The sequence below is a fragment of the Pleurodeles waltl genome, chromosome 5, assembly GCF_031143425.1.
Source record: "Pleurodeles waltl isolate 20211129_DDA chromosome 5, aPleWal1.hap1.20221129, whole genome shotgun sequence".
Classification (NCBI taxonomy): domain Eukaryota; kingdom Metazoa; phylum Chordata; class Amphibia; order Caudata; family Salamandridae; genus Pleurodeles; species Pleurodeles waltl.
This window is the reverse complement of record NC_090444.1, coordinates 1,340,065,145-1,340,137,233: the sequence shown is the minus strand read 5'-3', so window position 1 is coordinate 1,340,137,233 and position 72,089 is coordinate 1,340,065,145. Positions and strand designations below refer to the sequence as shown.

Sequence of the window (72,089 nt, the reverse complement as noted above, 5' to 3'; positions counted from 1 at the left end):
GTTAGTGAAGTTGTTTTTTAGATTGTTAGTTTGAAAATGCCACTTTTAGAAAGTAGGCATTTTCTTACTTTAACCATTCTGTAACTCTGCCTCTTTGTGGATTCCCTGTCTAGGTCAGACTGACAGTTCGGCTGTTTGTGATTCTCCTCTAGACAGTGACATAAAGGGAGCTGGGGTGTAGCCTGCATATCTTGAGAAGCCACCTGAGCTAGAGTGGAGGGAGGAGTGGTCACTTACACCTGAATGGGCTGTGCCTGCCCTCACACAATGCAGTCTCCAACCTCCTGGCATGTGTCTGGGACAAGGCCTGGAAAAGGCAGGATTTTGTAAACAACAGAGACTTTCCTTTGAAGTTTACCTACATCAATGGCAGTTGCTGCTTCTGCCTTTGAAAAGGGGACAAAGACTGGACTTGTTGTGCATTCCTGCTTGAGAAAAATCTCCAAGGGCTTGGTCTGAGCTTGCCTCCTATTTTGAAGTCTCAGGGCCATCAAAGACTTTCTCACCCAGCACCTGAACTCTCTGCTGAGACTCCTGCCTTGATAAGTGGTGCCCCATCCACTCCCTGGGCCCTTGAAAGGTGAAGTTGGCAGAAACAAGGACGGAAATCCACGCACAGAACACCGTGTGGGGAAATTTTCGACTCACCACCTGAAACACGGCTGAAAAATGACTTGCCACATGTTTCGCGGCTGAAATCGACACTCCACCTGTATCGCTGCTGGGAGATGTCCGCATCGTGGCTGGAGAGACGATGTAACACCCACTTGCGGCTGCTGATAACAATGCAACCCCCACGCAGCACGGTTTTCCAATACTGTGCAACCGGATTTCTCATGCATCGTCGCTGGGCGTCTGTAGGAAGCTGGCTCTGTATATAATATATAAAAATGAGATATAGTGTGCACAGAGTCCAGGGGTTCCCCAGAGGCTTGACAGAGTCAAAAATAGATAATACTATGCTCTGTTTGGGGTAGTGTGGTCGAGCAGTTAGGCTTATCATAGGGTAGTGTTAAACATTTGTTGTACACACACAAGCAATAGAAGAAACTCACACTCAATGCTTAACTCCAGACCAATAGGTTTTTATATAGAAAAATATATTTTGTTAATTTATTTCTAGAACCACAACATTCAGTTTGCAGGTAAGTACATAAAATGAAAGGTACTTTGCATAGATATAGTCAGGACCTTGAATGGAATCAACAAGGAATACAGTTTTCTTTAAAATGACAAAAGGCTATTTTAAAGGTGGACACTGCAATTTTCAACATTTCCTGGGAGAAGAAAAGATTGTACAGTTTTACAGGTAGGTGGTTGACTTACAGTTCCTATCTCTGGGTTTTAGGTAGTCTGTCGTTGGGAGTTCAAGTTAACTCCACACACCCACCACCAGCAACACGGGGACGGTCCGGTGAAGAGTTAAAAAAAGCACCAAATTAACGTGGGCTCCTATGGAGACGGGTGGTGTTTGGAATCCGGTCAGCCATTAGGTAAGTACCGCTGACTCAGAGGGCAGACCATTTTAAAAATGACAAAAGGCTATTTTAAAAGTGGACACTGCAATTTTCAACAGTTCCTGGGAGAAGAAAAGATTGTACAGTTTTACAGGTAAGTAGTCCACTTACAGTTCCTATCTCTGGGTTTTAGGTAGTCTGTCGTTGGTGGTTCAAGTTAACCCCACACACCCACCACCAGCAACACGAGGGGGTCGGGTGCAGAGGTCAAAAAGGCACCAAATTAACGTGGGATCATATGGAGACGAGTGGTATTTGGAATCCAGTCAGCCATCAGGTAAGTACCGGTGACTCAGAGGGCAGACCAGGGGTGTTCAAGAGAGGACTGGAGGGGCCCCAAGTAGGCACCAATCACACACCCTCAGCGGCACTAGGTCGTCCAGATGCAGGGTGCAAACATGGCATCGGGTTTTCAATGCAACTCTATGAGGGTACCCCAGGGGTCACTCTGAGGCTGCAGACGAGGTCCAGGGGGTTTCTCGGCAAACCACCGGCTGAGCAGGGAAGACGGCCGCCTGCTGGTTGATGCTGCACTGGGGGTAAGGTTCTCAAAGGCCTGGGGGCTGCGGGTGCAGTGTGTCCTCTAGGTGTCGGATATCTTCGTCCAGAGCTCGTGGTCAGGGGCGTTCTCTGGATTCCCTCTTCAGGCGTCATCCTGGAGGTTTGGAGGGGTCATCCCAGAGTGGGCTCTTGCTCCCAATTGCCTGGGGACCCTGTCTTGCAGGGTGGACCACCTGGACAAGGGCCGTGGGCGTCAGGTGCACAGGGGTGCACCCGACGCCCGTATCTGGAGTGAGGTGGGAGTCCTTAGAAGGGGTTTCTTCTTCTTTTTTTCTTTGGACAAGGCCGCTGTACACAGGAGTTCTTGATCCTCTGTGATGCAGGCAGTCCTCTGGAGGTTTTTCAGAGGTCGCTGGACCTGCAGTACGCGTCACCTTTCTTCTGCAGGTTCTTTGAACCAGGAGACAGGCTGGTAGGGCTGGGAACAAGTCAGTTGTTTTCTCCTTTCATTCTCTGCTGGGGTTTCAGCTAAGCAGTCCTTCCTCTTCTTGTGAGGTTGTCAGAAATCTGGTGAGCTGGGTTCAGGGAGGCCCTTAAATACAAGATTTAGGGGCATTACAGGGGTGAGAGGGCAGTAGCCAATGGCTACTGTCCCTGAAGGTGGCTTCACCTTCCTTGTGCCCACTCCCTTTGGGGAGGGTGGCTCATTCCTATCCCTATTGGTCCCTGTCCTCCAAACCAAGATGGAGGATTCTGCAGGGAGGGGGTCACTTCAGCTCTGGACCCCTTGGGAGTGGTCCCAGCTGAAGTGGTCACTCCTCCTTGTTTTTCTTAAGTTTCCCACCGAACTGGCCACCCAAAGTGGGGGCTTTGTCTGGGGGGCAGGCAGCTCCACCAGCTGGAGCACCCTGGGCACTGTAACACGAGGTCTGAGCCTTTGAGGGTCACTGCAAGGTGTTCCAGTTCCAGCAGGGGGGAGGTGTGAAGCACCTCCACCCAAAGCAGGCTTTGTTTCTGGCCTCAGAGAGCACAAAGGCCCTCACCCTAGGGGTCAGAAACTCGTCTGCTAGTGGCAGGCTAGCACAGACCAGTCAGTCCTACACTAGAGGATTGTGTAAAATACAGGGGGCATCTCTAAGATGCCATCTGTGTGTATTTTTTAATTAATCCCACACTGGCATCAGTGGGGTATTATTGTGCTAAGAAGTTTGATACTAAGGGGCATATTTATACTCTGTTTGCACCGGAATTGCGTCATTTTTGTTTACGCAAATCCGACGCAAAGCTAACTCCATATTTATACTTTGGCGTTAGACCCGTCTAGTGCCAAAGATCTTGGAGTTTGCGTCATTTTTTAGCGTGGACACCTACCTTGCGTTAATGATATGCAAGGTAGGCGTTCCCGTCTAAAAAATGACTCCAAGGCATGTGCCCCTTATTTAAACTCCCGTGCAAAAATGACGCACAGGAGTGGGCGGGTCAAAAAAAATGACATCCAGACGCTTTTGCGTCATTTTTTAAGCCTGGTCAGGGCAGGCGTTAAGGGACCTGTGGGCTCGGAAGGAGCCCAGAGGTGCCCTCCCATGCCCCCAGGGACACCCCCTGCCACCCTTGCCTACCCCAGGAGGACGCCCAAGGATGGGGGGACCCATCCCAGGGAACTTAAGGTAAAAAAAAATTGTGGCATAGGGGGGCCTGATTTGTGCCCCCCTACATGCCACTATGCCCAATGACCATGCCAGGGGACATAGGTCCCCTGGGCATGGTCATTGGGCAAGGGGGCATGACTCCTGTCTGTGCTAAGACAGGAGTCATTTCAATGGGGGTTGGGAGTAAAAAAAAATGGCGCAAATCGGGTTGAGGCCAATATTTTGCCTCAGACCTGACTTGCCCCATTTTTTGACGCCCAAGCTCCATTTTCCCCTACGCCGGCGCTGCCTGGTGTGGGTCATTTCTTTTGACGCACACCAGTCAGCTGCGCCGGCTAACGTCATTCCATAAATAAGGCGCCCGCATGGCGCTTTGGAATGGCGTTAGCCGGCATTAAATTTTTTGACGCACAACTGCGTTGGCGCAGTTGTGCGTCAAAAAGTATAAATATGGCCCTTAATGTCTCCACCCATTCTCTCTATTTTGGGGTTAGAGGTATCCACCTCAGCTAATCTTATTTTAGCCAGGGTCACCCCTAGCTTACCCAAAGAGGTTACCCAGAGCTGGAGTAACCCCACCATGACCAACAGGGTCAGGGGGCCTAACTTGCTATTTGGCATGGGGTCAGACCACCATGCCAAGGATAGTGCAGCCATAAAGGCTAACACCCAGCAGAGGCCACTGACAGCTGTCAGTGCCCAGAACCACACCTTTAGCTCTTCACCTACAAGGGAAGGGGCTAAGTTACAGGCTTCTTTGGGTTCAGGGTGCCTGTCTGCTGTATTAGAGTGGGGGGTTACCACATCTTGTAGTAAACACCCTTCTTCCACTCTTTCTTCTGTTAGCTGAGGAGCCATCCACTCAGGCTTAATAGTTGCCTGACTAGCCAGGATTTCTTGTGGGTCAGGTTGGACGTTACAGTGCCACTTTGGGAGTTCTCCCCTACTGGAGCAGAATCTCCTTGGCTTGCTGGAACCTTGGCTAAAGGTTGTCCACCCTTCCTACACTGTTTTCTTTTCTTTTTATTCTGGGGCCTACGTGCAGTTACTGCATAGGCAGCACCTCCAGAATCCTTGGGAGAGGACTGGCACTGGACCAGTTCCTCTCTTGGGCTCTGACTAACCTCTGGGTAGTCATTTCCAAGGAGACAATCAAGGGGGAGGTCTGTACTGACTACCACCCTTCTCCAGCTAAAAGTCCCACCCACTTCTATGGGCACAAAAGCCACATGCCTTTCAGTGACCCTGTCTAGGCTAACTCTTACTCTGGCAGTCTCACCTGGGATGTACTGGTTTGAGAACACCAACCTGTCATGCACCATAGTGTGACTGGCACAAGTGTCTCTCAGGGCAGTGGCTGGGATTCCATTCACCAGTAGGTGGTGGAAGTGTCTACTTCCCTCTGGAATCTCCAACTCACCTGTTGGGCCCTTTTTCCAGTTGAAGGCTACGAAGACCTCCTCATCTGAGGAGTCATCCCCAATGGCTACACTGGTTACCCCAGGGATTTTGCTAGGGGGTTTATTTTTGGGACAAGAAGTGTCCTTGGTGTGGTGCCCTGTCTGTCTATAGTTTTGGCACCATACCTTAGTGGCATCCCAGTTCTTACCCTGGTACCCACCTTTGTTTTGGGTTGTGTCTTGGGGCACACCCACCTGGTCTCGTTTTTGGGGGCCTACAGAGGACTCTTTTTCTTTGTTTCTAGTGCCACCCACTTTCTCCTGGGCAGGCTTTGTAACCCCTTTCTTTTGGTCACCCCCAGTGGAAGTTTTGGTTACCCTAGTCTTGACCCAGTGGTCTGCCTTCTTTCCCAATTCTTGGGGAGAAATTGGACCTAGGTCTACCAGATACTGATGCAACGTTTCATTGAAGCAGTTACTTAAAATGTGTTCTTTCATAAACAAATTATAAAGCCCAACATAGTCATGCACTTCATTTCCAGTTACCCAACCATCCAGTGTTTTCACTGAGTAGTCTACAAAATCAACCCAGGTCTGGCTCGAGGATTTTTGAGCCCCCCTGAACCTAATTCTATACTCCTCAGTGGAGAATCCAAAGCCCTCAATCAGGGTAGCCTTCATGAGGTCATAGGATTCTGCATCTTTTCCAGAGAGTGTGAGGAGTCTATCCCTACACTTTCCAGTGAACATTTCCCAAAGGAGAGCACCCCAGTGAGATCTGTTTACTTTTCTGGTTGCACAAGCCCTCTCAAAAGCTGTGAACCATTTGGTGATGTCATCACCATCTTCATATTTAGTTACAATCCCTTTTGGGATTTTCAACATGTCAGGAGAATCTCTGACCCTATTTATGTTGCTGCCACCATTGATGGGACCAAAACCCATCTCTTGTCTTTCCCTTTCTGTGGCTAGGAGCTGTCTCTCTAACGCCAATCTTTTGACCATCCTGGCTAACAGTAGGTCATCTTCACTGAGGCTGTCCTCAGTGATTCCAGAGGTGCTGGACTCTCCTGTGAGAGAAGCAGCATCTCTGACTGTCACATTTGGAGTCAGGGTTTGAGGGACCCTGTTCTCCCTAACTAGGACTGGAGGGGGGAAATTCTCCTCCACATCACTAGCTTCCCCCTCTGTGAGGGCATCATCAGAGGGGTTGTTTTTAGCAAACTCTGCCAAGAGCTCCTGGAGCTGTTCTTTGGTAGGGTTTGATCCAGTTTTTATTTTTTTGATTCTGCAGAGAGTCCTTAACTCTGACATCCTAAGACGCCGGTAAGGTGTGAGGTTGAGCTCCACCACTGTCTCTTCTGCAGTAGACATTATGGTGGTCATTCCAACCTCGGCGGTAAAAGGCGCTTACCGCCGTGCAGAAGACCGCCATAACACCACCGCGGCCGACCCACAACAGGCAAACCGCCAAAATACAGACATCCACAAAAATCCGCCACACCAAAGGGCAGCGAGAAACTGGCGATGACCAAACCTCCACCGTCACGCCAACAGAACTACGCCCACACTATCACGACACACGAATCCACGCGGCAGTCTTTCAACTGCGGTAGTCCATTGGCGGTACACACCGCCGCGCTCAAAATACACACACTGTTACAAAACACAGCCACATTGGATAATTCGAAATACACACACCTGATACACATACAAACAATACTCCCACACACCCAACACAATATAAAACACACACCCACATCACCCACAAACCCCTACTCCTAGAGATTCGTGAACACGCACAGAGATAAGAGACCTGTGTACCCAGACGCGCAATTCACTGTCACCCAGCAATATTATCACGCACTTCAAACTACACACCAATACACATCACCACACTTAGCACCACACAATCCACCCCACACATCACCCAAACCACCCCATGGCACCGCAAAGACACCCCAGGTTTTCTGACGCTGAACTCAGGGTCATGGTGGAGGAAATTGTACGGGTAGAGCCACAGCTCTTCGGGACACAGGTGCAGCACACCACCATTGCCAGGAAGATGAAGCTATGGAGCAGAATAGTGGACAGGGTCAACGCTGTGGGACAGCACCCAAGAAATCGGGACGACATCAGGAAGCGGTGGAACGACCTACGGGGGAAGGTGCGTTCCATGGTATCCAGGCACAACATCGCGGTGCAGCGGACTGGCGGCGGACCCCCACCTCCTCCCCCAGAATTTACAACATGGGAGGAGCAGGTCTTGGCGATCCTGCATCCTGAGGGCCTCGCAGGAGTAGGCGGAGGAATGGACTCTGGTAAGTCAAATCTTAACTACTTCATCCCCCCACCCCACCAGCATGCCAACTCATACCCCCACCCTCACCCCCACCCCATCACACCTACTCCTTGCAAATGTCTCACCCTCACAACCCACCCATCCCAACACCAAGCCCTGCATGCGACCACAAAGCATGGACACCCATCACCTAAGCATGCCCACTGCACATACCCATCCCCCCCCAAACCACTGTCACAAAAGCCCCCACACAGGAATGCAAGCACAGGGGTACACGGGCACCCACCCATTGCACGCCATGGCACACACAGAAGCAATAATCATACTTTTATACCCCTGCAGGACCCGAACGCCACGTCACCGCGCAGGAGGGACCACAAATGTCCACTCCACCCCCAGAAGAGGCCCACAGTGATGACAGCAGCTCTGTCTCCCTGGATCTAGATGACCAGCCCGGCCCATCGGGGACCTCTGGACAGTCGGTTCCCCTCAGACAGCCACAGACCACAGTAGACCTTCCCCCCTCTGGGAACACCAGCACAGCACCCACCCAGTGGGCCCATATCTCTGTCCCCAGGACACGTCAATCAGCGGTGTGTCCACCACTACAGGGCACCCAGGTTAACCCACCACCCCAACAACAACAGGGACCTGGGGGCAGTGGTAGTGGGCACACGGTCCAGAGGACAGAGGCAAAGGGAAACAGGGGAACTGGGAGGGCTGCTGTGCGACAGGGGGGGGACAGGCCCAGGGAACCCACCCTCCACGAGGCCCTCTCCTCCATCATGGGAGCATACCACCACTCCCAGGAGACGATGGCGACAGTCCTGGCCAGATTTCAGGAGATCCAGCTTCTGCAGGAGCAACAGTATATGGGGTTCAGGGAAGAACTAAGAAAGATCAGTACCGCCATGGGCACCATCGTAGTGGCTCTGAATCAGGTAGTCACCACATTGCGGGACACTGTTGCACCACAAAGGGCCCCTGACACTAGCATGGACCAAGAACTGCCTACCACCTCCGCCGGCGCTAGTGGACAGGAGGCCCTGACACAAGACCAACAGGCCACCAGAACCCCACCCCCTGCAGAAGGAGAACCACCCAGCAAGCGGGCCCTGAGATCCAGGAAGAAGACAGAGTAAGATGCCAAGACCGCCGCCAGCAAAGGATACATCCCTGATTGTCATCCCACTGTCCCATATTGACACCCTGTCCAACCTTACACTGCCCCTGCTCCACTTTCCACAGGCATCTGGACAATGCACCTGTGATACTGATAGTCTGGACTCTGCCATGGACAATCCTCCACCATCACACCTCAACGATTTGCAACCACCCACCAATTTAGAGCACTGTAATAAACACACTTATTGCATAAAACAATCTGGAGTCTGGCTGTGATTTTGTACAAATGTATTAGACATTACCGTGCCAAATGTCATATTCACATTGTGATGCCAACATACCAATGTCACACAGCTGTAGTCCATGGGGAAATAAAGCAGATGTCACGCAGTGGGGCCCACATCTCTGAAATCGGAAGGGAAAGTCACAACTCAGTTAGCATACACTGGGGGAAAAGGACAGACAGTAGAGAGGTAGTAGGGGTTAAGTATATGTAATATGCCGGTGTGTATTCTTACCTGTGTGTCATTGAAAATACTGCTGTATTACAGTGTTCCTGTTCTCTATGTCGTCCTCCTCGCCTTCCTCCTCTTCACTCTCCACAGGCTCCACAGCTGCTACAACACCACCATCTGGACCATCCTCCTGCAGAAAAGGCACCTGGCGTCGCAAAGCCAGGTTGTGAAGCATACAGCAGGCCACGATGATCTGGCACATCTTCTTTGGTGAGTACATTAGGGATCCACCAGTCATATGGAGGCACCTAAACCTGGCCTTCAGGAGGCCGAAGGTCCGCTCGATCACCCTCATAGTTCTCCCATGGGCCTCATTGTACCGTTCCTCTGCCCTTGTCCTGGGATTCCTCACTGGGGTCAGTAGCCATGACAGGTTGGGGTAACCAGAGTCTCCTAATAGCCACACACGGTGCCTCTGGAATTGACCCATCACGTAAGGGATGCTGCTATTCCGCATGATGTATGCGTCATGCACTGACCCAGGGAACTTGGCATTAACATGGGAGATGTACTGGTCAGCCAAACACACCATCTGGACATTCATGGAATGATAACTCTTCCTGTTCCTGTACACCTGTTCACTCCTGCTGGGGGGGACCAAAGCAACATGTGTCCCATCAATGGCACCAATGATGTTGGGGATATGTCCAAGGGCATAGAAATCAGCCTTCACTGTAGCCAAATCCCCCACCTCAGGGAAGACGATGTAGCTCCGCATGTGTTTGAGCAGGGCAGACAACACTCTGGACAACACCTTGGAAAACATGGGCTGGGACATCCCTGATGATATGGCCACTGTTGTTTGAAATGACCCACTTGCTAGGAAATGGAGTACTGACAGCACCTGCACTAGAGGGGGGATCCCTGTGGGTTGGCGGATTGGTGACATCAGGTCTGGCTCCAACTGGGTACATAGTTCCTGTATAGTGGCTCGGTCAAGCCTGTATGTCAGTATGACATGTCTTTCCTCCATTGTCGACAGGTTCACCAGCGGTCTGTACACGGGAAGATTTCTCCATCTCCTCGCATGTCCCAGCGGACGGTGCCTATGAAGGACAACAGCGAGCACAGAGTCAATCAACCCACAGGTACGTAACCACACCTTGCACATAACACGATTCCCAATGCATTGAATGGCTTGTATTAGTGTCGATGCAAGGCCTAGGTATGTGTGACGCAGTAGAAAATAAGGCATGTGGGCCCTTGAAATGGCGGCTGCCTGACCTGTGAAGTGCTACAATGGGATGTGAGGTCAATGCGCTGGCGTGGCACACCGTGGCGGTAGGCGGTCGAAGACCGCGGCGCAAAGCAGCATTGGTTAACATTGAACCCTATGGGTCTCAGGAGCCAATGACGATGGGCGCCGGCGGTCGCGGTACGCACCGCCACGGTACGCACCGCCGCGGGCGTGAACCCCATTTTCTATCTGCTTAATCACTCCATACCTGATCTTCCACAGGAGAGGACCTACACTGCAAGTGCTGCTGTGACCACGGTCTGGAAGAGACAATGGCTCATGCGACTGGGGAAAGGGCCCCTGCCTTCACTGCTCAGGAGTTGGAGAAACTCGTGGATGGGGTCCCCCAGTATGCGCTACTCCACGGTCCTCCAGACCAACAGGTAAGTACACTGGGACCATGCTTTGTGGCCAATGCCTGTGTTGAGTCGGGTGGATGAAAGATGGTGGTGAGGGAAGCGATTGAAGCATGCATCAAACGACAGATGAGAGCATGTGCCACATGGCAAGGGTGGGGATGGGGGGGCCACTCACATCGAGCATGCAGAAGGTGATGATTATTCTTCTCTCCCTGTACATGTCACATAGGTCAGCGCCCACCAGAAAATCGGTATTTGGCGTGCCATCGCCAAGGACGTCCGGACCCTGGGGGTCCACCAGAGACGGGGCACCCACTGCAGGAAGAGATGGGAGGACATCCGACGCTGGAGCAGGAAGACGGCGGAGGCTCAGGTGGGGATGGCCTCCCAACGTGGGAGGGGTGCCAGTCATACTTTGACCCCCTGATGTCCCGGATCCTGGCGGTGGCCTACCCCGAGTTGGATGGGCGCGTGAGGACATCACAACAGACACAAGGGGGTGAGTACACTCAAATCCTGGTGACTTTGCGCGCAGTGGAGGTGTCTGGGTGGGGGAGGAGGGCTGTGGGTATCCCTAGGCCAGGGTGACATCTGTAGGCTAGGCCCCTCCGCAAGGCATGGCCCTGTGCCCCCGCCCCCCACCTCTGTAGGGTGTCAAGTACAGCTATTCATTGCCATGTGTCATGTATGTGAGCAGAGGTTGCCCATAGGCTTGTAGGCCATGTCCCACGGATTGCGAAGTCGACCCCAAGTGCGCGGCGTAGTGCAGGGGGCTTCTGTGTCTGTCCTGTCCGCCAACGGTGTCGCCAATGCATGCACTCAACATTTCTTTATTTTTCCCCATCCCCCTTTTTTGTTGTATTCCTGTTCATTTGTGCATTAGCATCATCAGGCGGAGGAAAAGTGGCATCGGAGCACGAGGGAGCTGCATCTCACATGGCCATGGCGGGCCATGCAACTGACTCGGATTTCACCAATGAGACGGAGGGCGAGGGGAGCGCCACAGCGGGGACTCGTGCGGATGTCAGTGACAGCGACTCGTCCTCTGAAGGGAGCTCCCTTGTGGTGGCGGCAACATCCGTGCCCCCCGCTACAACAGGTACAGCCGCCACCCAGCGCACCAGCACCGCCCTCCCAGCAGCCCCTCAGCGTTTGCCCCGTGCCCGCTCACCCAGGAAGGTGGGCATCTCCTTCGCCCCAGGCACCTCAGGCCCTGCCCCTGTCACCCTTGCTGCCCTCAGTGAGGAGGTCATTGACCTCCTAAGGACGCTCATTGTTGGGCAGTCTACCCTTTTGAATGCCATCCAGGGTGTAGAAAGAGAGGTGCACCAGAGTAATGCATACCTGGAGGGCATTCATTCGGGTCAGGCTGCCCATCAGCGATCGTTCAACACTCTGGCCTCAGCACTGATGGCAGCAATTGTCCCTGTCTCTAGCCTCCCCCCTCCAACTTTCCTCCACCCATACCCAATCCCCTGTACCTCTGCCTATCCCAGACACACCATCAGACCAGCCTGCACACACCTAAACACCCAAGGGAAGCTCAGACAGACATAAGCACCACACATCACACAGGCATTCACACAAGCAACATCCACATGCAGACATACCAACACCCACTGCCTCCACTGTGTCCCCCTCCTCCTCGTCTCCCTCCTCCCTCCCTGTCACGTCTCCACTCACACCTGCATGCACAACATCTTCAGCCACTACGTCCATCACCAGCACACCCACCAGAACCCCCCGCACACGTGCAGTCACCACCCCCACTACCATTCACACATCCCCTGTGTCCTCTCCCAGTGTGTCTGTCACCCCCTCTTCCAAGCTACACAAACGCAGGCAGCCACCCACCCAACAGCCATCCACCTCACGACAGCCTCCAGCCCAAGCACCTGCACCCAAAGACACCAGACTTCAAACTCCTAAAACCACAACCTCTTCCTCCACTCCCATACCTACTACACCTACCCGTCCCTCTCTTCCTAAACTTATTTTCCTCTTCCCAACAACTCCCCCACCCCGTCCATCTAAAAAGACTCCAGTCAGCACCTCAGCCACCACAACAGCGGGCCCTGTGAAGACAGTCTGCCATGGACTGTGGAGTCCCCCACCCTCAAGGGCAGCCAGCTCAGTAGGGAGCCAAGAAACGGGCAGCCCACCGCCGCAAAAACATGCCAAGATAATCAGTGCCCGGCGCGAGAGGCCTAAAACACCTGTGACCAAAATCCCTACCATGGCTCCGGCAGGGAGTGTGGTGCCACCTGGCACACCGCCAAAGGTGGGGAAGGGCCACAGGCGACCAGGGAAGGGTGGGAAGGGCAGCACGCCCGACAAGACCGCCAGCAGCCCAGCTGTGCAGGATGGCCCCGCATGCCCCAACCCAGGTGGGCAGGAGGACACCAACAGGCCCGGTGCTGCAGCCCAGGAGGGCCCCACCAGGCCCATCCCAGGTGGGCAGGAAGGCGCAGCCAGCCACAGGTCAGGTGGCGAATGACCTCCACGCCATGGGCTGATCCGCTGAACTGAGCACTCATCTCAAGCACTGCTCCGCTGGGCCCTTCATCTCAAGCACCGCTCCGCTGGGCACCGCCGTCTCAAGCACCGCTGCGCTGGGCACCGCCGTCTCAAGCACCACTAAACTGGGCCCTTCATCTCAAGCACCGCTCCGCTGGGCACCGCCGTCTAAAGCACCGATGAACTGGGCCCTTCATCTCAAGCACCGCTCCGCTGGGCACTGCCGTCTCAAGCACCTCTGCGCTGGGCCCTTCATCTCAAGCACCGCTCCGCTGGGCACTGCCGTCTCAAGCACCGCTGCGCTGGGCCCTTCATCTCAAGCACTGCTCCGCTGGGCCCTTCATCTCAAGCACCGCTCCACTGGGCCCTTCATCTCAAGCACCGCTCCGCTGGGCCCTTCATCTCAAGCACCGCTCCGCTGGGCACCGCCGTCTCAAGCACAGCTGCGCTGGGCACCGCCGTCTCAAGCACCGCTGAACTGGGCCCTTCATCTCAAGCACCGCTCCACTGGGCACCGCCGTCTCAAGCACCGCTGAACTGGGCCCTTCATCTCAAGCACCGCTCCGCTGGGCACCGCCGTCTCAAGCACCGCTGCGCTGGGCCCTTCATCTCAAGCACCGCTCCGCTGGGTACCGCTGTCTCAAGCACCGCTGCGCTGGGCACCGCCGTCTCAAGCACTGCTCCGCTGGGCCCTTCATCTCAAGCACTGCTCCGCTGGGCCCTTCATCTCAAGCACCGCTCTGCTGGGCACCGCCGTCTCAAGCACCGCTGCGCTGGGCACCGCCGTCTCAAGCACTGCTCCGCTGGGCCCTTCATCTCAAGCACTGCTCCGCTGGGCCCTTCATCTCAAGCACCGCTCCGCTGGGCACCGCCGTCTCAAGCACCGCTGCGCTGTGCACCGCCGTCTCAAGCACTGCTCCGCTGGGCCCTTCATCTCAAGCACTGCTCCGCTGGGCCCTTCATCTCAAGCACTGCTCCGCTGGGCCCTTCATCGCAAGCACTGCTCCGCTGGGCCCTTCATCTCAAGCACCGCTCCGCTGGGCACCGCCGTCTCAAGCACCGCTGCGCTGGGCACCTCCGTCTCAAGCACTGCTCCGCTGGGCCCTTCATCTCAAGCACTGCTCCGCTGGGCCCTTCATCTCAAGCACTGCTCTGCTCGGCCCTTCATCTCAAGCACCGCTCCGCTGGGCACCGCCGTCTCAAGCACTGCTCCGCTGGGCACCGCCGTCTCAAGCACTGCTCCGCTGGGCCCTTCATCTCAAGCACCGCTCCGCTGGGCACCGCCGTCTCAAGCACCGCTGCGCTGGGCCCCGCCGTCTCAAGCACTGCTCCGCTGGGCCCTTCATCTCAAGCACTGCTCCGATGGGCCCTTCATCTCAAGCACTGCTCCGCTGGGCCCTTCATCTCAAGCACCGCTGGCCCATTGGCGGAAGGGGCAGGCCTGCATCTGTGTCGGGCAGCGATGCACGAAGCACTCTGGGCACTAGTCCCCCTCCAGTACCAGTGGAGACTGATATTGACTTGAGAGACTGTGGCTTTGCACTCCCCAGGATGGCACAGTGGGCAAGCCACCCACTGTAGAGACTTGAGAGACTGTGGCTTTGCACTCCCCAGGATGGCACAGTGGGTAAGCCACCCACTGTAGAGACTTGAGAGACTGTGACTTTGCACTCCCCAGGATGGTACAGTGGGCAAGCCACCCACTGTAGAGACTTGAGAGACTGTGGCTTTGCACTCCCCAGGATGGCACAGTGGGCAACCCACCCACTGTAGAGACTTGAGAGACTGTGGCTTTGCACTCCCCAGGATGGAATAGTGGCCATGGAGGCCCCTCGTGGATCTGGCGTCGTGGACTCATCTGGCTGAGGTGCCCCCCCTTCCCTTCCCCCTGAGGTGCCTGTAGTTTTCCTATCTGATGCCCCTGCAGTGTTCTCTCCGTTGGAGTCAGGTATCCTGTGTGGGCTTTGCCCATGTGATTTGGGCCCAGTGGCCCACGAACAATGCCTGATACACATATCGGACTGGACAATTTATGTATATAAAGTTTTAGATGTGTGATATATTTTATACTCAGTCATACAATATATTCCAAAGTTTATAATCATTTGCTTTTGTCTTTGCATTCTTCCGGGGGGTTTGGGGGTGTAACTGTGATGAGTTGCTATGCATTGATGTGTGTGTTGTAGTGGGTGAGGGTGGGTGTGTCGCATATGTGTGTCCCCGTAATTTTTTGCCTCCCCCCTCCCCTGTGTCGTAGGTGCAGTACTCACCGTTGTCTTCTGTGCCGGCGTTCGTGCTCCTGGTAGAGGAGCAGGAAGACAATCGCTGGGAGGATGTGGAGTTCGGGTTCCATGCTGTCCAGATTCCTCGTGGGGTGTATGGAGGTGAGCGTTTTCCGTTTGTAATGGCTGTTTCCGCCGTGTTTTTATCGGCCGGGCTACCGCTCCGGAAAAGGTGGCGGATTGGTGGGTTGTGATAGGGTGGGCGGTACATTGTCTCCCGCCTGTCTGTTGGCGGTGACCGCCGCACTGTTTGTTTGTCCCGCCGTGGCGGGCGGTGTGTTAAAGTGGCGGTCTCTGTTGGCGGTTTCCGCCAGGGTCGGAATTGCATTTTTTTAACCGCCAGCCTGTTAGCGGTTTTGCCGCCGCTTTAACACCGACCGCCAGGGTTGGAATGACCCCCAATGTTTCTAAAAGTTGGAATACTTTTTAAGAATCTAAAACTATCTCTAGAACTTAATTCAAACTTTTACAAAGCTTTTAAACTCTAAAAGAAATGCTAACAGGGACTAACACAAGGCCCTAGCAGGACTTTTAAAAATTTCGAAAAATAGCACAAATTACAAAAATCCGTTTCTAATGACAATTTTGGGAATTTAGTCGTGTGATCAGGTATTGGCTGAGTAGTCCAGCAAATGCAAAGTCTTGTACCCCACCGCTGATCCACCAATGTAGGAAGTTGGCTCTGTATGTACTATTTCAAAGTAAGAAATAGCATGAACAGAGTCCAAGGGTTACCCTTAGAGGTAAGATAGTGGCAAAAAGAGATAATTCTAATGCTCTATTTTGTGGTAGTGTGGTCGAGCAGTAGGCTTATCAGAGGAGTAGTGTTAAGCATTTGTTGTACACACACAGGCAATAAATGAGGAACACACACTCAGAGACAATTCTGGCCAATAGGTTTTTGTATAGAAAAATATATTTTCCTAGTTTATTTTAAGAACCACGGGTTCAAGATTTACAAGTAATACTTCAAATGAAAGGTATTTCATGTAGCAACTTTAGGACCTTTGAATTAGCAAAATACCATATACAGTTTTCACATAAATGACATATAGCTATTTTAAAACTAGACAGTGCAATTTTCAACAGTTCCTGGGGGAGGTAAGTGTTTGTTAGTTTTTGCAGGTAAGTAAACCACCTACGGGGTTCAAATTTGGGTCCAAGGTAGCCCACCGTTGGGGGTTCAGAGCAACCCCAAAGTTACCACACCAGCAGCTCAGGGCCGGTCAGGTGCAGAGGTCAAAGTGGTGCCCAAAACGCATAGGCTTCAATGGAGAAGGGGGTGCCCCGGTTCCAGTCTGCCAGCAGGTAAGTACCCGCGTCTTCGGAGGGCGGACGAGGGGGGTTTTGTAGGGCACCGGGGGTGACACAAGTCCACACAAAAAGTACAACCTCAGCAGCACGGAGGCGGCCGGGTGCAGTGTGTAAACAGGCGTCGGGTTCGCAATAGAAATCAATGGGAGACCAAGGGGTCTCTTCAGCGATGCAGGCAGGCAAGGGGGGGGCTCCTCTGGGTAGCCACCACCTGGGCAAGGGAGAGGGCCACCTGGGGGTCGCTCCTGCACTGGAGGTCGGATCCTTCAGGCCCTGGGGGCTGCGGGTGCAGTGTCTTTACCAGGCGTCGGGTCTTTGAAGCAGGCAGTCGCGGTCAGGGGGAGCCTCTGGATTCCCTCTGCAGGTGTCGCTGTGGGGACTCAGGGGGGGTCAACTCTGGCTACTCACGGTCTCGTAGTCGCCGGGGAGTACTCCCTGTGGTGTTTGTTCTCCACAAGTCGAGCCGGGGGCGCCGGGTGCAGAGTGCAAAGTCTCACGCTTCCGGCGGGAAACGTGTGTTGTTTCAAAGTTGCTTCTTTGTTGCAAAGTTGCAGTCTTTGGGGAACAGAGCCGCTGTCCTCAGGAGTTCTTGGTCCTTCTAGATGCAGGGTAGTCCTCTGAGGCTTCAGAGGTTGCTGGACCCTGGGGAACGCGTCGCTGGAGCAGTGTCTTTAGAAGTGGGGAGACAGGCCGGTAGAGCTGGGGCCAAAGCAGTTGGTGTCTCCGTCTTCTCTGTAGGTTTTTCAGTTCAGCAGTCCTCTTCTTCTTAGGTTGCAGGAATCTGATTTCCTAGGTTCTGGGGAGCCCCTAAATACAGAATTTAGGGGTGTGTTTAGGTCTGGGAGGGCTGTAGCCAATGGCTACTGTCCTTGAGGGTGGCTACACCCTCTTTGTGCCTCCTCCCTGAGGGGAGGGGGGCACATCCGTATTCCTATTGGGGGAATCCTCCAAAATCAAGATGGAGGATTTCTAAAGGCAGGGGTCACCTCAGCTCAGGACACCTTAGGGGCTGTCCTGACTGGTGGGTGACTCGTCCTTGTTTTTCTCATTATCTCTCCTGGACTTGCCGCCAAAAGTGGGGGCTGTGTCCAGGGGGCGGGCATCTCCACTAGCTGGAGTGCCCTGGGGCATTGTAACGCGAAGTCTGAGCCTTTGAGGCTCACTGCTAGGTGTTACAGTTCCTGCAGGGGGGAGGTGTGAAGCACCTCCACCCAGAGCAGGCTTTTGTTTCTGTCCCCAGAGAGCACAAAGGCCCTCACCACATGGGGTCAGAAACTCGTCTCTCAGCAGCAGGCTGGCACAGACCAGTCAGTCCTGCACTGAACAATCGGGTAAAATACAGGGGGCATCTCTAAGATGCCCTCTGTGTGCATTTTTTAATAAATCCAACACTGGCATCAGTGTGGGTTTATTATTCTGAGAAGTTTGATACCAAACTTCCCAGTATTCAGTGTAGCCATTATGGAGCTGTGGAGTTCGTTTTTGACAGACTCCCAGACCATATACTCTTATGGCTACCCTGCACTTACAATGTCTAATGTTTTGCTTAGACACTGTAGGGGCATAGTGCTCATGCACCTATGCCCTCACCTGTGGTATAGTGCACCCTGCCTTAGGGCTGTAAGGCCTGTTAGAGGGGTGACTTACCGATGCCATAGGCATTGTGAGGTTGGCATGGCACCCTGAGGGGAGTGCCATGTCGACTTAGTCATTTTCTCCCCACCAGCACACAGAAGCTGGCAAGCAGTGTGTCTGTGCTGAGTGAGGGGTCCCTAGGGTGGCATAAGACATGCTGCAGCCCTTAGAGACCTTCCCTGGGATCAGGGCCCTTGGTACCAGGGGTACCAGTTTCAAGGGACTTACCTGGGTGCCAGGGTTGTGCCAATTGTGGAGACAATGGTACATTTTAGGTGAAAGAACACTGGTGCTGGGGCCTGGTTAGCAGGGTCCCAGCACACTTCTCAGTCAATTCAGCATCAGTATCAGGCAAAAAGTGGGGGGTAACTGCAACAGGGAGCCATTTCCTTACAGACAAGAACTGTCCTTGGAGTTGTGCCCTGTCTGTCTACAGTTGTGGCACCATGCCTTAGTGGCAGCCCAGTTTTTACCCTGGTACCCACTTTTGTTTTGGGATGTGTCTTAGGGCCCACCCACCTGGACAGGTCTTTCTCTTTGTTTCTAGGAGTGTCACCCACTTTCTCCTGGGGAAGATTTGTAACCCCTTTCTTTTGCCCCCCACCCCAGTGGAAGTCTTGGTTACCCTAGTCTTGACCCAGTGGTCTGCCTTCTTTGCCTTATCTTGGGGATAAATTGGACCTAAGTCTACCAGATACTGATGCAACTTTTCATTGAAGCAGTTACTTAAAATGTGTTCTTTCATAAACAAAATATAAAGCCCATCATAGTTATGCACTTCATTTCCAGTTACCCAACCATCCAGTGTTTTCACTGAGTCGTCAACAAAATCAACCCAGTTTTGTGAGCCCCCTGAACCTAATTCTGTTCTCCTCAGTGGTGAATCCAAAGCCCTCAATCAGGGTAGCCTTCATGAGGTCATAGGATTCAGCATCTGCACCAGTAAGTGTGAGGAGCTTATCCCTACACTTACCAGTAAACAGTTCCCAAAGGAGAGCTCCCCAATGAGACTCTTTTAATCTTCTGGTTCCACTGGCCCTCTCAAAGGCTATGAACCACTTGGTAATGTCATCACCATCCTCATATTTGGGGACAATTCCTTTGGGGATTTTAAGTGTGTCAGAATACTCTCTGTCCCTAGTTCTTATGTTGCTGCCACCATTAATGGGTGCTAAACCCATTTCTGTGCTCTCTCTTTCTATAGCCAGGAGCTATTTCTCCAAAGCTAATCTTTTGGACATCCTTGCTAAAAGGATGTCCTCTTCATTGAGGCTGCCCTCAATGCTCTCCTAGGAGCTGGACTCCCCTTTGGAAGATCCAGATCCTGTGAGTACTATCTTTGGAGACAGGGATCTTGGAACTCTGGTCTCTCCAGTTAGGTTAGGAGGGGGAGTTCACCCTCCTGATCCCTATCTTCTTCTCCATCTGTTGGGAGGTCTTCCTCCTCAGTAGGGTGGCCCCTGGTCTACTCTGCCAAGAGCTCCTGGAGGTTGACCTTGGTAGGGTTGGAACCAGTTCTAATCTTTTTCAGCTTACAGAGGGACCTTAGGTAAGGAGTGAGGTTGAGTTCCATCACTATTTCCTCTGAGCTGCTCATTATGCTACTAAAGTTGGGATTACTTTTTAGAAACTAAAAACTACTTCTAGTAATTAAATCCTAACTTTTACAAAACTTTTAAACTTAAAAAGAGATACTAAAAGGGACAAATAGTCAAATTCAAAAATCAGTTTTCTAAAGGCAATTTTGGAATTTAGTTGTGTGATCAGGTTTTGGCTGAGTAATCCAGTAAATGCAAAGTTGTAGACCCCACCGCTGATCCACCAATGTAGGAAGCTGGCTCTACAAATACTACATCAAAATGAGATAGTGTGCACAGAGTCCAGGGGTTCCCCAGAGGCTTGACAGAGGCAAAAATAGATAATACTAATCCTCTATTTGTGGTAGTGTGGTCGAGCAGTTAGTCTTATCAGAGGGTAGTGTTAAGCATTTGTTGCACACAAGCAAGCATTAGAAGAAACACACACTCAATGACTTAACTCCAGACCAATAGGTTTTTATATAGAAAAATATATTTTGTTATTTTATTTCTAGAGCTACAAGATTTAGTTTGCAGGTAAGTACATACAATGAAAGGTATTTTGCATAGATATAGTCAGGACTTTGAATGGAATCAACAATGTATACAGGTTTCTTTAAAATGGCTAAAAGCTTTTTTTAAATTGTTCATTGCAATTTTCAACAGTTCCTGGGGGAAGAAAAGATTGAACAGTTTTACAGGTAAGTATTCGACTTACAGTTCCTATCTCTGGGTTTTAGGTACTCCGTCGTTGGGGGTTCAATTTAACCCCAAACACCCATTACCAGCAACACGGGGCCAGTCGGGTGCAGAGGTCAAAGAGGAACCAAATTAACGTTGACTCCTATGGAGACAGGGGGATACTCGGATCTTGGTCAGCTAGCTGGTAAGTACCCGTGACTCGAAGGGCAGACCAGGAGGGTTTAGAATAGCACTGAAGGTGCCACAAGTTGGCACCAAACACACACCCTCAGTGGCACAGGGGCGGCCGGGTGCAGGGTGCCAACAGGACGTCGGGTTTCCAATGCAGATCAATGGAGAGACCCCGGAGGGTCACTCAGAGGCTGCAGGCGAGGTTCAGTGGATTGTCTCGGGCACACCACTGGTTGGACGGGGCAGAGGGCTGCCTGCTGGTCGATGCTGCACTGGGGGTCAGGTTCTCCAAAGACTGGGGGCTGCTGGAGCAGTGTGTCCTTTAGAAATCGGATATCTTCGTCTGGAGCTCGCGGTCAGGGGGAGTCCTCTGGATTCTCTGTGCAGGCATCGTCGTGGCAGCTTGGAGGGGTCAACCGAGAGTGGGCTCTTTCTCCGAATTGCCTGGGGATCCTTTCTTGCTGGGTGAATCACCTGGACACTGCCCGTGGGCGTTGGGTGCACAGGGGTCAGGACTCACGCTTCCGGAGTGAGGAGGGAGTCCTTGGTAGAAAGTTTCTTTGGGACAGGGCCACTATACTTGGGAGTTCTTGGTCCTTTTGGGTACAGGGCAGTCCTCTGAAGTTGGCAGAGGTCATTGGGCCCGCTGGATGAGTTGCTGTTCTTTTTGCAGGTTCTTTGAAGCAGGAGACAGGCCGGTAGGGCTGGGGCCAAAGCAGTTGTCATCTTCCTTCTTCTCTGTTGTGGTTCCAGCCCAGCAGTCCCTCTTCTTCTTCGTAGGTCACCAGGAATCTGATGAGCTGGGTTCAGGGAGGCCCTTAAATCCTAGTTATAGGGGTGTATTAGGGTCAGGGGGCAGTAGCCAATGGCTACTGTCCCTGAGGGTGGCTACACTCTTCTTGTGCCCACTCTCTTTGCGGAGGGGGGCACCTCCAAACCAAGATGGAAGATTCTGCAAGGAGGGGTTTACCTGAGCTTTGGACACCTTAGGGGTGGTCCTGGCTGTGGTGGTCACTCCTCCCTGTTTTCCCAAATTTTCCCCCTGGACTTGCTGCCAAAAGTGGGGCTTTGTCCGGGGGTGGGCACCTCCACTAGTTGGAGTGCCCTGGGCCACAGTAAACCAAGGCTGGAGTTTTTGAGGCTCACCACCAGGCGTTACAGTTTCTGAAGGGGAGGTATGAAGCACCTCCACCCAGGACAGGCTTTGTTTCTGACCACAGATTGCACAAAGGCACTCACCCCATGTGGTCAGAAACTTGTGTCTGAAAGTGGCAGGCTGGCATAGATCGGTCAGTCCTACACTTCAGTTGGGCTAACATAGAGGGGACATCTCTAGTATGCCCTCTGTGGCCATTTTTCAATAAATCCCACGCTGGCATCAGTGTGGGTTTATTGTGCTGAGAAGTTTGATACCAAACTTCCCAGTATTCAGTGAAGCCATTATGGTGCTGTGGAGTTCATAATGACAAACTCCCAAACCATATACTCAATATGACTACACTGAACTTACAATGTCTAAGAATGGACTTAAACACTGTAGGGGCATATTGCTCATGCAGCTGTGTCCTCACCTGTGGTGTGGTGTACCCTGGCTTAGGGCTGTAAGGCCTGCTAGAGGGGTTACATTCCTATGCCACAGGCAGTGGTTTGTGGGCATGGCACCCTGATAAGGGTGCATGTCGACTTAGTCTTCTTCTCCCCACCAGCACACACAAGCTGCGAGGCAGTGTGCATGTGCTGAGTGAGGGGTCTCCAGGGTGGCATAATACATGCTGCAGTCCTTAGAGACCTTTCCTGGCCACAGGGCCCTTGGTACTATGGGTACCTTTTATAAGGGACTTAACTGTGTGCCAGGGCTGTGCTAATTGTGGGAACAAAGGTACATTTTTAGGGAAAGAACACTGGTGCTTGGGCCTGGTTAGCAGGGTCGCCCTCATAACTTTTTCTTCACATAAATTATACATGCCAAATTTGCGTCCAGGATTCTAGAGGTACAAAGAGCTTGTGGGTCCTCCTGGAGGAGACCATGAAATTAGCCAAAAAACAGCAAAAATGTAGTTTTTTTTTTAAAACAAATGGGAAAAAAGAGCTGCAGAAGATGGCTTGTTTTTGTTTTCCTAAAAATGGCATCGACAAAGGGTTTGCGGTGCTAAAATCACCATCGTTCCAGCTTTCAGGAACAGGAAGACTTGAATCAGAAAATCACATTTTACAACACAATGTTGGCATTTTACTGAGACATACCCCATTTTTACTTTTTTGTGTGCTTTTAGACTCCTTCAAGCTAGTGACAGAAATGGGTGTGAAACCAATGCTAGATCCTGGAAAGCTAAACATTTCTGAAAAGAAGAGACAACTCTGAACTTAGCAAGGAGTCTTTTCTGTAGATCCTACAATGTTTTCCTACAGAAAATAACATCTGAATTAAAACAAAATATTGAAATTGAGGTGAAAAAAAGCAATTTTTCTCCACGTTTTACTCTGGAACTTTTTCCTGCAATGTCAGATTTTGAAAAGTAATATACTGTTACGTCTGCTGGACTCTTCTGGTTGCGGGGATATATAGGGCTTATAGGTTCATCAAGAACCCTAAGTTCTCAGAGCCAATAAAGGAGCTACACCTTTCAATGGGTTTTCATTGTATTCTGGGTATACAGCAATTCATTTGGTGAAATATGAAGAGTGAAAAATAGGTATCAATGAAACCTTTGTATTTCCAAAATGTGCACAGAAATAAGGTGTTCAGAATCAGTGGTTAGTTGCACATCTCTGAATTCCGGGGTGGCCATACTAGCATGTGAATTACAGGGCATTTCTCAAATAGACGTCTGTTTTACACACTGTCTTACATTTGGAAAGAAAAAATGTAGAGAAAGACAAGGGGAAATAACACTTGTTCTGCTATTCTGTATTCCCGAATGTCGGCCCATACAAATGGTACCTCACTTGTGTGGGTAGGCCTAATGCCTACGAGAGGAAATGCAAAATGGACTCATCACATTTTTACATTGAAATCTGAAGTGTTTTTTGGAAAGTGCTTAGCTGTGGATTTTGGCCTCTAGCTCAGCCGGCATCTAGGGAAACCTACCAAACCTGTGCATTATTGAAAACTAGACACCTAGGGGAATCCAATATGGGGTGACTTGTGGGGCTCGCACCAGGTTCTGTTACCCAGAATCCTTTGCAAAACTCAAAATTTGGCAAAAAATAACACATTTTCCCCAAATTTCGGTGACAGAACGGTTTAGAATCTGAGAAGAACCACACATTTCATTCCACTCAACATTCCCCCAAGTCTCCAGATAGAAATGGTACCTCACTTGAGTGGGTAGGCCTAGTGCTCCCGACAGGAAATGCCCCAAAACACAACGTGGACACATCACATTTTCCCAAAGAAAACTGACCTGTTTTTTTGCAAAGTACTTAGCTGTGGATTTTGGCCTCTAGCCCAGCCGGCTCCTAGGAAAACCTACCAAACCTGTGCATTTTTTTAAACTAGACACCTATGGGAATACAAGATGGGGTGACTTGTAGGGCTCTCACCTCACCGGGTTCTGTTACCTAGAATCCTTTGCAAACCTCAAAATTTGGCCCAAAAATCTTTTTCCTTACATTTTGGTGATAGAAAGCTCTGGAATCTGAGAGGAGCCACAAATTTCCTAACACCCAGCATTCCCCCAAGTCTCCTGATAAAAATGGTACCTCACTTGTGTGGGTAGGACTAGTACCTGCGACAGTAAATACCCCAAAACACAACGTGGACACATCACATTTTCCCAAAGAAAACTGACCTGTTTTTAGCAAAGTGCCTAGCTGTGGATTTTGCCCTTGAGCTCAGCTGCCACTTAGGAAAACCTACCAAACCTGTACATTTTTGAAAACTAAACACCTAGGGGAATCAAAGATGGGGTGACTTGTGGGGCTCTCACCAGGTTGTGTTACTCAGAATCCTTTGCAAACCTCAACATTCGGCAAAACAAACACTTTTCCCTTACATTTCGGTGATAGAAAGTTCTGGAATCTGAGAGGAGCCACAACTTTTCTTCCACCCAGCATTACCCCAAGTCTCCCGATAAAAATGGTACCTCACTTGTGTGGGCAGGCCTAGTGCCCACGATACGAAATGGCCCAAAATATTTCGTGGACACATCACATTTTCCCAAAGAAAACTGACCTGTTTTTGGCAAAGTGTCCAGCTGTGGATTTTGGCCTCTAGCCCAGCCTGCACCTAGGAAAACCTACCAAACTAGTGCATTTTTTAAAACTAAACACCTAGGGGAATCCAAGATGCAGTGACTTGTAGGGCTCTCGCCGGGTTCTGATGCCTAGAATCCTTTGCAAACCTCAAAATTTGACCAAAAAAAACACTTTTTCCGTACATGTCGGTGATAGAAAGTTCTGGAATCTCAGAGGAGCCACAAATTTCCTTCCACCCAGCATTTCCCTATGTCTTCTGATAAAAATGGTACCTCACTTGTGTGGGTAGACCTAGTACCTGCGAAAGGAAATGCCCCAAAACACAACGTGTACACATCACATTTTCCCCCAAAAAACTGACTTGTTTTTAGGAAAGTGCCTAGCTGTGGATTTTGACCTTTAGCTCAGCCGGCACCTAGGGAAACCTACAAAACCTGTGCATTTTTTAAAACTAAACACCTAGGGGAATCCAAGATGGGGTGACTTGTGGGGCTTTTACCAGGTTGTGTTACCCAGAATCCTTTGCAAACCTCAAAATTTGGCAAAAACGACACCTTTCCTTACATTTTGGTGATAGAAAGTTCTGGAATCTGAGAGGAGCCACACATTTCCTTCCACCCAGCATTTCCCCTAGTCTCCCTATAAAAATGGTACCTCACTTATATGGGTAGGCCTAGTAGCTGTGACAGGAAATGCCCTAAAACCGAACATAGACACATCACATTTTCCCCCAAAAAACTGACCTGTTTTTAGCAAAGTGCCTAGCTGTGGATTTTGGCCTTTAGCTCAGCCTGCACCTAGGAAAGCCTACCAAACCTGTGCATTTTTGTAAATTTAACACCTAGGGGAGTCCAAGATGGGGTGATTTGTAGGGCTGTCACCGGGTTCTGTTACCTAGAATCCTTTGCAAACCTCAGAATTTGGCCCAAAAAAATATTTTTCCTTTCATTTCAGTGACAGAAAGTTCTGTAATTTGAGAGGAGCCACAAATTTCCTTCCACCCAGCATTCCCCCAACTCTCCTGATAAAAATGGTACCTCACTTGTGTGGATAGGCCTAGTACCTGCTACAGGAAATGCCTCAAAACACAACGTGGACACATCACATTTTCCCCAAAAAAACTGACCTGTTTTTAGGAAAGTGCCTAGCTGTGGATTTTGACCTTTAGCTCAGCCGGCACCTAGGGAAACCTACAAAACCTGTGCATTTTTTTAAACTAAACACCTAGGGGAATCCAAGATGGGGTGACTTGTTGGGCTCTCACTAGGCTGTGCTACCCAGAATACTTTGCAAACCTCAAAATTTGGCAAAAAAAAACACTTTTCCCTTATATTTCGGTGATAGAAAGTTCTGGAATCTGAGGGGAACCACAAATTTCTTCCCACCCAGCATTCCCCCAAGTCTCCCGACAGAAATGGTACCTCACTTGTGTGGGTAGGCCGAGCGAGTACCTGTGAGAGGAAATGCCCCCAAAACACAACGTGGACACATCACATTTTCCTAAAGAAAACAGACCTGTTTTTAACAAAGTGCCTTGCTGTGGATTTTGGCTTTAGCTCAGCCGGCACCTAGAAAAACCTACCAAACCTGTGCAATTTTGAAAACTAAACACTTAGGGGAATCCAAAATGGGGTGACTTGTGGGGCTCTCACCGGGTTCTGTTACACAGAATTCTTTGTAAACTTCAAAATATGGCCCAAAAAATACATTTTCCTTATTTTCGGTGATAGAAAGTTCTGGAATCTGAGAAGAGCCACAAATTTCCTTCAACCCAGCCATACCCCAAGATTCCTGACAGAAATGGTACCTCATTTGTGAGGGTAGGCCTAGTACCTGCTACAGGAAATGCCTCAAAACACAACGTGGACACATCACATTTTCCCAAAGAAAACTGACCTGTTTTAGCAAAGTGCCTAGCTATAGATTTTGGCCTTCAGCTCAGCCGGCACCTAGGGAAAGCTACCAAACCTGTGCATTTTTTAAAACTAAACACCTAGGGGAATCCAAGATGGGGTGACTTGTGGGGCTCTCACTAGGCTGTGCTACCCAGAATACTTTGCAAACCTCAAAATCTGGCAAAAAAAATACTTTTCCCTTACATTTCGGTGATAGAAAGTTCTGGAATCTGAGGGGAACCACAAATTTCTTCCCACCCAGCATTCCCCCAAGTCTCCCGACAGAAATGGTACCTCAGTTGTGTGGGTAGGCCTAGTACCTGTGAGAGGAAATGCCCCCAAAACACAACGTGGACACATCACATTTTCCCAAAGAAAACAGACCTGTTTTTAACAAAGTGCCTAGCTGTGGATTTTGGCTTTAGCTCAGCCAGCACCTAGAAAAACCTACCAAACCTGTGCAATTTTGAAAACTAAACACCTAGGGGAATCCAAAATGGGGTGACTTGTGGGGCTCTCACCGGGTTCTGTTACACAGAATCCTTTGTAAACTTCAAAACATGGCAAAAAAATAAATTTTCCTTATTTTCGGTGATAGAAAGTTCTGGAATCTGAGGAGAGCCACAAATTTTCTTCAACCCAGCCATACCCCAAGATTCCTGACAGAAATGGTACCTCATTTGTGAGGGTAGGCCTAGTACCTGTGACAGGAAATACCCCAAAACACAATGTGGACACATCACATTTTCCCAAAGAAAACTGACCTGTTTTTAGGAAAGTGCCTAGCTGTGGATTTTGGCCTTTAGCTCAGCCGGCACCTAGGAAAACCTACCAAACCTGTGCATTTTTGAAAACTAAACACCTAGGGGAATCCAAAATGGGGTGACTTGTGGGGCTCTCACCGGGTTCTGTTACACAGAATCCTTTGTAAACTTCAAAACATGGCAAAAAAATTAATTTTCCTTATTTTCGGTGATAGAAAGTTCTGGAATCTGAGGAGAGCCACAAATTTTCTTCAACCCAGCCATACCCCAAGATTCCTGACAGAAATGGTGCCTCATTTGTGAGGGTAGGCCTAGTACCTGTGACAGGAAATACCCCAAAACACAATGTGGACACATCACATTTTCCCAAAGAAAACTGACCTGTTTTTAGGAAAGTGCCTAGCTGTGGATTTTGGCCTTTAGCTCAGCCGGCACCTAGGAAAACCTACCAAACCTGTGCATTTTTGAAAACTAAACACCTAGGGGAATCCAAGAAGGGGTGACTTGTGGGGCTCTCTACCTGTTTTTGTGGGAGGAGGCACCTGCGTTTTTGGTGCTGGGGATCAACAGCCAGATAGGGAAACCTACCAAAGCCAAACATTTCTGAAAACTAGACACCTGAGGGAGTCCAGAAAGGTGTGACTTGTGTGGATCCCCAAGTGTTTTCTTACCCAGAATCCTCAGCAAACCTCAAATTTAGCTAACAAATCTCATTTTCCCACATGTCTGTGTGGGATCACTGCACATGCACCAATTTCCGACCACCCAGCGTTCCCCTCAGTCTCACGGTAAAAACGATACCTCACGTGTGTTGGTGGGCCAAGTGCCTTTGACAGGTAAGAGACAAAAACCTGTTGAAAATGAGGGGGAACTAAAGTGGGTCTAAAAGGGCAGTTTGAAAAAAAACATTTTTAGGCTGACAAGTAGGGCAGAATCTTTATCGGTATAGATGCGACACTGCTGGGTGGTTGGAATTTTGTGGATTCCTGCAGATTCTGGAAGGTTCCATCACAAAAATGTGGGAAAATTGTGTGATTTCCAGCAAAGTTGGAGGTTTGCAGGGCATTGTGGGTAAGAAAATGGTGTGGGGTGCATGTGAAGAACACTGCCCTGGACTCAACCAGATGTTTAGTTTTCAGATGTGTCTAGGTCTGGTAAATTTTTCTACATGGCAGTGTCCCAAAGTCCAAAAAGTGCAGCCCTCACCACTCCAAGTGGGACGATTTTCAGGGACAAGCTCTCATGGTCCAAATGTAAAACCAAAATCCAAAATAATCAAATGTCCTTTTGGTTTCCGTTGGATAAGATGTTCTAGTGTGGGGGGGGAGCTGAAAGACTGTTACCCCCTTCAGTTGGGGTGGGGGCATAACCATTCCCAGACTTGTTGATATTCACCACCCCCCCTATTTTTTTATTCCCTGGTATCTAATAGGCTTTCTGCCCCCTGGGGAGTGGATCGGGGGTAATTGCCCCATCTGCCCACCAGTGGGCAGAACAACTTTGTCCCCATTTATTTGGGGTGGAGGTATGGCCATACCCCCACCCTCTTTTTTTAAAAATAATTCTTCTGTGGTGTATGGTGGGCTTTGTGTCCCCCAGTGGGGCAGATGAACCTTACAAAAATAGGCCAATCTGCCCCCGGGGGGGCAGAAATGGCCTAGAAAAATTTTCCACCCAGGGGACTGACCCTTGCCTAAGGGGCGCTCTCCTTGCGTGAAATTGGTGCAAAAAAAAATCCCTGGTGTCTAGTGGCTTCTGCCCCCCTTGGGGGCAGATGCACCTCAGAAAAATTGGCCGATTTGCCCCCAAGGTGGGCAGAAATGGCGTAAAATAAATTTGCCCCCCCAAGGAAGTGACCCTTGCTTAAGGAGTTGCTCACCATCTGTAAAAAAAAAAAAAAAAGAAATCCCTGGAGCAAGTGCAGAAATGGCCTCAAATTAATTTGCCCACCAGGAGAGCGACCCTTGCCTAAGGGGTTGCTCCCCTTTTTTTAAATTGTTGCAAAAAAACCCAAAAAACTGGTGTCTAGTGGTTTCTGCCCCCCTCGGGGCATTGGCCTAATACAAATAGGCCAATCTTCCCCCAAAGGGACCAAAAATGGCCTAAAATCAATTTGCCTCCCTAAGGGTGCGACCCTTGCCTAAGCGGTCGCTCCCCTTCCCAATGTAAACAAAAAAAATCCCTTTTGTCTAATGGCTTCTGCCCCCTGGGGGGCAGAAAAGGCCTATTATGAAATTGCCCCCTAGGGAGCGACACTTGCCTAACTGGTCGCTTCCCTTATAAACATAATTTAAAAAAAAAACATCCCTGATGTCTAATGGCTTCTAACCCCCCTGCGAGCAGAGAGGACTAATTACAATAGGCCGATCTGCCCCCAGGGGGGCAGAAATGACCTTAAAATTATTTGCCCCCCTGGGGAGTGACCATTGCCCAAGGGGTCACTTCCCTCGTGTCAATAACACACATAAACAAACATAGACAAAAAATGTCTAGTGGGCATTTCTACAGCCAGATCGCTTCACGATCGGGCAGCAGAAATGTTCAGAGAGACATCAAAGCAAAGGAATGGCCTTTCCTTTCCTTTGATGCCTCTCCTGCCCCCTGCTTTTGCATATCTCTTCCAATCCATGCTGGAAGCTCAGCCGTGGGGGGCGTCCTCTATGAGGTCGGCTGACGTCATCAGACGTCACTTGTGGGGGTCAGGGAGGTGGGGTGGAAGAGGAAGCGATTCCCCTTCTATCCCTGCCTATGGAAGGGGGTGCCGGGCCATCGGGGGAGTGCTAGCGCTTCTCACGAGGTCCCATAGCAGGACGTAATGGTTATGTCCTCGCCACCTGTGTGGTGCAAACGAGGACGTAACCGTTATGTCCTGGGCACTCAAGGGGTTAAAAATTGGTGGCATCAATCAAAATATAAAATCTTATTTCTCTAGTGAACAAGACCTTATCAAATAATGCTCCTTACTGGTGATTTAGCATTTCTATCCTTCACAGGAATTAAATGCTTAGTGAAGTCAACTGACCTTTTGACCCAGTAAGTAGTGTCGCAGAGCTATCAACACAATTTCAACATTACCCAAACAACAAATATTGTATTACTTGTTTGTGCTTGATAATACCCTTTTACTGGCTAGGAACAAATTCTCAAATCACACAAAGATTTTGCATTTGTACATAAGGTGAACTGTAAAATCTGGAAGATGTTTTCACTGGCTCTGCATTGATTGCCAATGGGTGTAATATGGGTTCAGAAAATCCAACAAAGAATTCAAGTCCAAGAGTCTTTCCTCCTGGTACATCTCTGCTATCTTGACATTTACAACAGTCTGTTTACTAGCCTTCCCAACAAATCATTCTTGAAAATCTAGAACCATGCTGCTTGCTTCCTGTGTAGCCAGAAAAAAATACAACCACATCAAACCTGCCCTGGAGTACTCTCACTGGATCCTAGTAGACTGACATTCAAATCACCAAATTGTGTACAAAAATCACTGCATGGACGATAGGCAGGTGACCTATTCAGTTTTTTAGTCCCCTGCCATTCCATTAGAGGATGTAGGTCTGCTAATCACATCATACTATACAGACAACTGGTTACAAGTAATTTGGAGGAAGAACTCTCCATGTGTAAGGCTCATCTGTATGGTACGCTTTACCAATTGTAAGCTGACTTTCTCAAATTCATGAAGTTGTTTAAAACTCACTTCTTCAAGCATACATATGTTTAGCTCATTCCCTGATGCTAGCCCCTTCTTGCGCTTGTTCATGCCCAAATCGGTAGGCACCTAAAATTGGTTATTGCCTTATCTTTACAGGTCACCTTTGCTATGTTGACTCTTTTCCAAAGCTTTACCACCTGTCAGCATATACGGCTGATGAGTTCCAGCAGCTGTTTTTCAATCATTCCTGGCTCACTGACTGTTTTGTGCTCTATACAGGACAGTGATCCTCTGCACGTTACCTCAGGTGTGAATGTATTGCCTCTATGAAGAAGTCAGTTTTTTTGCTGTGCTACATCCTCTGCCGCTTGGTACACCAGCTTTTTGATGAAGTGTAAACCGCACTGCAAGAGGCTGGAACATTTCTGGCATTGTGATTACTCTGAAGTGGCTCAAGCCAATTATCTCTAAGCCTAAGGGGGATATAAGAAGTAGCTAAGATATGTTTTGATTCAGTTCTACACCTCACATTTGCCAACTGCTACTAACAGCACGTAAGCGATTTTTAAAATAGTCCAGGACTTTTCTAAATCTGTGTGACCAAAAGATTATCTCTTCTTCTTCCATTTGGAAATATTTACCTTTTTAAGGAACATTTTTTGTATTTGTGATGCTGTGTTGCACAATGGCCCACTATGTAGGCTAGTTCAGCTTACAGATGTCCCCACCACCTGTCTCGGTCTGGGCAACTCATTAACCCAAATTAGCTTGCTTGTTCCTGACATTTTAAGGTTGAGCATAGCAGCGTGCAAGCGCAACTCTTCTCGGCATGATGTCATCTATTCTGTGGGCTTTAACCACACCCATTTCACACCCATCACTTTAATTTGTTCCGGAGCCGGACTTTCAAAATTCCAGTGATTTCCTAGGTAAATTCTTCATGTTTTTCTCGCCTTAAGGCTGCATAATTACACCTTGCAGACTGACCCTGTTACATGGATTATTGCACGATCGGCCATATACTTTTGAGAGTGCTCACTACTTTTTTCTTTTGTCTTGCCGCTTTGCGCTGCGTGGCGGCCATGGTGCTTTGAAGTTTCATATAGTGCGAACTAGCTCAGAGGTACTGCAGCACTTTGCATGAGTATCAGTTATGTCACACTGTTACCAAATCTGAGTCATTTAAATGTTTCTTTTCTTTCTCCCCTCACCGCGCCATGGCGGCCATGGCAATTTGAAGCGCGAACTTGATCAGAAGTATTAGGGCAGTTTGCATAAGCACCAGTTATGTCACATTGTTACCAAATCGGAGTCATTTAAATTTGCAAACCCATTCCTAAATTCTTCCTAGGTTTAGTAGTTGAAAAATATACAAATTGCAGCCATTTCAAGAGAAAAAAACACAGAAATCCTCAATGCAGCTCTCCCCCGGCACAGTGTGAGAGCTGATACTACAATATTTACTGCAGTCCGGAAACTCGCCCCATAATGCTTTGCGGAGCATTCCTTTTACAAAACATTTAGTCCATAACTCAACCTGTGGTGGTCCTAAGACAATGGGACCATGGCCAAACCATTCAGCACAACACACCCTTTCTGTCTAGGTCATCTCTGGGTCTTCACACTACATAAGTGGGGACCCCAAAATAATTACCCCTCCCACCATTGAGTGTCTTTTTAAGCGCTATCATGGCTTAACTTTGGTTTTATTGATGGAACTAGTTTGTGTTTTAAGTGCCTTGTTTCTAACAAGATTGCAGTAGACCTGACAACGTGTAATGCACTATGGTCCTCATTCCAACCCTGGCCGTCTCTGATCGCCAGGCCGGAGGGCAGCGGAAGCACCACCAACATGCTGGCGGTGCTTCCAGGGCTATTCTGACCGCGGCGGTAAAGCTGCGGTCAGAAAAGGGGAACCAGCGGTTTCCCGCCGGTTTTCCCCTGGCCCAGGGAATCCTCCATGGCGGCGCTGCTTGCAGCGCCGCCATGGGGATTCTGACCCCCTTCCCGCCAGCCTGTTTCTGGCGGTTTTCACTGCCAGAACCAGGATGGCGGGAACGGGTGTCGTGGGGCCCCTGGGGGCCCCTGCACTGCCCATGCCACTGGCATGGGCAGTGCAGGGGCCCCCTAACAGGGCCCCATACAGATTTTCACTGTCTGCTTTGCAGACAGTGAAAACCGCGACGGGTGCCACTGCACCCCTGCAACTCCGCCGGCTGCATTCGGAGCCGGCTTCCTCGTTGCAGGGGCTTTCCCGCTGGGCCGGCGGGCCGCCTTTTGGCGGTCGCCCGCCAGCCCAGCGGGAAAGCCAGAATGGCCGCTGCGGTCTCCTGACCGCGGAGTGGCCATTCGGCGGTAACCGCATGGCGGGCGGCGACCGCCGCCCGCCGCAGTCAGAATGACCGCCTATGTTCTTTAGGGGCTCCACATATGATTACACTGCATTACTTTCTGCCATTCTTTTTTCATGTGGCTATGTTCTCCAGTGATTAACTATGTGGCTACATGAGCATGTTTCTTACAAATGCTATTTTTGTTGTGGTGCCCTCTAGGGCCTGTTGTGAACATTACAGTCTAATGGCAAAAGTTTATTTCCGATAACGGTTTTTATTAGGTTTACATGATGATTGTATATGTTTTATTAATCTCTGCTTATTGCAATTATGACAATGATTGAGGCCAACATAACATCCTCATTATACTATGACTGTTTGGACACTCTTGATATGTTTGGGTGACCTTTCAAGTTTATTTCTCTCTTATTTCTCTTGTTACTCCTCCGTGGCTGTCTTGGGACTTTTTTTGGGAATTGTGTTAGCCAGCCAGCAACTCTGATGGTAGGGTGGTGAAACTGGTATTCTACTGGAATTAGCATGGCAGATTTAAATTATGATGCTAAATGGCAACATTTTCATTTTTTTGCTGCAGATAGAGGAAAAAGGTAAATGGAAGTGCTTTAGTTATATGCAGGGCCAGCAAAATTATGTGGCAGGAAAAGACCAAATTATGAGGTAGGGTTGACCAATTTATGTAGCAAGAAAATTCCAATTTTGCATTTACAATACCTGTAGCTCTAACTCTCGCAAATGCGAGACTTACTGCATTGTAAATGCTTGTTTCTTTTTCATGCTTATTTACCTTTATTTTTTTTACTCTTGCATTTGCACCCTTAGGCCCTGATTTATACTTTTTGGTGCAAAACTGCACTAACGCAGTTTTGCACTAAAAGGTTTAGCACCAGCTTGCACCATTTCTGTGCACCAGCCGGGCACCAAGGCCCGTATTTATACTCCGTTTGCGCCGAATTTGCGTCGTTTTTTTCGACGCAAATTCGGCGCAAAACTAACGCCATATTTATACTTTGGCGTTAGACGCGTCTAGCGCCAAAGTATTGGCAAATAGCGTCATTTTTTTGGGTGAACGCCTTCCTTGCATTAATGAGATGCAAGGAAGGCGTTCCCGTCTAAAAAAATGACGGGGACGCAAATGCGTCGTATTTATACTCCCGGGCAAAAATCACGCCCTGGAGTTGGCGGGTCAAAAAACCCCGCATTTGCGCCACTATTTAACGCCTGGGTCAGGGTAGGCGTTAAGGGGCCTGTGGGCTCAAAATGAGCCCACAGGTGCCCTCCCCTGCCCCCAGGGACCCCCCCTGCCACCCCCGCCCACCCCAGGAGGACACCCAAGGATGGAGGGACCCACCCCAGGGACATTCAGGTAAGTTCAGGTAAGTATAATTTTTTATATTTTTTAAAAAAATTTGGGTGGCATAGGGGGGCCTTATTTGTGCCCCCCTACATGCCACTATGCCCAATGACCATGCCCAGGGGACACAAGTCCCCTGGGCATGGCCATTGGGCAAGGGGGCATGACTCCTGTCTTTACTAAGACAGGAGTCATGAAATGGCGTCTGGGCGTCGTAAAAAAATGGCGCAAATCGGGTTGAGGCGATTTTTTTGCCTCAACCTGACTTGCCCCATTTTAAGACGCCCTAACGTCATTTTTGCCCAACGCCGGCGCTGCCTGGTCTACGTGTTTTTTTTCCACGCACACCAGGCAGCGCCGGTCTGCTTGCGCCGGCTAACACCATTCCATAAATACGGCGCCCGCATGGCGCTTCAGAATGGCGTTAGACGGCGCTAAATTTTTTGACGCTAAACTGCGTTAGCGCAGTTTAGCGTCAAAAAGTATAAATATGGGCCCAAATTTCTGCAATGGTGCAAGCCGGTGCAAAGGGTAGGCTAGCCTCAACACAAATGATATTAATCGGGTGGGGTTGGCGGTATGGAAGAAGGGGGTTTTGCACCAAAAAATGACGTTAGGCAGGTTAGGGTAAAAATAAAATGACTCTAACCAGATTAGCATCATTTTATGGCTCTAAACCTACCATGCCACATGACTCCTGCCTTAGAAAAGGCAGGAGTCATGCCCACCACCCCAATGACCAGCACAGGGGACAACGGTCCCCTGGGCATGGCCACTGCACCCTGTGCCATGTATGGGGGCCCATTTCAGGGCCCCCTATGGCACTTTAAAAAATAAAATAAAATACTTACATTTATGTACCTGTACTTATCTAGGATGTGGTCCCCCATCCTCTGCTGTCCCTCTGGTGTGTGTGTGGGGGGGTGTCCCTGGGGCCTGGGGAGTGCACCTGTGGGCTTGTTCCATGGTAGGTCCTAACACCTGCCCTGACCCAGTCGTGAAAAAATGGGGCAAAGCAAGCTTTGCACCATTTTTCTACCCCTCCTCCCTCCCATGCACCATATTTGCACAGGAGTATAAATATGGCGTTAAGGCCATAGAGTCATTTTTTGCACGGGGACACCTACCTTGCATCTCATTAAGGTAAGGTAGGTTTCCATGTCCAAAAAATGACTTTAACTCAATAGATTTGGAGCCAGATGGGTCTACCGCCAAAGTATAAATAGGGAGTTAGTTTTGCACGGAATTAGAGTTAAAAAAAAAGACGCTAATTTGGTGCAAACAGAGTATAAATGTGCCTCTTACGCTCTTAACTACCCTCAATGCCGCTCTCTGCATTCTGTAAGTGCATTTCTCTGGTGCTTCTCGTTGTAGGGTTACTTGCACTTTAAAATGAAAATTGCTTTACTCTTAGTATTGATATCTCATGATTTCAGTGCTGTAGTGTTTTTCTCCTTTTTTATTTGCTTAGGGGTTTGATAATTTAGGTTTGCTTTTTCTAATACATACAGACACAACTCCACCTGCTAGTGCCTCTTAGATACTTTGCTCCATCTTTGTCAAGCTGGCTTCACTATGTTTAGAACCCATGTCTTTTAAGGGCCCCTGGTTTCCTCTCAACATGATACTCATTCTCTGCTATCCTTATTGCTGGCCATGTGATCTAATGTCATCAATTCTGATGAAATAACCTTTATTCACCCAAAATTCTGTAAAACATATAACAGTAAACTTAGACCTATAAACATTAAAACACTCAAAACACCATCTTGAAGCTAAAAAACTTGCTATTACAATACTTGAAGTCATTTCTTTTGATAATTACAATTTCTAAATCAATACATTACCTTATGAAGGGCAGATCCAACACCTATTACTCAAATCGAACAAAAAAGTACACTCCCAATTGCCTACTGTCGTAATAACAGGTTCTAATGGTTAATTAAATGGAATCATGGGATTTATAGATGCTATCTATCAATCACAACAATTACTATTCATCCAAAAATGCTGTTGTTGTTTATAATGCAGACTTCATAAAATTGACACATTTGCATTAACCCAATGTTGCATGTAAGGTATGGAGCAGGAAGATTGCCTATCTTCACAAGGTATTTCCCTGTGTTACAATTTGGGGGATAAGCATTTTTGTATTATCTCTTTCTTTCATTCATATGTTATGGACAAATGTGCCTTATCTTATTGTTTATTTAAACCACACAGGCAAATAGTGGATGACATCATGAGCAGGGGTACTTCCAATTACAGATGGAAAGACAGGGTGATTTATGTCCATGTTCCCTAATAATCAGCATTTGGTTGCTGTTTTATAGAGAACAAACTTTGCAGTGATTTACATGAGCACCAGTTACATTATATAGGGTTTGTAGGCATGGGAAGATTACCTGATTTGCCCATGATCACAGGATGTTGAGCTTATGCCGAGACTCAAACTTGATTCACCAGTTCCAAAGTTGGCATCTCTCCACATAATGCTTCATCCCCTTCCAGAATATCAACACTGAATTATCAATCTACCAAAATATTTTGGCCTTAATATTGCCTACCAGAATATCATGAAGGCATACACATGTAAGCATGGGTTTACTAAACTTAACTCCACATACATGTATCTTGAGAATAGATCTTCACTGTATGTAGATGTGGAGTCCAGAATAGCATAGGGCCTATTTACAAAGATAAATAATGTGTATATTTACTAATGTTTATACTTACTACTACGCCAAGGTGTAATTTTACACTTTTTTGCTAGTTCCTATTTCTAAGTGTAAATTTACACTTAGTTGTAGACTTAGATGTCTCCACCTCCTTATATAAGAGGGTAGTGCCTCCTACAACAAGATTTACAATTGTAAAATTACTACTAATAACTTTGCACAGATGAAGATCTTTGCCATTGTGTTGAAGCTTTCCCTGTGGGGAAGTATAGGGAAAATTATTATATTTTACTATTCTTTAAACACATTATTTAAAAAATAAAATCTACAATACACATATAAAATAATTTGACATATTTATATTGAATCCAGAACTAATAAAATAAAATAAAACATTACAGCATGTCAACTAATCAAACTGCATGTACTAAATAATTAATTCACTTAAATATTACAATCTCTACTGGGTTATACAGGCGATAATCCCCAAAATATGAGGTGCCTCACTGCCATGGCCTTTCTCCTGGCCAAAGAGAGAGAGCACTGCGTTGGGGTAGTAAACATACCCCTAAAACGAATATGTGGTTGAGAAGTCTAATTTACTGTGATAACACCAGTGAACTGTATGCCTCCCTTCAACCTCCCACCTCCAGACGCAAAGATATTTGGCAACCTCTGAGGAATTATTTACCTACCCTAGAAAACCCGCTGTCTGGAATATAGCACCTGCGGCTCATACTGTTTTTTTCTTTCCACTTGTTGTATCTTATCCATTGTGCTCTCAAATAGCCTATATAGCTGGTATCATGCTTGTGCTTTCTTATTTTATGCTAGAACATTTAACGCCACTCTGCCTTAACTTCTGCTATTATATATCGACAACCTATATCATAGCACTCTGCACCACACTCCCTCTATGTCGGGAGGACACTGTTATGTAACTGTATGGTATGAAAATCAACACAGTTTAAAAACTGTTTTTTTTTTATTTAAATTGTTTGTATTAAAATTATAAAAGTTTAATTTAATTATTTAATTACATTTTAAAATAAATAATGATTTAATAATTGTATAGATTTTTCTTCCTTTCAGTAGAAGTCCAGTCTGTACTACAGGTACTCCTATTTTGACAACTCAGGACGTTAGTAACTTTAGAAGTGTAGTTTGTGAATACCAGTGGTCTTATTCTTTTACGGGGCTCTATTTTGTATTAGAATGTCCCTCCCTGACCCCTCCTTAAATGTATCTACATCACTCCAATTTAGCACTAAGTATTCCACATTTTCAGAGGCTTTACCTTGTCCCTGCCATGTAATACTGAAGTACATGTGCTGAGAACACCACCTTTGCAGAGATCTCCTCACATAAAAGAATGGAGAGATGGGGGCTGAGGTCTCCAGCCAGAGGTTTGTGAATACGAATTTGCAATATATGAGTAGTGCTACTGCAATACTGCTTTACATACTACAAAACACAGTTAGTAAATAGGCCCCTAAATCTATAGCTACCTATATAGCGTACCGCCACAGTATTCCAGCAGTAGATATTTTGCCATGGATATTTTTGTCCTCAATATTTTTGCATGCAACCCAACTAACATCCCATCTTGATCCTGTAATATGGCCACTGGTTTGAGTGTCCAGCGAATGCAGTATTTGATGTTATATATACATATGCAAATACTGCCTCCTCCGGGCACTGAAACCAGTGACCATGTTACAGGATCGGTGAGAGCAATTCTCACAACTCACAACTCTCACTTTATAACTTGATGGGCTTGACTTTTGAAATATGCCCAGAGGAAGCTTTTCAAATCGAATTCAATAAGGTGTGTGGAATTTCACTAAATAATCCGTTATGTTGCTTTTCATCTTTAGAGCTGCTACATGTACAGTTGTCGAAGAAATTGTATTGCTTTGTTATGCAAAAACTATGGAAGTCAATAAAAACGTGAAGTAAGGTTTAGAAAAGCTGCAGGAGTTTCAATACCTGCGGCGGCTTAGAAAACAAAATGAAATGTGTATTTTATGCAAAAACTAACCAATCAGCAGGACTCCCAGCTCCCTCCGAGGAGCGCTGTCTCTGCTCTGTTAATTTAACAATTTGATAAACAAACTCCATGTGGGCTCCATGTGTCTGCTTAGGTGTGATTGACACCTTCTGGCGCATGTGTCCATGTGCCATTTGGGGGCAGCACGCGCTCAGAGCCCATGTTTACATTGACGCCTGTGACTCCCCTCTGTATGCGTGTCTGGGGGGAGCCGGGGGTGTCGAGGTATAAACGGCGCAGCGGACGCGTAAAGGGTCAGAGCCTCTTCGTACACACTCGGAGCAGTAGCTACAGCAGCACAAGAAGAAACGGCCACTATCGGGGACACCACATCAGGACCTCAGGCGAAGCCACAAACGAGCCTAGAAGTGCAGCACCGGGGACAGTTGCGTCCGGAACGGCAGTTCACGAGCCTTTATGATTTGCAACACAAACCACAACTGCAGCATGAAAGAACCGAGGCTCGCTTCCCGCCCGGTGCCGGCCCGGAGGAGCCCCTGCTGCCACTGCCAGCGGCCTGTGCGACCCTCACAGTGGTGAGTCAAAGGGGAATTAGAAGCCGCAAAAGCCCCAGATGATGGGTTACGCTTTGAACCATTCAGTACTTTGGGCAAAATGGGGAGAATAACTATGCTGACGTCAGTGACCGTGCTTGAAGTATTTTTGCATGCCAGGCTTTTTCAGGGTGCTTGAACAAGCTACTGTTTGCGTTCCACATAGACCAGTGATCTTCACATTTTTAATGCTGCGCCCCAGTGCAAAAAAAAAACATCTGGGGCCACTCCAAATTTTTCACGATTATTCTTTTAAATTAACAATGTTCAAATATGACTACACTTATCTGAACATTGTTAAAATCTGTTACTGTTTTAAAAATGCAATCAAATACATGATGCCAGGCTTACTATTCTGGTCAGACAGGCCTTACTAATGTATGAGTACCCACAGTGTGATTATTGGGGTGGGGGTTTTGAAGAGGATGTGGAGTCCCTTCCCTTTTGACACAGGGTTCCAGCTTGGATATAAATGACAAAACATGTTAGTGATGGATCTTTACAGCGGTTTGGTGCTGATCTTTTTTCAGCTTAAAACAAAGCCCAGTTATCAGTATAATGTGTCCTTTGGTCAGAGACGGGCACCCCTTCCCCCTCCGCGATCATTTGAGACCCCCTGGTTGGGGGAGGCTTCAGTTTGAAGACCTCTGACAGTCTGAGCCATGCTACCCACAGACCCCGCATACAGACACACAAGTTGCCATACGTGCGGGCCACATCGACCGCAAAGACGGGCTTCCCCCGTATGTGGCCACACACCCCGATGACAGGCTGCCATAGTATGGAGACTGGCACAGACGGAACCTGCCATGCGTACCCCAAAGACAGTCTGTCTTGGTTCTGACTCGCAGCACACTAGCCCCCAAGTCCCGCACTCCCCCCTCCCGACCTCACGCACTCTTTCTGCCACATGGGCTTCCGTTGGAGAGGCTGGCCGGCCTGTATGTGCCAAGTTCCCAACCAAACTACCATAGACAGGCTGGCTGCCCCACTTGTAGACTGGAATAATTTGGTTTTCCAGGCCCCGCGCCTGAGATGAGTGCGCATCTATTCCCGGCGCTCGTTATTGACAGCACAAGTGCGCCCTGGGCTTATTATAGAAGCACACAAGCCCTTCCTGAAGCAGCTAAGTGTTCACTTGTTTATGATATTTTATGATATTAATTAGAACAGCGAGAACCTAGCTCTGGCGATGTGATGATGTGTTGATAGGATGCTGTGTCTTCGTGTTTATGTTTTTTTCTTAGTCCTAATGTTTGTACGTTTTTTGGAGCGCGGGCTGGATTTTTGACTGGCATGCGCTTTCTCTGTGCACGAAAGGCAGATTGTTCATCTTTTTCTGCATGAGGTGCACACAGTGGACACAACCTCTGTTTACCACCTCTGGTTGGCGATCAGTAATAATCTGAAACATACTAGTGAGTGACTGGAAACCCTAGTTTGATGTTAAGTGTTATATAATTTCGAGATATCAACATTGTCGCATGGAAAGCACAGGGAAGGTTCTGTCCTAGTCACCATATCTTCCCACCCTTTCTCTTTCCTGCCATTTTTAATCTGTCAATGAAAACTTGGATTGGGTGAAAGGAACTGAAGCACAAGAGAGGTTTCACAGTTGGAACAACGGTGCCAATGTTGTCCAGTCTTGCCAGTAATGGCTCTCAAGGACAGGAGCCTTCACTTGCTAGAGGACTGTTTCTCCACAGAGAGATTAATAACATTAGATGTGCACTGAGCAGTGTTGGATCCTGTGCAGCGTCGAGCACACTGGCTTCCTGTTCCATGCTTTCTGTACACATAGTGATTGCTCCTGTTACTTCTTTCAGGTCCGAAGGCTTCTGGAGACCTTGGCTTTTCAGCAGGAGGGACTCTGAGCGATTACAGGCCAGAAAAACACAGAGACTGGTGAGTGGTTGAAAATACCATCTGGAGAAGCTGGTTTGTTGAAAAAATAAAATTAAGGAAATTCACCTCAGTCGTTTTATTTTGCGAAGAAGCTGTTAATGCATGTTTCCACGTGAGAAGGACATAACATCACTCACTCCCTTACCCATCACATCATTCCGTAGCAAAAACATGCATTGAAGAAAGGAGTTTTTGTTCCAAAGAGAGGCACATATCCCTGTTTGAGGAGCAGTTAGAGTGAATGCTCGAGTTATATTTAAAAGTTTATATTTAATTTTAATAAAAATTGCAATAGTATTTTAAAACATCACAGCATAAGAAAGTAGTAGTAAAAATGCTTAATCGTTTTTTAGTATAGAATAAAATTATAAAATACACTATGAAACATACATTCACACGAATTTTGGATTTATGCTCCATTTTCTTTAAAAACGATGTCAATAGCATAAAAGGACGAAATGCCTGCTTTTTAAGTGCTTCAAATGTTTGTCTTGTATCATTCATGTCTCCACATACCGAATTAAGCTGTGGTCTGTGATGGAAACCTCAGAACTAAATAGAAAGTTATTCCTGGACTACCACATATGTTGTGTTAACATAACAATGCAGATTATGTGCCACATAAAAATAACAATACAACATTGACTGCCATAAAGGAGCAAAGCCTTTAAGTAGTGTTTTCTTCTCATCTAGCACTGGGCAGATTGCAAATTAATGCTTCAATTTCTTTTAAATCAGAAAGACAAAGCCATCATCAACTATTCCATAAAAGTATTCTCAAACAGGGCCAGTCTTTCAGGCTTACATTGCTCAGTGGTTGCAGGAGTTGCACATTTGTTCAATTGTGACCCTACAGCTAGTCAGAAGCCCCTGTTTAAGACTGGGACTGAAAGTAAGATATCCTAGCAGGTATCGATGTGCAGCCAGTTCTCTGTGTATATAGACTTTGGCCGCGAGCTCATCTTTGTTGTGTCTCTTTTCCACAGCCCTGTGGTCCGCTGCCCGGAAAACATGGAAGTTACAACCACCCAGTCAGGTGAGTAATGAGATATGTCACTTATGGCACATTATATTAAATAATATTGAATTATTTTCCCAAGACAGAAGATTATAGTTTTTTATAGGCAGAAATAACGCTAAACTGTTACATGTAAAATTGTTGTACTTTGTGCTTAATAAATTTAAAGGGAAAATTTGAGTTCCACTGACTCCTCTTCAGGACATGCTAGTAGAGAGATGATCGTTTAAAAAGTAGACTAGCTTGGCTCTGACAACAATGGACTAGCAACAAATCACTCCCATCTATTGCCTGGCTACCATTACCTTTGTAGCATGTGTGTCAGCCTAGATTCATGCCTCTTCTTTCATACATTAAATAGTTTGCTTAGTGGAGCTCTTAGCATGTAAATACAAACGTAATTTTACACTAGTTCGTCAGTGAAATGTCAATGCAAAAACAGCCGTCACTAGTGAAAAAAAACTCTGTAATTGGTACAATTAAATTAATCAGGCCCATTCATTTCAAAAGGAAACAGTGAGGGAAATTCAACAGTGATGGATATCAGTCAGCAATGGTTCATGTAAGAGAAGTTTGTGTCCTATGAAGTAAAGTTGAGTGTCTTATTTAGAGCTCGGGCGATCGTGAAATGTGACCTGAAGTGTGAGGCTAGCTTTACACCACAGGACAGCTCTGCTAATAACAGACGAGACGCAGGAGAGATTTACGATGATTGAACTGTCAGTGGCCTCACTTGCTGAATAATAATAGTCATCAACGTGTGGACATTTTCATATAATTGTCTGTTCAGCTGGGGTCTTTGCTTGTCTTTTCAGCTGTTCAGTGAGGCATTGAACAATAGGGGGGGGGGGGGTCGCTCTTTTGAGTCAGTTTTGCTGATCTAATTCCCCAAGATATAATCTAAAAATAGAAGCAACGTGTCACTAGTTAAACCTTCTCAGAGGTATAGCTATCGTTAACACAACACGGGCTGTCTCCGTGGTCCAGAGGTATGAGGGATGCACCACACCCACAATTTGACTGTCTTTTATTATCTAAACATATGCCTGGGAGACCCTTTTTATTCTCACTTGTATTTGGGTTCACAACTCCCTTGCTCCATTACTGGTGCTACTGTATGCTTTTCATAAAAAAATATAAATATATATTTTCAAAATCTGTCATTGCGAATAATATTTTGTTAAAATGTGAAAAACAATGTAGTTCTCCATCTGCAATCAGTGTATTGCTGTTGTATTCTTGTTGACATATGTTCTGCATCTGGTTGGTGTAAGTGAAAAAACAATGTATTTTAAATGAATCTCTATTACATGAATCTGATCATGGTTGAAATGTTCTTATTTTCTTGCAGATTGTTTTGGCCTAAATCCAAATGCTCCCCTCACTTGTATGAGGCAGGGGAAGCTCTCCTGTCAAGCTTCCCCGTTCAGGCCACCATCTCCTTCTACGAAGAGTCTGATTCAGAGAGTGAAGCTGACAGCAGCGACGAGAGCCATGATTCTGGTATCGACTCAGAATGAACCAGCATAAACTCCATTATTGTACACTATGCAAACTCACTCACTCATGTGACTTTTCAGTGCATTGCATCACTTGAAAATGAGTGAACAACACTTAAAAATCAAGTGGGAGCAAACCAGTCAGGAAAGTTGTAATCTTCAAATTAATATTCTTCAATCAAAAATACTATACTCCTCTGTGACCTGCTTCATCTAGGGAAGTTGGGGATATCAGGTTCTTCACACTGTGCACAGACACCATGACACTGTAGGTGAATAGATGCACATGGATATAAAACGTGGATTGACTGCTGATTTAGCGGATCAATTTCTGTACTCAAAGGCTTCCAGGTGCCATCACCAGTGTCACTTCTGACTCCCTCCTGCAAATGGACGATGGGAAGGGTGTGCTTTTCAGTTGCAAACTGTTTCGACCGTATGCTCTTCCAGTTAATTGTAGTACGATGTTGTACAGAAAATGGAAAACCAATCTTTATAGAGAACATCAAACCCTTCCAACTTTCAAATAAATATCCAGCTTTGAAGCTCACTAAATGATGGTCAGAAAGACAAGCTTTTCCTGACAGCTGATGGTTCACTAAGAATTGAAGATCACCTTCAGCCTTAATAGTTTGATGTATGGGTCCACAAAACATTTAATGAGTAAATGCCTCTCTTAATGCAAAAAATGTATAATATTGTATTATAAAAGTTTATTTTAAGTTATTTCAGAGCTAAATTGAATAATTTAATATGTATATGAAAGACTTTATTTGAAACCTTTATTTTTATAACATTTTGGCTGTGTAAATATAATTACTTTCAGTAAATAAATCAAGTCTAGTGGAGTAATTTTTGAGGAGTTTTGTTTTGTGGTTACATTGTGTCTTTCATCTATGGTAACAACAGGCCTTTCTGGTGCAAGATGGACAAAAACTTGTCAAGTACGTAAACAAAGAGATGTGTTTGTTGATTGTTAGAATGAACACTACGTTAGTCTGTACTGTGTGCTTCCAGAATACTGTGTTTTCCGGCTTCATGTTCTCTGAAATGATTGGTAGTTGGTGTAACTTAAAGGACCATGTCCATCGTTATCCCCATGTATGAGGTCTTTGTACAGGGTAGATACTCTCTCTCGATTTTATTCACCCCCCCCTTTCATTGGAATCTTTTTTTCATAAACTCTCCTGTTCTCTCTCTGGCTGTACTTTTTTTCTTCTCACTGACATCATTCTTCTTGGTTCCTGCCCATCTCTCAGCACCTCACCCTCACGCTGCATCTCCTTGTCTTTTTTCAACCTCCCCTCAGATCTCATTTCCCATTTTATCTTTCTCACACTCCAGCCCTCTCTCCCCTAGTCCCATTTTCTAAGACCTTAATTGTCTGTAACACCCCTATATCTCTCTGACCTAAATTCCCCCCACCCTCTGACTTTGCTCCTCCTGATATTACTTTGTTCTTCCCGCTCAAGGCAAGGGGCGTTGTCTCGGAAAGTGCTTGGTCACTGGTGGGGGCTGTACTGAAGTACGCTCGACAGAGAGTCCCATGTTAGCCACGGTCCATCTTAGATGCCTCAGGCAGGTTGTAGCCATGGTTCCCAATATCGCCTTCATGGGTACCCGCTGAACACATTAGCAGTGCCTTAAGTGGAATGGCCCAGGATGGGCTGCTGCTTCTGTTTGGCACCAGTGCTGAGGCCCATCATGTAATAAAATGTTAAAGGGCTAGCAAGGCAAGACATAATTAAAGAAACAACACACAATAAGCTTGCAGATGTTTTTAAGTTTAGGTTAGTCAGAGTTTTTCAGGGATTTTCTTTGCCCTGTGCCATCATGATTGATACTCTCTGTCCATCTCTCAAATGCCACAACTATTAGAACCACATCTGGAATCAGCTGCAGCACCTACAAAGAATATAACAAAGATGCACATAGTGGCACATTGTTGCTTCAAGCCTATATTATTTTCTTTCAAGCTTAGCAAAAATAATATTTCGGGGACTTTCCTTGTGCACAAGTTCTCAGTATTGGAGAGCCTTATTGGTAATCCGTACACTTTAAATTTGTCCTCTGCAGATGTTTTCCATTACATTGCAGTATTTGTAGTAGTGTAGATGTTTTATACCATTTCTTTCCAGAACCCTGCGCAAGTTGAAAACCCTTCTCTCCCAAGGGCATCCTGATAGTCACTATACCACATTGTTCTACATTCCCTAGTGCCTCAAATACCTGATTATGACCTCTGGTCCACCCACTTACTATGGCCCTTCGCTCCAAAAGGCGATGCTAGTGGTACAACACTGAGTTCATCATAGGTAGAACTCATCACATCCTTCATTTTTTTTAACAGTTAGGCCCTATCACGGTTTTTTTTGTAAAGTTTGTAAATAGCAGACATTGACAGTTCACTTTAGCAGAAAAAGTGAGACTCAAACACTTTCAGGTGAAAGGTGTTTGTGACATTTTTACTCTCTCTATGCCAGAACTTGAATAGAATACAGAACATAGTTCATTCACATGTTTATTCATTTTGTGGTTATGTGTAGCAAAAATAAGACCGAATGGTCAGGGGAGAACTTTACAAAGATTCAAGTTAGAGGAGAAATACAATGTACACAGGATTACACAGTATGTACACAGTATTACATTGTGTAATTATCCATCAAAGTGTAGAATGTGTGCCTTTTCATGGCCTTGTAAATATGGACCCCTTTCACGCATAACACTGTGTGAAAGGGGCTTTCCATTGGTATTGCTGTGGGTGTTCTCACGCAACATCCATGGAACCCGAAGGAATCTGATACATTCCCAGATTTACTAGCCTCGGAATGTGTCAGATTCCTACGCCGCCTCAGGGATGGCGGAAGAATGACGCAACGAGGAGAAGTATCTTTATTTCTCCCCGTTTTTTCCTCTTTCTATGAGTGCTGCAGAATGGGAAGAGGAAAACATCTATTGTGATTGTCTTTGTGCAGGACGTTGTCCCTTCCTGCACAAAAACAAGTATCCCTGCAACACAGGCATCCTTGCACAATGGTGTATGGGTGCCTACATTGGCGCTAGGCAGCAATTTGTGTACCAGCGCAGGGGGAGAGGACAGAAATGCACCATATCTTGTAGATATGGTGCATTTCTACTCTTTCCAAACGCAGGATGGCGCAGCAAGGTACTTGCTGTGCCGCCCTGCGCCATGGGTGCTCGAAAATCAGGCCGTGCTACTGCCTTTGGAATATGGAACCTATTTCAGTTTAGACCTCAGAAAAGCCCGAGTAAATCTAAAAATATGTTTCTCTACGGACTCTCTGTGCAGATGCTCGCATAAGAGTTCGCTGCATAATCTGTACCTCCTGGCCTATGCCCTTTTATGTTTCACTCCTGATTCCTATGTCCTCAGCCGCCTAAGCCGAAATGGTTACATTAATAATTTAACATCACAACTAGCATCAACATTCCAATGATAACATCATCGAATTCCAAATCTGTCTAGCACTGAACTAATCTGTAAAACAGCACTCACACAGACATCTGTCATGCAAATAATTTCACAGAAACATAGCTGAGACTGCAACTCCCACCCAACCAACAAACTAATGCTGAAATAAACATTGCCTAGAGTAAACAACATTGAGACACTGACTAGTGCACCAGCATTACTCCTGCTGTGACAGTTAGTCCTCTACAAGCCTGAGGATTGCTTTCCTCATGAAGCTTACATGGGACAAATGTACAATTCAGAACAGCAAGCCAAACAAATTCATAGCACCATGGGTAGGTACCCGAAGTGTCGATACTTTGGGCAGTATTAAATCCTGTTTTTTACTTTTTTTTAAATGTGTGTACTAGTAAAATACTATTTTGAAAAAAAAGTTAATACTATTACCAAATAAAGTTATGGTCTTAAACTGAACCCCCTTCCCCTTCCAAGGAGCTCAATGGGCGCTGGCTTTTCATACGTTGCAGGGGCATAACTTGCATTTTAATGTTAGTATGTGGTTAATATCTTTTTTGAAGCTCTTGCAAGGGCTATCGAATGATATAGTAATCATAATAATGTCTTATTATACTGACGAAATAATAATGATAAGCATCATCGTCTTCATTATCATATCAATAATAGTAATTTTCTATTACACTCAGATTGCCATCTCTGTATCTCTGTGTTGCCCCGAATCAGGCCCACTGCATTTATCTTTCATTTCCTGGCCGCAGATTCCTCTTCTCCTAATACAAACTGCATACAAAAGTCTCTTCCGGAGAGCCTAGCTAGAAACAAGCTAGGCAGTGGGAGTGTGTATGTTACAAGAAAACAACAACATATAATAGTTTACCCTTACAAAATATATTGGTGGAGGTTAGAAAATCTCGCTGATCCTAAACCTATTCTGTCTTTGATAAACCACCAGTTCCACATGTGCAATCAAAACTAAATGCACACTGCTCAGACTGTTTAGGAAGAAACACATTGTTGGACCTGGCCCTTTTTGCAGTTTCATGCCCAAACTATTTGCCTCCCTCCTATTTTTTCTGACCGGTTTTTGTTGGTTTCAGGATTCTGGGCACTTTACCACTGCTGGCCAGTGCTAAAGGGCATATGCTCTCTGTATAAATTGTATTGGTAATCAGCTTTTCCATTATTGGCATATTTTATTTACTAGTAAGTCCCTAGTACAGTGCACTAGAGGTGCCCAGGGCCTGCAAATCAAATTCTACTAGTGGGCCTGCAGCACTGATTGTGCCACCCACATGAGTAGCCCTGTAAACATGTCCCAGACCTGCCACTGCAGTGTCTGTGTGTGCAGTCTTGCACTGCCAATTCGACCTGGGCAAGTTCACCCACTTGCCAAGCCCAAACATTCCCTTCTTATAAATGTAAGGCACCCCTAAGGTAGGCCCTAGGTAGCCCAATGGGCAGGGTGCAGTGTATGTTAAAGGTGGGTCATGTGCTGATGTGTTTTACATGGCATGTCCTAACAGTGAACTGCCAAATTTGTTTTTCTCTGTAACTTTTAAGGACAGTTTCCCTTTGGGAGCAGATGGAGATGTGGAGTTTTGTGTCTCTGAACTCACAATTTAAACATACATCTTTTAGTGAATGTGTTTTTTAGATTATTAGTATGAAAATGCCACTTTTAGAAAGTAGGCATTTTCTTACTTGCACCATTCTGTGACTCTGCCTGTTTGTGGATTCCCTGTCTAGGTCAGACTGACAGTTCGGCTGTTTGTGAATCTCCTCTAGACAGTGACACAAAGGGAGCTGGGGTGTAGCTTGCATATCTTGAGAAGCCACCTGAGCTAGAGTGGAGGGAGGAGTGGTCACTTACACCTGAATGGGCTGTGCCTGCCCTCATACAATGCAGTATCGAACCTCCTGGCGTGTGTCTGGGACCAGGCCTGGAAAAGGCAGGATTTTGTGAACAACAGAGACTTTCCTTTGAAGTTTTCCTACGTCAATGGCAGTTGCTGCTTCTGCCTGTGAAAGGGGGACAAAGACTGGACTTTGTTGTGCATTCCTGCTTGAGAAAAATCTCCAAGGGCTTGGTCTGAGCTTTCCTCCTATTTTGAAGTCTCAGGGCCATCAAAGACGTTCTCAGCCAGCACCTGAACTCTCTGCTGAGACTCCTGCCCTGCTAAGTGGTGCCCCATCCAGTCCCTGGGCCCTTGAAAGGTGAAGTTGGCAGAAATAAGGACGGAAATCCACGCCCAGAACACCGTGTGGGGACATTTTCGACTCACCACCTGAAACACGGCTGAAAAACGACTTGCCACATGTTTCGCGGCTGAAATCGACACTCCACCTGTATCGCGGCTGGAGAGACGATGTAACACCCACTTGCGGCTGCTGATAACGATGCAACCCTGATAGAGCGTTTCCAGCCTAATAATTTACCTGTAGTTGGACGCTCTTAAGGTCGATGAATCTTTTGACCAAGTGGGACTCTCCTTACCCGGGAGTAATCAATCAAATCAACAATCAATAATCAATAACGGACATAGGCAATACCTTGATCAACATAACACTTCACAATTAATCCAGAATACATTTAGACGAAACCATGACCTTTCGGTCATGAATAACCACACCAGTTTATGCAAAGTTAATGAATTTATTTCCCTATATTAACAAAGCTAGCACAATGTAGATATGTCTCAACACCAAATGATATATGTAAATGAACATTAATAGCTGTCCATAACGGCGAAACAGATGCAATCTATGCAGCATTTGAATAACAATGCCTTCTATGATGGCAACGCAAACCACTAAGACTACAATCTGTAATGGGCTAATTGCATACATTTAGTCAGCATAACAAGGTCTCAAATTGCATCGTGCATCAAATGAATCCTCATCTAACCTCAAATTAGCATCAGCATGTGGGACTTCATGCAAAAAACAATTTAGCAACATCAATTTGGAAAACTCCTAACTAAGGCGCTTATCCAAAATCAGCAGTTGGTTACCTAAAAAGAAAACACAATGCAATTGTACAATTTTCCTTTCATATTTACCAAATTCAATCAGCATTCAAGGAAGTCTTCGTCTCACAGGTACCGGTTTCGATCAGCATGGGTACCAGTTCCGATCAGCATGGGACGGGGCAAAGGGGCAAGGTGGACGGGGCAATTGCCTCACGGCGGCAAGATAAAACTAATACTTCATGCAAAGGGACAAATCAAAGTTAAAGTCTCTAGGGCGAAAATTACTTAAAAGTCTCTTTCTCTCAATTAGAGAAAGCATCAAAGTCTCTCAAAATGGTGTCGAAGCGAGATGGGCCATAATATCTGCAACGTCTCAATGGTTGCAATAGGTAATGGCTGCAAAAGCTGCAAAATGGCTGCTTTCTTCCTTGTGCACCTGGTTTAAATAGACAACAGTTCAAATCCAGTAGGGTCTTCCATTGGAGGGTTCATAGGTTAGCTTCAAATTGTCCAATCAAAAACGACAGTTCTCAAGCTTCTACCTAGGCATACATTATCCTTGAAGTTGGGAACGTAAGTTGCAACATATTTTACCAATTAACTCACTTTCAGAGCGTCCATTGTCTGCACCTGCAGATTGACCTTGGAGTGAAGAAAAAAAGATGCCAAGCTGGCACGAAACCTTAAGATAAGCATGTGAACGATCCCACTGGAAAAGTACAGCTTCAAGCAAGAATACACGTTTATTAGCACATTGGAAAAATACGAGCATCTAAACCGTGAGACAAGGCAGCTAGGCCAAAGCCTCCACTAAAGTTATGCTAAGCTAAAACATTTCAAACAAGCAAATCATAGCACACGTTTACGATTATGTCGGATTAGTGCAATTCTAATACATCACGTTATATAAAGCACGCTTATAAATGTTGGCAAACTACTCTGAGGGCACATTTTGTCCCCGTACAATCTTTATAAGTTCGGTTAAAGTCACACTTGATTATTGCAGCACTACGTTTATGCACTAATAAATGTAAAACCTTCATTTCTGCGTCATCAATCCCTCCTCTGATGACTACTTGTCATCACACAAACCAATCACACAAATTTTATTCCATTAAAATTCTGTCAGTTCTCTTTGCCTTTTAGTTCCCCTTGTCCTTGCTTTGTATTCTTCTGCCATTCTTTTCATCATTTTCTCTTCCTTCCTTCTTTTAATTCTTTCCATGATCATTAATATTCCTCTTTTTATTCCCCAAATTCCAAATATGCAAATTATGACTATTAGAATTCCCTGTATTATTTTTAGCAAGATTCCATTCCAAATGCCACCAAGCCAACTTCCCACTGACGCAATTCCCTTTCCAACCTTCTCCCACACTCCTGGTTCTTTCAGTTCCTTCAAATCTGCACTCTCTTTTGTTAGATTAGCAAGCATTGTTTTAATCTTCACACTATTATCTGGAATATACGTACAACAGTGTCGTGCACCAAGCATTTTGCAAACGCCGCCATCCTTTGCTAAAAGAATGTCTAAGGCAAGCCTGTTTTGAAGAGTCATAGCTCTTTCCGCTGCAAGTTCAGCATCTATCAGGATTATAGCACCTGAAAACTTTGTCAACATGTTATCCACTATAGTAGACAACTTTCTTATTTTGATGGAATGCAACACAACTCCCAATGAAGGAATCATGGCTCCAAATATATCTCCTACCACAGCAGCTGCAGTCTCTCTTTTCTGGATACGATGAGATCCAGACGTCTTTGGAATCACCGATAGGTCATCCAGTTGATAAACCTTTGGGAACACTATACCCAAATAACATCTCCCCCACCATCCTTTTGGAAGACGATAATAGGCATTATGCCCACAAATGTAATATACACCTGGTATGACAGGGTCAAGTCCGTTCAGCATGAATGTCCATTTGGCCTTAAAGATAAACGTATGTTTACATTCACTCGCTCCCACAAAAATGTTGTCATAATAAGATTCACCTCGATATATACAAAACTTCCCTACATGCCAAGCATCTAAAGCTATTCTCCCTTGTGTCTTTATTGCAGCAAAAGCATAATTATCTACTAAAGTCCTTTTATGTAACTCCTTTTCTAATTTCGCATTCATTTGTGCCCTTCTATCATCTGTGCGATCTAAAAAGCTTATTTCTACTGCAGAGAGGGAGCAGGTAAGATTCTCCCTATGAGCGTGAGCTGTTTCAAAAGGTTGCATTGGCTCGAAAAATTCCCTCATAATTTTTGCATCCCAATCCTCAGCAATCTGGCTAAGCTGCGTGATTATAGGAACATATGCAAAGGTAACATCATAATTTGAGTAAAAATACTGTATGTTGGTTTGACCATAAAATCTAGAAGTTACTATACTACATGTGATCCCATATGTAAGAGGCATGTGATGATAAGTCACCCCTTCCGTTACCGATGTCGGTATCTGTGTACACACATAACAATCTTTCGCATCCATAGTCTCAACATATTCTGTTAGCAAGCGATAGAAAACATTATACGAAAGCTCCTTTTTATCATGCAAGTGTCTCTGATCTAATTCTAATCTTTTCAGTGCAGTTAGTTCAGTGACAGTAACAGGAGCAAAAGTAGAAGCATCAATTTTCTCATTCTCACTCTTACCATGCATTGCAAGCACCATTATCATTATTATTAGTATACATGCAATTACCAAGCCTATACACACATATTTACAATATTTCTTTCTACTGTTTTGCGTCATGATCTGTATAGAATCAGAGAGCTAGAAGCACCTGTAAAAGAAACTATTTAGCAATTCAGTTACAAAGCTGAACGAGCGCAATGTTCACACAGTTTTCTTCAGGAGCCAAGTCACTTATCGGTTAGCAGCATTTGTCTCAATTCGGCAATAACTCAGTCTCAATTCGGCAATAACTCAGTCTCAATTCGGCAATAACTCAGTTTTTTTTCTCAAAATTCAATAACTCACTCTCTTTTTTTTTTTTTTTTTTTTTGCAAAGTTGGTAATGTTGTCTCAAATCGTGTTTAAGAGTCAATCAGGTTTTCAAAAGTCTTATCAGGTTAGCAAATGTCTCATCCGGTTTAGCAATGTCTCCGCTGGTTGTATCACGTTAGATTATAGCAAGCAATGTCATTTATCAGCTTTTCAATCAACAGTGTCCATAAAACTTTTCTTTTCTATTGGTATCTCTTCTTCTTCGTTCTCGAGGCTAAGAGATACAAATTCGTCAGTCCAATCGTCATGGACTACATACGCCCATTCAGGACCGGAATATCTCCTGTTCGGTATCCTTTTCCTTTTCAATTTTGCATCTCTCTTTGACTCTGCCTCACTGGTACTTTCCTCTTTGGTCAAGTCTTTTCCTTCACTTGAGGTTGGTACCACGACAGACACTTCTTTTCTTTTCTCTTTCACTTTTGGCCCTTCGTCATTCAACTTTTCTCTAGTTCCTAGTTTTACTGGCGATCTACTTTGTCTTTTCTTTGCACCGTGGCCATTTGATGGACCTGCGATCTCTTCTGAAGAAGTTTGAACAATTTCGTTCTGTTCTACCTTGTCCCCTTGTTCTGGAGAGACAATCACGTTTTGCTTTTCTTTTTCTGTACCGTCTGCTTCTGGGAAGGCCCTCCTCTGATCAGGCTCTCCTGCCTTTTCACCTTTTTCGAGCCCTTTGTCACCGTTGCTCTCTTCAGGCTCTGGGTCACTTTCAGCTGCTTCAGGCTTTTTGTCACCTTCAGCCGCTTCAGGTTCTTTGTTACCTTCAGCTGCTTCAGGTTCTTTGTCACCTTCAGCTGTTTCAGGCTCTTTGTCACCCTCAGCTGCTACGTCGCTGTCTGAGGTTTCTCCTTGGTCTTCCCCAAGTGAGTCTGTTGCTTCGTCCTCAGAGAATATTTCTCTCTCCTCTATTTCTGCCTGTTCGCTTCTAGTTCTGTTTTGCTCTATCTCAGCGCTCGGCACTTTGTTATCAGGTACTGGCAGTTTCAACGCTTCAACTTCCTCATCGGTGGAACACAACACTTTCTTTGTGTGACTGGCGTGAATCCAGTTGGGAACCCCCGCACACTTCACAGCGGTAGTTGTTGTCAGGATCACTTGGAAAGGGCCTTTCCAACGGGGTTCCAGACACGACTTCCTCACGTGCTTCTTTATCACGACCCAGTCACCTGCTTTCAGTGTGTGTCCTGGACCTTGGATCGGTGGCAAGGTGGTCGCTTCCACCTGGTGAGAGAAAGAGCGAACCACGTCAGCCAGACCTTTGCAGTAGTCTAACACCATATCATCTGTAATATTCAAAAGCGCGTTTGCGGGAACTGCAGGAAGTCTCATGGCCCTGCCCATGAGTATTTAGTGCGGGGACAGTCCAGTCTTTCTGTCAGGGGTGTTCCTCATTGACATTAACACCAAAGGCAATGCGTCAGGCCATTTCAAATTTGTCGATGCACATATTTTCGCCATTCTTGATTTCAGTGTACCATTCATTTGCTCCACCAGTCCTGATGCTTCTGGGCGATAGCTACAATGCAGTTTTTGCTCAATATTCAGTGCTTCGCAAAGTAACTTTATCACCTCGTTATTGAAGTGACTTCCCCTATCTGATTCTAAAGAGATCGGGAATCCGAAACGTGGTATCAACTCCCTCAACAATAGTTTTGCAACTGTAAGGCTGTCATTTCTACGTGTGGGGTATGCTTCAATCCAGTGACTAAAAATGCACACAATCACCAACACATACTTCAGACCTCCATGCACAGGCATCTCAATAAAGTCCATCTGCATCCTGCTGAACGGGCCACTGGCCCTGCCAATGTGGCTCGCGTTCACAACTGTTCCCTTTCCTGGGTTCATCTGCTGGCAAATGACACAACGATGGCAAACTGCTTCTGCAGCTTGACGAAATCTGGGGTTAAACCAATCAGTTTTGAACAATCTTATCATGGCATCTCTCCCTAGGTGAGCCTGCCCATGATAGAACCGTGCTAGCTGCGATAAAAGACAATTTGGTAAAACATATTTTCCCTCATTTGAAACCCATAACTCATCTGGTCTCTGTGTACATTGTGATTTAATCCAGGAAGCCTTTTCATCTTCCCTGACACTATTCTGCAAAGCTTTTAGTTCATCCATTGTATCCACGACCTTTAAAGCAAATGCTTCAGCTTGTTCAAGCTCTGGCTCACTTATCGAATTCCATTCATCTCTGAGCAGTATACAGTTCAAGGCACAAAATCTTGCGACTTGATCCGCATATGCGTTTCCCAGAGAAACATGGTCCTGTCCTTTTGTATGAGCACTACACTTTACCACTGCAATTTCGGCTGGCATTTGGATGGCGTGTAACAATTCCCTTATTCTCTCCCCGTTTTTCATTGGGGACCCTGAAGAAGTCAGGAAACCTCTCTGTGACCATAGTTGCCCAAAGTCGTGCACAATTCCAAACCCGTACTGACTATCAGTATAAATGGTAACCTTCATCAATGTGGACAGTTGACATGCTCTGGTAAGGGCTACAAGCTCTGCTACTTGCGCAGAATAGACTCCTTGAAGCCAGGACGCTTCCAAGACACCTGTTACAGTACATACAGCATATCCTGCTTTCAATATTCCCATTGCGTCTCTTAAACATGACCCATCAACAAAAATAATTTGGTCATTTTCATCAAGCTTAGTATCCTTAATGTCAGGTCGGGGTTTTGTGCAAAATTCAGTCACCTGAAGGCAGTCATGCTCGACGTCTTCAGCGTTCTCAATTTCAGCATTTTCACCGGGAAGCAAGGTTGCTGGATTCAACGTAGTGCACCTTTTCAGCTGCACATTCGGTGAGCCCAGAATTATGGTTTCATACCTTGTGAGTCTTGCTCCAGTCATGTGTTGTGTTCGGGAGCGGGTCAAAAGTATCTCAACCGAGTGAGGGACCATAACTGTTAATGGATGTCCCATCACTATTCCTTCACTCTGAGTGAGGCTGATACCAACTGCTGCTACGGCGCGCAAACACCCTGGAAGTGCTGCTGCGACCGGATCCAAAGTAGCTGAAAAATATGCTACTGGTCTGTTTACGCCGCCATGGGCTTGGGTCAAGACAGACAAAGAACATGCATCACGTTCATGACAAAACAATGTGAAAGGCTTTGTGTAATCAGGCATACCTAAAGCTGGAGCCCTGCACATGCATTCTTTCAACTCAATAAAAGCATCCATCTCATCTCCTTTGAGCTCAATTTCATCCAATGCATCCTTCTGGGTCAGTTTCAGTAAAGGCTTTGCTAGAGTCGAGAAGTTGGGAATCCACTGGCGACAGTAGCTCACCATCCCCAAGAACTTCCTCACCTCCCTCCTTGTCTTTGGTGGACTCATTTGAAGTACACTTGTTATTCTTTCCTTCATTATTCTCCGTGACCCTTTCTCTATCTGGTGACCCAAGTATTTCACTTTCTTCTGACAGAACTGTAACTTCGAAGGAGACACCTTGTGTCCATTCCTTCCCAAGTGGTTCAGTAGGGCAATAGTATCGGCTGTGCAGCCACTTTCTGTCTTCGCTGCAATCAGTAAGTCATCAATGTACTGTACTAGGACCGACTCAAATGGCAATTCTAACGCTTCCAAGTCTTTCTTTAGAATCTGATTGAAAATTGATGGTGACTCAGAAAGCCCTTGAGGAATTCGACACCAACTGTAGACTCTGTCTAAGAATTTGAAACAAAAGAGAAATTGGCTGTCCTCATGAAGAGGCACCGAAAAGAATGCTTGTGACAAGTCGATGACTGAGAACCACTCGGCATCGCAAGGGACTTGAAACATTATCACAGCTGGATTCGGTACTACAGGGCAGCATTTGACTATGATGTCATTTATTTTCCTTAAGTCCTGCACAATTCGGACCTTTCCACTTGGCTTTATTAGTCCCATGATTGGTGAATTACATGGACTGCTCAACACTTCTTTCAGTACTCCCTGTTTTACGAACTCGTCAATTAGTTGGGCGACTTTCATGAGGGTATCTTGTGCCATGTGGTATTGTGGGGTCTGGGGAAAGGTTACATTGGGTTTTACTGTCACTTTCACTGGTTCCACTCCTTTCACCAATCCCACCTCCTTTCCTGTCATATCCCACACTTCTTTTCCGACTGTTTCCCGTAACTCAGCTGGAATATCCTCTTCAGTTAACATTGGAAGAAGGGTAATCAGAGGATAATTTTCATCGACAACTTCCATCTCGTCCCCTTCTACACTGTCATCATCTTCCCCATCACTGCTCGTCTGAATTCTTATTCCATCGTACGAACACATAATCGAACATCCCAATTTGCACAATAGGTCTCTCCCTAACAGTGCTATCGGGCTTGAGTCACATACCACAAAATTATGTAACCCTTGGTAGTTACCAATGCTGATTGGTACTGGATCTGTGATTGGGTTTGTCAGGTACCTGTTTGCTACTCCCACCACTTGAACTGTTCTCCCTGAGAGGGGCAAATTTGGTACTTCAATGCTCCTAACAGTTGAACGTGTGGCCCCTGTGTCCACCAAGAATGAAACACGATGACCCATAACTTTTCCCTCTACATATGGACCCTTTTGATCAACTTCCAAGGATGCTGCAAGCACACAATTTCCCTCCTCATCTGAACTTTCACTCTCCCATACATTGTTTATTCCACTCTCACTGTGTAATGGGAACTGTTGTACTGTGCCGTTTGTACTCATCACCTGACTCGAGACCTGTGGAGGAACCATCACTTGCTGCTGATTCATTGGTGCCAAAGGTATTTGCATTTGCTGATTAGGTACCATGGGAAACTGCTGTTGCATCGGCTGCATTTGCGTCATCTGCATACGGGGCATTTGCACCTGCTGCAGCTGCATAGGCTGTAATCCTTGCAGCTGATTTATGGTCTGAAAATGTGGGTTTGGACCTCTCATTTTTGGTCCCCTCATTGTCTGGAATGCATTGACATCATTGCTTTGCTGACCAACACCTGCACCTTCCTGCACCACCATCGGGCACTCGCGTTTCCAATGTCCGACTATTCTGCACACGTGACACGGCATCACCCTTTTCATTGCCTGCATACCATTCGAAGTCACAACAGTATTCAAATCCGGACCATTATTCACAAAACCTCCTCTGCCTCTGCCTCTCGCCTGTGGCTGGAACACCATATTTCCCTGCGGCTGCGGCTGCAGTTGCGGTACCTGCTGTTGGAACCCTTGCAACCCTTGCAAACCTGTCTGAGCTGCTTTAAGCTGCATCATCATCACCTTCTCTTTCAACCTTTTCTGTTTCACTTCAATTTCGTCGCTACAGTATTTCGCATAAGTCAACACTTCATCAATAGGTTTCGACTGCCAACAAATCAAATGCGTCTTTATCATCTGACTTATCTCTGGTCTCAGCCCTTCCACAAATCTGAACACAAAATGAAGCATGTCCTTCGCCTCTATTGTTTCCGTGCCACTGTAGTTCTTGAACGCCTTCAACAACCTCTCATAGTAACCATGAATCGACTCTTTAGCCTCTTGGGCAGTTCGATCAATCTTCTGCCAATCCACATTTTTCGCGGCAACCTTCGTCTTCAAATGCTCAATCACCTTGTGGTACAAGCTCATCACCATAGGTGATGGTGCACCCGTATCCCTGTCTCTCTCTGGTTCACTTGTCGGCCAACCTACAGCCCTTTTGCATTCCTCCCACAAATCCGCCGGAACCACAATCTCAAAGAGGGTGTTCAGGTCTTCCCAAAGACATTTTGCAAGCTTCACAAACCTATCAGTCTGTTGATACCATTCAATCGGTTTCTCCCTCAGTTTGGGAAAATCATCCGTAAAAGACTGAATGTCGCTTCTGTGCCATGGTACATGTATTAATTTTCCCCCTGCTGTCTCCCTCATTGGTAACATGGTTACTGCATCACTACTCTGTGGTCTTTTCTCCTTGTGCTCTGGGACACTGTCTTTCTTCTTTTCCTTTTTCTTTGCCCACCTACTTTCCCATTTGTCTAAGCACCTCCACACTTGTGCACTCTGCAATAATTCTCTAAGGTGCGTTTTCATGCCTGCTGACCTCATGTGTTCAAAGTCTGTGGTCCCAAAATCCAATCTATAGCTCCTGCTCAAGTGCTTTGTCTTGTCTATCTCAACCCCATTTTTGTCAGCTATTTCTTGCAACCTTTTATGTACCTTATTCACTTCTCTCGTAATCCTGGGACATAGATACCTCAGCTCTTCTTCTGTGTAGGACTCTAGCCTATTCACACCCATAGTCCCTTCCACCAACTCATCTGCTTCCATGCTCAACCTTACCCTATTCAGGTAGTCTTCTCCCTTCCCACTTGTTGAGCTTTGCGTGGAATTCAGACTGTTGAACCACTGTGTTAGCTGTTGCGCGTTCAACCCCATCAGTGTAGCATTCACATCGACTGCCATTGATGGTTGCGGCAACTTTTCAGTGTTCGATGTTAGAGGTATTATCAGTGGGGGACTCGACCTCACCACTGTTGACTGAGCACATATGGGACTAAACTCCATCAAGGACCCAGATCCAGTTGGCTGAGCCGCTATCGGAGTTACCTCGGGAGTGTTTTCTATACACCTCCTCTCCGTCCCATACTGCAGCATTGATCTTTGACCGCTCATACCTAAGTTAGGCTGGGTATACAAAGGTACTGGTGGACCTACAGTAATGGGTAGGGTTATCGCATCTGGGTTCTGTCCATTCCCCAGGTTCTGAGGCATGTTCATTCCCACACCATGGGTCATCAGTGCCGGCATGCCCATCTGACTCCCCGTCATCTGAGCATGTGCTGTTCCCCCCTGCATCTGCTTTTGAGGCATCAAAAACTGAGTTGATTCAGCTTGTGCCAATGTTGTGTTGCAACCATTCTGTACTCCCATTACGGTTGGATCTAGAATCATTCCTGCACTGTTGTCACTGCTGTAGTACCTTGGGACCTGCGGCTGATAATTTTCTGCTGGTTTCAATATAGGTACATCTGGATATATTCTCCTAACCTGCGGTATCTGCGGGGTGAACAATAAACTCGGGTCCTTAGATCCCGATGGCATTTCTGAATTCGGAGTTTCATTATTCTGTAGCGGTGCCGGAGGGGCAGAACTGGTACTTGGACCTTGTCCACTCTCCGCATAAGGCGGTGGACGGTCGTTCAGCAATTGCATTATGAACTCCTCATCATCCGACTCATCTTCTCTATCTTTGGAACACCTCCTGTTTGTCTTACGGGTAGCTTTCTTGCCTGTCTCCTCTTCTTCCTTAGCAATTGCGGAAAACAATTTTATCCCCTGCAGTACATCTGACCTCCACACCTTCTGTGCATTGTCCCACCTAGCGTCCGCTAGTGTCTTTTCTACCTTTCTCATCCTGGTCTCGAACTTCTTTTGCTGTTGCTGTCTAGCCATTAGTTCCCAAATTGCTAGAGCCTCAAACTGTGCTGGTCTTGGAGGTACCTTCATGTCGTACATCGCAAACCTCAGATTCTCTAGGATCCTTATATTGAATGTCCCATGAATCGGGAACGCTACGCTCCCATGTTTCTCTGTCAGCTTGTGCCATTGCTTTAGCCAAAGACACGGAGCTACCCCCTTTTCCTCCATTACAATGTAAGCTGGTGTACCTTCGGGTGGCGTCTCCTCTCCTACGCTGGCTTTAATGTAAGACTCCCCCTTCATCGCACTCTTTAATGCTTTAAAAAATTTCATTTTCTCGTCTTTTATTTCACAAAGTTTGTAATCAATAGGTGACTTTATTCCCGGAATACTCTTCGCCTGCCTTTCCCCTTCCAATCGAGCCTCACGGACTGCGTCCAATCCGTGCGCGACCCTTCTCTACAACCAACCTATCCCAGCGCGGCTCCTAGTGACGTCACTCACACACACTGCGGCTGACAAAGCCTCGCGGCTAGTCCTCCTTCACTCAGCTCCTCTCGTAACAACTTCTGGCATGTATCGCGAGCTACCAAAAATATAAAACAGATCTGTCGGTTTACTACAGGAGGGGTAACACAATCGCTTCAGGACCTTAGGGATTTTTCACTAGCCTCGGCAGTTATTCCATCTGTCTCGGTCCCCACTTTCGCAAGCAAATCTGACCCGCAGACTCTGCTCTCAACTTGTCAGTGATCTATTCTAGTGCACTTAGAATTTGTCAAAGCCCGAAGTCGAAGTTTCTTTCACTCCCTTAACACACGTACCGACTCGTTGACTACGCCCGATCAACCTATTAAACCGACCAGACCACAACATATAACAAGTGTCTCATATACTTTTCAACATACTCCAGAGTCTCTTGACCTCGCAGGGCCCGTCTCAACAACAACAACCACGTGGACCTTTTTCTGCACAAAGCGCCACACGCACATGAAGTTCGACGACTTCCCTACTCTCACACTCGGAGTCGCACCTCCGCCATTTCTATGAAGTTCGACGACTTCCCTACTTCTACACTCGGAGTCGCACCTCCGCTATTCTCTAAAATCCTCGCAACCTTTTCACACAATCTGCGGCAATAAGCTGTGCAAGCGCAAAATCCTAACTTCTCTCATACCATCACTAGTACCACCAACGCCGATTCCACACCTCCATTCTCTCCATTCGCAAGCTCCGAGATCCCGGGAAAGTCGCGGGGGACTTAGCCCATCATCATTCTCTCAATCTGTTTTACCCAAGAAAAATCCAATTCAACTTTTCAAGTGGGGTCTCAAAAGAGCGCAACCGTTAATTCAACACCATGTATGTCTCGAGTGGGGTCCCAAAAAGACGAAACCATCCTCTGCTACCATCTACTGATAGAGCGTTTCCAGCCTAATAATTTACCTGTAGTTGGACGCTCTTAAGGTCGATGAATCTTTTGACCAAGTGGGACTCTCCTTACCCGGGAGTAATCAATCAAATCAACAATCGATAATCAATAACGGACATAGGCAATACCTTGATCAACATAACACTTCACAATTAATCCAGAATACATTTCGACGAAACCATGACCTTTCGGTCATGAATAACCACACCAGTTTATGCAAAGTTAATGAATTTATTTCCCTATATTAACAAAGCTAGCACAATGTAGATATGTCTCAACACCAAATGATATATGTAAATGAACATTAATAGCTGTCCATAACGGCGAAACAGATGCAATCTATGCAGCATTTGAATAACAATGCCTTCTATGATGGCAACGCAAACCACTAAGACTACAATCTGTAATGGGCTAATTGCATACATTTAGTCAGCATAACAAGGTATCAAATTGCATCGTGCATCAAATGAATCCTCATCTAACCTCAAATTAGCATCAGCATGTGGGACTTCATGCAAAAAACAATTTAGCAACATCAATTTGGAAAACTCCTAACTAAGGCGCTTATCCAAAATCAGCAGTTGGTTACCTAAAAAGAAAACACAATGCAATTGTACAATTTTCCTTTCATATTTACCAAATTCAATCAGCATTCAAGAAAGTCTTCGTCTCACAGGTACCGGTTTCGATCAGCATGGGTACCAGTTCCGATCAGCATGGGACGGGGCAAAGGGGCAAGGTGGACGGGGCAATTGCCTCACGGCGGCAAGATAAAACTAATACTTCATGCAAAGGGACAAATCAAAGTTAAAGTCTCTAGGGCGAAAATTACTTAAAAGTCTCTTTCTCTCAATTAGAGAAAGCATCAAAGTCTCTCAAAATGGTGTCGAAGCGAGATGGGCCATAATATCTGCAACGTCTCAATGGTTGCAATAGGTAATGGCTGCAAAAGCTGCAAAATGGCTGCTTTCTTCCTTGTGCACCTGGTTTAAATAGACAACAGTTCAAATCCAGTAGGGTCTTCTATTGGAGGGTTCATAGGTTAGCTTCAAATTGTCCAATCAAAAACGACAGTTCTCAAGCTTCTACCTAGGCATACATTATCCTTGAAGTTGGGAACGTAAGTTGCAACATATTTTACCAATTAACTCACTTTCAGAGCGTCCATTGTCTGCACCTGCAGATTGACCTTGGAGTGAAGAAAAAAAGATGCCAGGCTGGCACGAAACCTTAAGATAAGCATGTGAACGATCCCACTGGAAAAGTACAGCTTCAAGCAAGAATACACGTTTATTAGCACATTGGAAAAATACGAGCATCTAAACCGTGAGACAAGGCAGCTAGGCCAAAGCCTCCACTAAAGTTATGCTAAGCTAAAACATTTCAAACAAGCAAATCATAGCACACATTTACGATTATGTCGGATTAGTGCAATTCTAATACATCACGTTATATAAAGCACGCTTATAAATGTTGGCAAACTACTCTGAGGGCACATTTTGTCCCCGTACAATCTTTATAAGTTCGGTTAAAGTCACACTTGATTATTGCAGCACTACGTTTATGCACTAATAAATGTAAAACCTTCATTTCTGCGTCATCAACCCCCACGCAGCACGGTTTTGCAATACTGTGCGACCGGATTTCTCATGTATCGTCGCTGGGCGTCTGTAGGAAGCTGGCTCTGTATATAATATATAAAAATGAGATATAGTGTGCACAGAGTCCAGGTGTTCCCCAGAGGCTTGACAGAGTCAAAAATAGATAATACTATGCTCTGTTTGGGGTAGTGTGGTCGAGCAGTTAGGCTTATCAGAGGGTAGTATTAAACATTTGTTGTACACACACAAGCAATAGAAGAAACTCACACTCAATGACTTAGCTGCAGACCAATAGGTTTTAATATAGAAAAATATATTTTGTTAATTTATTTCTAGAACCACAACATTCAGTTTGCAGGTAAGTACATAAAATGAGAGGTACTTTGCATAGATATAGTCAGGACCTTGAATGGAATCAACAAGGTATACAGTTTTCTTTAAAATGACAAAAGGCTATTTAAAAAGTGGACACTGCAATTTTCAACAGTTCCTGGGAGAAGAAAATATTGTACAGTTTTTCAGCTACGTAGTTGACTTACAGTTCCTATCTCTGGGTTTTAGGTAGTCTGTCGTTGGGGGTTCAAGTTAACCCCACACACCCTCCACCAGCAACATGGGGACGGTCCGGTGCAGAGGTAAAAAAAGCACCAAACTGACGTGGGCTACTATGGAGACGGGTGGTATTTGGAATCCGGTCAGCCATTAGGTAAATACCTGTGACTCAGAGGGCAGACCATTTTTAAAATGACAAAAGGCTATTTTAAAAGTGGACACTGCAATTTTCAACAGTTCCTGGGGGAAGAAAAGATTGTACAGTTTTACAGGTAAGTAGTCCACTTACAGTTCCTATCTCTGGGTTTTAGGTAGTCTGTCGTTGGCGGTTCAACTTAACCCCACACACCCACCACCAGTAACACAGGACGGTCAGGTGCAGAGGTCAAAAAGGCACCAAATTAATATGGGCTCCTATGGAGATGGGTGGTATTTGGAATCCAGTCAGCCATCAGTTAAGTACCGGTGACTCAGAGGGCAGACCAGGGGTGTTCAAGAGAGGACTGGAGGGGCCCCAAGTAGGTACCAATCACACACCCTCAGAGGCACTAGGACGTCCAGATGCAGGGTGCAAACATGGCATCAGGTTTTCAATGCAACTCTATGAGGGGACCCCAGGGGTCACTCTGAGGCTGCAGACGAGGTCCAGGGGGTTTCTCGGCAAACCACCGGCTGAGCAGGGAAGACGGCCGCCTGCTGGTTGATGCTGCACTGGGGGTCAGGTTCTGAAAGGCCTGTGGGCTGCGGGTGCAGTGTGTCCTCTAGGTGTCGGATATCTTCATCCAGAGCTCTCGGTCAGGGGCGTTCTCTGGATTCCCTCTTCAGGCGTCATCCTGGAGGTTTGGAGGGGTCATCCCAGGGTGGGCTCTTGCTCCCATTTGCCTGGGGACCCTGTCTTGCAGGGTGGACCACCTGGACACGGGCCGTGGGCGTCAGGTGCACAGGGGTGCACCCGACGCCCTTATCTGGAGTGAGGTGGGAGTCCTTAGAAAGGGTTTCTTCTTCTTTTCTTCTTTGGACAAGGCCGCTGTACACAGGAGTTCTTGATCCTCTGTGAGTCAGGAAGTCCTCTGGAGGTTTTTCAGAGGTCACTGGACCTGCAGTACGCGTCACCTTTCTTCTGCAGGTTCTTTGAACCAGGAGACAGGCTGGTAGGGCTGGGGCCAAGTCAGTTGTTTTCTCCTTTCCTTCTCTGCTGAGGTTTCAGCTAAGCAGTCCTTCCTCTTCTTGTGAGGATGTCAGAAATCTGGTGAGCTGGGTTCAGGGAGGCCCTTAAATACAAGATTTAGGGGCTTTACAGGGGTGAGAGGGCAGTAGCCAATGGCTACTGTCCCTAAAGGTGGCTTCACCTTCCTTGTGCCCACTCCCTTTGGGGAGGGGGGGGTCATTCCTATCCCTATTGGTCCCTTTCCTCCAAACTAAGATGGAGGATTCTGCAGGGAGGGGGTCACTTCAGCTCTGGACCCCTTGGGAGTGGTCCCAGCTGAAGTGGTCACTCCTCCTTGTTTTTCTTAAGTTTCCCACCGAACTGAACACCCAAAGTGGGGGCTTTGTCTGGGGGGCAGGCAGCTCTACCAGCTGGAGCACCCTGGGTACTGTAACATGAGGCCTGAGCCTTTGAGGGTCACCGCAAGGTGTTACAGTTCCAGCAGGGGGGGTGTGAAGCACCTCCACCCAAAGCAGGCTTTGTTTCTGGCCTCAGAGAGCACAAAGGTCCTCACCCTAGGGGTCAGAAACTCGTCTGCTAGTGGCAGGCTGGCACAGACCAGTCAGTCCTACACTAGAGGATTGTGTAAAATACAGAGGGCATCTCTAAGATGCCATCTGTGTGTATTTTTTAATTAATCCCACACTGGCATCAGTGGGGTTTTATTGTGCTGAGAAGTTTGATACTAAACGTCCCAGTATTCAGTGTAGCCATTATGTAACTGTGGAGTTCCTTTTGACAAACTCCTAGACCATATACTTAAAATGGCCACACTGCACTTACAACATCTAGGAATGGACATAGACACTGTAGGGGCATAGTGCTCATGCTGCTATGCCCTCACCTGTGGTATGGTGCACCCTACCTTAGGGCTGTGAGGCCTGCTAGAGGGGTGACTTACCTATGCCGCAGGCAGTGTTTTCTGGGCATGGCACCCTGAGGGGGATGTCATGTTGACTTTGCCTTTTTCTCCAACGCCCACAATTTGCAATGGCAGTGTGCATGTGCCAGGTGAGGTGTCCCTTAGGGTGGCACAACACAGGCTGCAGTCCCTAGGGACCCTCCCTGGTCACAGGGCCCTTGGTTCCACTGGTACCTTTTACAAGGGACTTATCTGTGTGCCAATTCTGGAAACAATGGTACATTATTAGGGAAAGAACACTGGTGTTGGGGCCTGGTTAGCAGGATCCCAGCACACTCTCAGTCAGGTCAGCATCAATATCAGGTGAAAAGTGAGGAGGGGAACTGCACCAAGTGCCAGTTTCCTAAACAAGCCCGCCCCCCAGCCCGCAGGCCAGGAGACTCAGCCAAACCTGGGAGAATCTTCCTAGTCTGTCAGGAGAGGAAGAGTAGGGAAACAGGCTGTTGGTTGCAGGGCCTACTCTGCAGTACATCCTCCTGTCTAGGCCATTCCCTCTGGGGAATGGACACACCTCAACAAAGATAGGACCCAGTCTGAATTGTTTCTTGTCTGCATCTTTAGTGCCTTCATCCATCCTTTTTATCTTGGTGCTAGAGGTATCCACCTCTGCTAATCCTATCTTAGCCAGGGTCACCCCTAGCTTACCCAAAGAGGTTACTCACAGCTGGAGTAACCCCACCATGACCAATAGGGTGAGGGGGCCTATCTTGCTATTTGGCATGGGGGTCAGACTATCATGCCAAGGACAGTGCAGCCATAAAGGCTAACACCCAGTAGCCACTGACAGCTGTCAGTGCCCAGAACCACACCTTTAGTTCTTCATCAACAAGGGAAGGGGCTAAGTTACAGGCTTCTTTGGGTTCAGTGTGACTGTCTGCTGTGATAGAGTGAGGAGTTGCTACAATTTGTAGTTAACACCCTCCTTCCACTCTTTCTTCTGATAGTTGAGGAGACACCCACTCATGCTTAACAATTGCCTGACTAGTCAGAACTTCTTGTGGGTCAGGATGGACTTTACCAGTGCAACATTTGGAGTTATCCCCTAGTGGAATAGAATCTCCTGGGCTTGCGGGAACCTTGGCCAAAGGTTCTCCACCTGTCCTGCACTGTTTTCTCTTTTTTTCTTCTGGGGCCTACCTTTTGACACTGCATGGGCAGTACCTCCAGAATCCTTGGGAGAGGGCTGGTACTGGACCAGTTCCTCTTTTGGGCTCTGTCTAACCTCTTGGTAGTTGTAGGAAAGTACCATCTTGCCTGGCATGTTACCCCCATTTTTACTTGTGTGTCAGTTTGTTTTTGCCTGTCTCACTGGGATCCTGCTAGCCAGGACCCCAGTGCTCATAGTTTTGGCCTGAATGTGTGTTCCCTGTGTAGTGCCTAACTGTGTCACTGAGGCTCTGCTAATCAGAACCTCAGTGCTTATGCTCTTTCGGCCTTTCAAATTGTCACTGCAGGCTAGTGACCATGTTTACCAATTCTAATTCAATACCCTTATAATTCCCTAGTATATGGTACCTAGGTACCCAGTGTATTGGGGTTCCAGGAGATCCCTATGGGCTGCAGCATTTCTTTTTCCACCCATAGGGAACTCAGACAATTCTTACACAGGACTGCCACTGCAGCCTGAGTGAAATAACGTCCACGTTATTCCACAGCAATTTTACAGTGCACTTAAGTAACTTATACGTCACCTATATGTCTAACCCCCACTTAGTGAAGGTTAGGTGCAAAGTTACTAAGTATGAGGGCACTCTGGCACTATCCAAGGTACCCCCACATAGTTCAGGGCAATTCCCCCGGACTTTGTGAGTGCGGGGACACCATTACACGCATGCACTACATATAGGTCAATACCTATACGTAGCTTCTCAATGGTAACTCCGAATATGGCCATGTAACATGTCTAAGATCATGGAATTGTCCCCCCATGCCAAATCTGGTATTGGGGTGCCAATCCCATGCATCCCCGGGGCTCCAGTATAGACCCTGGGTGCTGCCAAACCAGCTCTCTGGGGATTTTACTGCAGCTACCACTCCTGCCAACCCACAGACAGGCTTCTGCCCTCCTGGGGTCTAGGCAGCCCAGTCCCAGGAAGGCAGAACAAAGGATTTCCTCTAGGAGAGGGTGTTACACTCTATCCCTTTGGAAATAGGTGTTAAGGGCTGGGGAGGAGTAGCCTCCCCCAGCCTCTGGAAATGCTTTGAAGGGCACAGATGGTGCCCTCCTTGCATAAGCCAGTCTACACTGGTTCAGGGATCCCCCAGACCCTGCTCTGGCACGAAACTGGACAAAGGAAAGGGGAGTGATGACTCCCCTGTCCATCACCACTCCAGGGGTGGTGCCCAGAGCTCCTCCAGTGTGTCCCAGACCTCTGCCATCTTGAATGCAGAGGTGTGAGGGCACAATGGAGACCTCTGAGTGGCCAGTGCCAGCAGGTGACATCAGAGACCCCTCCTGATAGGTGCTTACCTGGCAAGGTGGCTATTTAGGGTCTCTCGTGTGGGCTTCTCTTCAGATAACGAATGCAAGAGCTCACCAGAGTTCCTCTGCATCTCTCTCTTTGACTTCTGCCAAGGATCAACCTCTGACTGCTCCAGGACGCCTGCAAAACTGCAACAAAGTAGCAAGAAGACTACCAGCGACATTGTAGCGCCTAATCCTGCCGGCTTTCTCAACTGTTTCCTGGTGGTGCATGCTCTGGGGGCTGTCTGCCTTCACCCTGCACTGGAAGCCAAGAAGAAATCTCCTGTGGGTCGACTGAATCTTCCCCTGCTAACGCAGGCACGAAACTTCTGCTTCACCGGTCCTCTGGGTCCCCTCTCATCGTGACGAGCGTGGTACCTAGAACACAGGAGCTGGATCCAAGTGACCCTGACAGTCCAGTGGTCCATCTGACCAAATTTGGTGGAGGTAAGTCCTTGCCTCCCCACGTCAGACAGTAATCCTGTGTATTGTGTGAACTACAGCTGCTAGGACTTCTGTGCACTTTTGCAAGGAATCCTTCATTCACAGCACAGCCCAGGTCCCCAGCACTCTGTCCTGCACTGTTCAACTCGCTGAGTTGACCACCAGCTTCGTGGAACCTTCCTTTGTAGTGTTGAGACGACTGCAGTGCTCAGTTTTCTTGAACCCGTGTTCAAGTACTTTAGCGGGTGCTGCCTGCTTCTGCATGGGCTCTCTGTATTGCTGGGTGCCCCCTCTGTCTCCTCTTACAAGTGGCGACCTCCTGGTCCTTCCTGGGCCAGGGCAGCACCCTTTTTCTTCAACTGCGACCTTTGCAGCTAGCAAGGCTTGTTTGTGGTATTTCTGCGTGGAAACAACTCTGCACTCTCCAGCACGCCGTGGGACATCTTCTGTGCAAAGGAAATGTTCCTGGCTTCTTTCATTGTTGCAGAATCTTCATCTTCTTCCACCCGGAGGCAGCCATTTTGCACCTTCATCCGGGGTTTAGTGGGCTCCTGCCCCCTCTGGACACTTTTGTGACTCTTGGACTTGGTCCCCTTCCTTTACAGGTCCGCAGGTCCAGGAATCCATCTTCAGTGCTTTGCAGTCTGCGGAATCTCCTATCACAACTTTAGTGTGTTTCTGTGGAAGTAGGGTCACTTTACTCCTACTTTTCAGGGTCTTGGGGTGGGGTATCGTGGACACCCTTAGTGTTTTCTTACACTCCCAGCTACCCTCTACACACTACACTAGGCCTGGGGTCCCTAAGTGGTTCGCATTCCACTTTCTTAGTATATGGTTTGTGTTGCCCCTAGGCCTATTGCATCCTATTGTATTCTACAGTGTTTGCACTACTCTTCTAACTGTTTACTTACCTGATTTTGGTTTGTGTGTATATTTTGTGTATTTTACTTACCTCCTAAGGGAGTATATCCTCTGAGATATTTTTGGCACATTGTCACTAAAATAAAGTACCTTTATTTTTAGTAACTCTGAGTATTGTGATTCTTGTGATAGGGCCAGATGTACCAAAGGGTTTGACCCATTCTGTGTCTATGGGGAAATGTGTTTGTACATATGGCCCATAGTGCTATATGATATAAGTGGTATAGTAGGAGCTTTGCATGTCTCCTAGTTCAGCCTAAGCTGCTAGAACACTACTAATCTACTAATAAGGGGTAACTGGACCTGGTACAAGGTGTAAGTGCCATCAGGTACCCACTATAAGCCAGGCCAGCCTCCTACAGTAGCCATTTCCAATGAGACAATCAAGGGGGAGGTCTGTACTGAATACCACCCTTCTCCAGCTAAAAGTCCCACCCAGTTCTAGGGGCACTAAAGCCACAGGCCAAATAGTGACCTTTTCTGGGCTAACCCTTACTCTGGCAGTCTCACCTGGGATGCACTGGTTTGAGAGCACCAGCATGTTATGCACAATAGTGTGACAGGCACAAGTGTCTCTCAGGGCAGTAGCTGGGATTCCATTCACTAGTAGGTAGTGGAAGTGTCGAATTCCCTCTAGAATCTCCAACACACCTGTTGGGCCCATTTTCCAGTTGAAGGCTATGAGGACATCCTCATCTGAAGAGTCATCCCCAGTGGCTACACTGGTCACCCCTGGGGTTTTGCTTTTGGGACAAGAAGTGTCCTTGGAGTTGTGCCCTGTCTTTCTACAGTTGTGGCACCATGCCTTAGTGGCATCCCAGTTTTTACCCTGGTACCCACTTTTGTTTTGGGGTGTGTCTTAGGGCCCACCCACCTGGACAGGTCTTTCTCTTTGTTTCTAGGAGTGTCACCCACTTTCTCCTGGAGACGATTTGTAACCCCTTTCTTTTGCCCCACCCCAGTGGAAGTTTTGGTTACCCTAGTCTTGACCCAGTGGTCTTCCTTCTTTGCCT

General features: G+C 46.9%; 1 protein-coding gene across 1 annotated transcript; it reads left to right on the top strand.

Moving 5' to 3' along the window:
• The first annotated feature begins 39,913 nt into the window (after positions 1 to 39,913).
• Positions 39,914 to 45,522, top strand: LOC138296458 (protein ripply2-like). Its single transcript, XM_069235592.1, has 4 exons — positions 39,914 to 40,286; positions 42,131 to 42,209; positions 43,196 to 43,245; positions 44,579 to 45,522. The coding sequence occupies exons 1-4, from the start codon at positions 40,168 to 40,170 to the stop codon at positions 44,745 to 44,747; spliced, it is 417 nt and encodes a 138-aa protein (XP_069091693.1). The 5' UTR covers positions 39,914 to 40,167; the 3' UTR covers positions 44,748 to 45,522.
• The last annotated feature ends 26,567 nt before the right edge of the window (positions 45,523 to 72,089 follow it).

What these genes read in the sequence shown, in the direction of transcription:
- LOC138296458 (XM_069235592.1), top strand. Translation starts at nt 40,168, where the DNA reads ATGATTTGCAACACAAACCACAACTGCAGCATGAAAGAACCGAGGCTC. An exon ending in CCTGTGCGACCCTCACAGTG is followed by an intron (nt 40,287 to 42,130) that starts GTGAGTCAAAGG and finishes TACTTCTTTCAG; the next exon opens with GTCCGAAGGCTTCTGGAGAC. An exon ending in CCAGAAAAACACAGAGACTG is followed by an intron (nt 42,210 to 43,195) that starts GTGAGTGGTTGA and finishes TCTTTTCCACAG; the next exon opens with CCCTGTGGTCCGCTGCCCGG.